General features: G+C 40.8%; 7 protein-coding genes across 12 annotated transcripts in view; 4 read left to right on the forward strand and 3 right to left on the reverse strand.

Annotated features, from left to right (window-relative positions):
• Positions 1 to 1,888: 1,888 nt before the first annotated feature.
• Positions 1,889 to 5,648, forward strand: LOC311273717 (b(0,+)-type amino acid transporter 1-like; the record flags this gene model as incomplete). Its single annotated transcript, XM_084380926.1, has 6 exons — positions 1,889 to 2,605; positions 3,760 to 3,893; positions 4,766 to 4,895; positions 4,989 to 5,113; positions 5,230 to 5,317; positions 5,418 to 5,648. 6 exons carry the CDS (start codon positions 1,889 to 1,891, stop codon positions 5,646 to 5,648), a joined length of 1,425 nt encoding a protein of 474 aa, XP_084237052.1.
• A 271-nt stretch (positions 5,649 to 5,919) lies between these two features.
• Positions 5,920 to 9,955, reverse strand: adprs (ADP-ribosylserine hydrolase). The gene is made up of 6 exons (XM_084380624.1): positions 9,593 to 9,955; positions 8,791 to 8,887; positions 8,471 to 8,678; positions 7,467 to 7,654; positions 7,186 to 7,286; positions 5,920 to 6,840 (listed from the first exon to the last, which is right to left on the reverse strand). The coding sequence occupies exons 1-6, from the start codon at positions 9,777 to 9,779 to the stop codon at positions 6,449 to 6,451; spliced, it is 1,173 nt and encodes a 390-aa protein (XP_084236750.1). The 5' UTR covers positions 9,780 to 9,955; the 3' UTR covers positions 5,920 to 6,448.
• Positions 9,956 to 11,802: 1,847 nt separating this feature from the next.
• On the forward strand, positions 11,803 to 36,227 carry LOC311273657 (zinc finger MYM-type protein 4). Of its 4 annotated transcripts, none has more exons than XM_084380804.1 (29): positions 11,803 to 11,959; positions 14,228 to 14,795; positions 16,204 to 16,256; positions 16,352 to 16,498; positions 16,657 to 16,720; positions 17,708 to 17,901; positions 18,038 to 18,162; positions 18,833 to 19,067; positions 19,238 to 19,453; positions 19,704 to 19,854; positions 20,112 to 20,227; positions 20,338 to 20,700; positions 21,315 to 21,465; positions 21,753 to 21,928; positions 22,098 to 22,275; positions 22,861 to 22,974; positions 23,248 to 23,291; positions 24,559 to 24,697; positions 30,498 to 30,643; positions 30,753 to 30,870; positions 31,026 to 31,283; positions 31,481 to 31,557; positions 31,839 to 31,971; positions 32,090 to 32,232; positions 32,380 to 32,494; positions 32,644 to 32,901; positions 33,106 to 33,217; positions 33,320 to 33,388; positions 33,566 to 36,227. In XM_084380804.1, the coding sequence occupies exons 2-29, from the start codon at positions 14,264 to 14,266 to the stop codon at positions 33,708 to 33,710; spliced, it is 4,572 nt and encodes a 1,523-aa protein (XP_084236930.1). In that variant the 5' UTR covers positions 11,803 to 11,959; positions 14,228 to 14,263; the 3' UTR covers positions 33,711 to 36,227. The 4 variants fall into 4 exon arrangements, with proteins under 4 accessions (XP_084236930.1, XP_084236929.1, XP_084236932.1 ...); XM_084380803.1 differs by lacking the exon at positions 11,803 to 11,959 and adding an exon at positions 12,017 to 12,285; XM_084380806.1 differs by lacking the exon at positions 11,803 to 11,959 and adding an exon at positions 12,331 to 12,676.
• Positions 36,228 to 37,801: 1,574 nt separating this feature from the next.
• LOC311273659 (tubulin beta-4B chain) lies at positions 37,802 to 41,367 on the reverse strand. Its single transcript, XM_084380808.1, has 7 exons — positions 41,200 to 41,367; positions 40,892 to 41,000; positions 40,106 to 40,216; positions 39,717 to 39,961; positions 39,275 to 39,597; positions 38,836 to 39,180; positions 37,802 to 38,698 (listed from the first exon to the last, which is right to left on the reverse strand). Exons 1-7 carry the CDS (start codon positions 41,254 to 41,256, stop codon positions 38,551 to 38,553), a joined length of 1,338 nt encoding a protein of 445 aa, XP_084236934.1. The 5' UTR covers positions 41,257 to 41,367; the 3' UTR covers positions 37,802 to 38,550.
• Positions 41,368 to 43,416: 2,049 nt separating this feature from the next.
• On the forward strand, positions 43,417 to 54,055 carry nrde2 (NRDE-2, necessary for RNA interference, domain containing). Of its 2 annotated transcripts, XR_014624693.1 has the most exons (20): positions 43,417 to 43,497; positions 43,816 to 43,921; positions 44,617 to 44,811; positions 44,920 to 45,060; positions 45,245 to 45,510; positions 45,901 to 46,127; positions 46,908 to 47,132; positions 47,442 to 47,631; positions 47,856 to 47,989; positions 48,376 to 48,496; positions 48,602 to 48,774; positions 48,904 to 49,075; positions 49,190 to 49,410; positions 49,521 to 50,016; positions 51,247 to 51,662; positions 51,824 to 51,963; positions 52,494 to 52,635; positions 52,722 to 52,817; positions 53,298 to 53,369; positions 53,630 to 53,645. XR_014624693.1 is itself a non-coding variant. In XM_084380807.1 (19 exons), the coding sequence occupies exons 1-19, from the start codon at positions 43,422 to 43,424 to the stop codon at positions 53,753 to 53,755; spliced, it is 3,639 nt and encodes a 1,212-aa protein (XP_084236933.1). In that variant the 5' UTR covers positions 43,417 to 43,421; the 3' UTR covers positions 53,756 to 54,055. The 2 variants fall into 2 exon arrangements, 1 of the variants encoding a protein (XP_084236933.1); XM_084380807.1 differs by lacking the exon at positions 52,722 to 52,817 and having other exon boundaries at positions 53,630 to 54,055.
• Positions 54,056 to 56,786: 2,731 nt separating this feature from the next.
• On the forward strand, positions 56,787 to 64,109 carry calm1a (calmodulin 1a). Its single transcript, XM_084381572.1, has 6 exons — positions 56,787 to 56,930; positions 61,808 to 61,838; positions 61,972 to 62,115; positions 62,211 to 62,317; positions 62,570 to 62,705; positions 62,974 to 64,109. Exons 1-6 carry the CDS (start codon positions 56,928 to 56,930, stop codon positions 63,000 to 63,002), a joined length of 450 nt encoding a protein of 149 aa, XP_084237698.1. The 5' UTR covers positions 56,787 to 56,927; the 3' UTR covers positions 63,003 to 64,109.
• A 3,642-nt stretch (positions 64,110 to 67,751) lies between these two features.
• The window catches only part of ttc7b (tetratricopeptide repeat domain 7B), a 25,019-nt gene continuing 22,993 nt past the window's right edge, over positions 67,752 to 69,777 (reverse strand). For both annotated transcript variants that reach the window (XM_084381079.1, XM_084381080.1), the window contains one exon: positions 67,752 to 69,738. In XM_084381079.1, the coding sequence (XP_084237205.1) occupies positions 69,591 to 69,738 (148 nt within the window). In that variant the 3' untranslated portion in view covers positions 67,752 to 69,590. The remainder of the gene's footprint in view (positions 69,739 to 69,777) is intronic.

A 69,777-nucleotide genomic window follows, 5' to 3' on the forward strand; every position in this document is an offset into this window, starting at 1 on the left:
ACTGAATCTGCCCTTTTACGAGTGTTTAATGATCTTATTGTAACTGTTGATTCTGGGTGTGCTGCTATCATGGTGACATTAGATTTCCTGACAGGACTTTCTCAGTTAATTTGGGATTTTTTTCTTCTAGTGTGACCCCTCTTACTTGTGGGGTGCCTCAAGGGTCTGTTTTAGGTCCTTTATTGTTTTTTCACTGTACATGTTGCCCCTTGGATCCGTTCTCCGCAAACATAATGTGTCTTTTCATTGCTATGCTGATGATGTTCAGATTTATCTCCCTTTACAAATGAACTGTAAAGACTCTGTACAAACTCTACTTGCTTGTATAGCTGAAATCAAGACTTGGATGAGTCTCAGTTTCCTAAATCTAAATGACAGTAAGACAGAAGTTACAGTGTTTGGGCGTCATGAACGTTATACTGATTATGTTGATGCTCTGCGCCCGTCCCTGGGTTTAAAAAACTGCTCTGTCATTAAGAGACTTGGTCTCATGTTTGACAGTGAGTTTAAATTTGACAAGCAAATTGGTTCTGTAGTCAAAGGCACCTTTTTCCAGCTGCGACTTCTGGCATGACTTCTTAAAAGTAAAACCTTACCTCTCTCCTAGTGACCTGGAGAAGGTTATTCATGCCTTTATTTCTTTGAGGCTGGATTATTGTAATTCATTGTATGTAGGTTTAGACCAGCGCTCGTTGTGACGCCTGCAGCTTGTGCAGAGCGTTGCTGCTCGTCTTTTGGCAGGCACAAAGAAGCGGGAGCACATAACCCCTGTTCTGGCCTCTCTGCACTGGCTTCCCATCCGGTTCAGAATTGATTTTTAGATCCTGATGTTTGCTTTTAAAATTTTGAACGGTATGGCATCTGTGTACTTAGCGGAACTCATACATGTTCACAGACCAATCAGAGCTCTGAGGTCTGCAAATGAAATAAATTTGGATGTGCCTAAAAGAAGGCTAAAAACTAGAGGCGATCGTGCGTTCACAGTGGTTGCCCCTAAGCTGTGGAACAGTTTACCACAGCATATCCGGTCGTCAGAGACTTTGGAGATTTTTAAGTCCTCTCTCATAACCCATTTTTTCTCCCAGGCTTTTGGACCTGTGTGAGACGAAGTGTTTGGTTGCTGAATGCATGTGTCATTGCCGAAATTGTCTTTTGAAATGTACTATTGTATTTTATTGCTATCTATTTTATGTAAAGCACCTTGGTCAACCTAGGTTGTTATAAGGTGCTCTATAAAAAAACGTGACCTTGACCTTGACCTTGCAAAGAAGTCAAAATAACAAGAGGCAGCACTACTGCAAAACTGATTCATGATGTAGTCTATGTATTTCTGCCTTTAGAGAAGTAGAATATTCCTTCTACAGTTTAAGCATGTTTTTTTAAATGGCTAGGTTAAGTAAAGTGCTTCCATACACATGTATTATCTAAAACGTTGTTGTTTAAGAGAGGGGGAATGCTGTATCGGATTAATATCGGTATTGGCAGATACTCAATGTTGTCTTATCGGCATCGGTATCAGACATAAAAAAGTGGTATCGAGCCATCCCTAGTTTTATCTAGTCCCATGATATATAAATAGTTGCGAGTTAACATGTCTCTTAAGAGGAAACATTCAAGGCCATGAAATATTTTTTTTAAGACTACAGTTAATCAGTGTAGGTTACGAAGCAATCATTTGTAGGTGTGTGTTTCTTAGAGACTCCCACAGAGGGATGGGATCAGTGTATACTTGACTGTGTATGTTTTACAGCCTCTTGTCCAATTACTGTGTTGCAGGTTTAATGATTTGTACAGTCATCAAGTGTATGCCCACTTCTTCAGTATCTCTTCTGTGAGGGTGAATAACAACTTCAGTACCTTCGTCTTATGACTTTGGATCTATTTAGTTATGGCGGACAAAGAACCACAGTCCCTGAAAATGAAGCAGGAAATTGGGTTGATTGGCGGTGTAGCATTTGTTTCAGGAACCATGATCGGCTCTGGTATATTCATGTCACCACAGTTAATACTGGCCTTCGTTGGAAGCCCAGGAGCAAGTCTGGTGATCTGGGCTCTCTCAGGAGTTGTAACTATGTTTGCAGCACTGTCCTATACCGAGCTTGGGACAGTCATTCCTGAATCTGGTGGGGAGTTCATCTACCTACTGAGGATCTATGGTTCATGTCCTGCTTTCTTTGCAGCATACACTACTACCATAGTTTTGAAGCCGTTTGGGTCTACTGCAGCGGCATTGAGCATTGCAGAGTATGTGATAGCACCCTTTTACCCTGACTGCCATCCTCCTCAGCTGGTAGTAAAGTGTGCCGCAGCTGTGACTATACTGGTTGTTACCATAGTCAATGTCATGAATGTCCGGGTTGCCATCAGAATCCAAGTGGTCTTTTTGGTGGCCAAAGTGCTGACGCTGACATTCATCGTAATTGGAGGGATAGTGGAGCTTGTACAGAGCAGCAGTGTAATTGTGGAGAATTTGAAAGTTGAGAATGCGTTTAAAGGCACTCAGTACTCTTTGAACACTTTAGGAATGGCTTTTTATCAAGGACTGTGGTCTTACGCAGGATGGTACAACTTGAATTATGTCTACGAGGAGCTGAAAAGACCTGAGGTGAAAATGTATATCTGTATTATATTATGTGTTATGTATTTTATTCAACAGTACAACAGTTACTCTAGTCAGCAGATGCCTTGTCTCAAAGTGTGTTTTTATTGCTGCAATTGTGCTCTTATCTAACTTAGACAAATGTGAGTGCCTGCCAGCGTTGTTATCATGTGCATGTGTGCAGTAATGACAGTGATGTGAAAACACAACATCAAGCTGCAAATCAAAGAATGTTTTTTGGCAGAAAAAGCAGCTCACATTGGCAATTTTCAATCAAGGCTGGCTTTAAGTAGTTAGGTAGTTATGGATTTTTTAACTCCCTAAATTCTTGACCATTTCTTGTTGGAAATTGATTTTTGTGAAATAATGTAATGTAATTTAAACTGGCAATAGACAAGTTTTCTGCTTCAGCATGTCATTATAAAGTTAAATAACCCTAACCCTTACCCTTACAATTGGTTACAAATTTTTCTGCCATGAGGCACGCGGTCACCGGGAAAAGGAAGGTTAACTGGTGATCTTTGCAACAGCTGTGCCAACAATAACATCATGGAAACACTAAAGGGGAAAAGTTGTCTGTTGCCACTAAATGATGTCATTAAAAATGGACCATGTAAGACATGCAGTGACTATATAGAATCACAGGTCAACAAATGTGATCAACAAAAACCTTTTACAAGATAACACTTGCTGTTCAAACAGCTCAAACAGACTCACATATTCCTTTAAAACACTTTTGATGTTGCTTTACAAAATTAATCTCTTACTCTCTAAAATAAAAACAAAGAAAGAAAGTGAATAAAACATTCACTTCATAGCTGACAGATCCTGAATATTTTATTTAGAACTTGGAAGATGTTTTATTCCTTAAATGAATCATTGTCATACTCAGTCATTGTGTTAGCTAGTCCAACAACTTACCTTGAACATCCACATGTAACCTATGCTCATTTTTCTCAGTGTGAATATTGTGTGAAGGGTGCATAGGTGGTGCATTGTCATTTTTTCTGCTTTCCAGCTTCATTGGAAGTTTTTGTACAGTTTTGTAAATTGGGGCCAACAATTTCTCAGATTTGGTTGGTCGAAGCCTAGATCATGTCAGCTGTTCATGTTTATATGTTTACCACAACATCAAAATGGTGTCGCCTTCTTTCTTTCAGGTGAATCTTCCTAGGGCAGTTATCATAGCCGTTTCTCTGGTGACTGGCTTGTATCTGCTGGTGAATGTGAGCTATCTGACAGTGATGACACCAGATGAGCTCATGTCCTCGAGCGCAGTAGTAGTAACCTGGGGGTAAGACAACGCTTCATGTTGTTCACTTTTTTTTTAAAAGAGTAGATCTACCCACCCCGATGACACTGTGGAAAAAGTATCAAAACTGATGCAGCAGTACCTGAGATATTGTCTTTTCTATTCTACACCTGAACTTGAAAACATGGCACCCACATTACCCACATTGTTACTCAGTCATCTACAGTTTAGTCTGAGTTTCAGGTGTGTTGTGTTGTGCTAGTAGCAGCTAATGTAGCCTCAAGCCACTAGCCTTAAAGGGACAGTTCATGCCAAAATCAAAAACACATATTTTTGCTCTTTCTTGTTGTGTTAATCATCCATCTAGATTGTTTTGGTGTACGTTGTTTTGGAGAGATTGACTGTAAATATATCTGCCTTCTCTCAATGTAATAGAACTAGACAGAACTTGCTCAAAGCCCCAAAAATACATTTGAATAACTTAACAGCAGTGTCTCTTTCCAGAAATCTTGACCCAGTTACTCAAGATAATCCACAGACCTTGTTGTTAACAGTTTGAACATTTAGGAACCATTTTCTGTAGTAGTGTTCAGACCCAACCAGTGTTGACTTCTGAAGCCACAAAAAGGTTAATGCAACCTCTTTCACATGTGCAGCAGTACACTACACGACCTGTAAACAGACTTTTATCAGTTAAATCAGTGAAGTTTATTAACCTTTAATCCGATGAGACGTTTTCATTACCGCTGTCATCAAACTGGAGGAAAAATCAGATCAATTGATCTTACAATGCAATTAAGAGAAGATTGAATGGTATATTTGGCATGAACACAATTGAAAGTCAGATAAAGAAGTTAGAAAAATTGAGAGAATTTAGAGATCATTTTTTAATAAACTTCAGCCTTTTCCCACAGGAATAAGGTGTTAGGGAGCTGGGGCTGGATCATGTCTGTGGCTGCAGCATTATCTGCTTTTGGTTCACTGAACGGGACGTACTTCAGCGGCGGTCGTGTGTGCTTTGTTGCTGCCAGGGAAGGACACATGGTGAGAATCTCTCCTTCTCATGGACATGTGTTATATTATTCAGTATAAGATGGTTGTCACGTAGTTTCACCCAAACTTGTGTTTGTTTTGTAGCCAGATATTCTGGCAATGGCTCATGTCCACAGACTGACTCCATCTCCAGCCCTTATCTTCTCCACCATTATCTCTCTGCTGGTGCTTATCCCCGGAGACTTCCAGAGTATTGTCAACTACTTCAGGTGAAAGCCCAATCTCCTTGTCATATATTTAGCATGACACTTCTTCTTTATTACTTGTATTAAGAATAAATAACTTGTTTGCATTTGTCTGACACTCCTCTTCATCACTGTTGCAGTTTCACTGCCTGGTTTTTCTATGCCATCACCCTGTCTGGACTTATCTACCTCAAGATAAAGAAGCCAGAGCTTCCCAGACCATACAGGGTCAGTGTCACACACATTCATCATCATTATAAAAACATATTTGTCACTTTTTTAGGTTAGACTGGAATCAGATGTCCCCTGTCTCTTCCTCTCTCCACAGGTCCCCATTATACTCCCCATACTGGTCGTCCTTGCAGCAATATTCCTGGTGCTGGCACCCATCATAGACGATCCTCAGATTGAATACCTCTATGTGACTTTATTTATCGTCAGTGGAGCTATAATATACATACCCTTCATCCATTACAAGCTCTGCCCAGAACTGTTGACCAAGTTAACAGTGTTCCTGCAGCTGTTCCTAGAGGTTGCCCCAGCAGAGAAAAACCTCTGATTTAGTAGGTTTGCCGTTTGTGCTTTTTTTCAAACATTGCAGCTTCAAGATGTGTGAAACAAAAAGAACCAAAGAATCAAACTGCAGCATCCTTTGTCAATAACCTCTTTACTGTTTTAAATACTATGTGTTATAATTTTAAAAGAACTGTATATGACTTATGACTTCAATAAAATGATGCAGAAACAATTTTTTTCTGAACTGTACAGTATGAAAGGAGAAAATCTGCTTGTTGAGCCTTAAGTTAAAAATAACACTCACACAGATTATGTGAATTTAAAAAAAGTTTATTAAATAATTGTTATCTGCCAAAAGGATAAAAGGAGACATGGCCAAATCATAGTGCAACTTTCACATGACAAAAGATTGTTCAACACAAAAAGGGAAAGAGCAGGGAAGGGAGAGAGGTGTTTATGTGTGTAAATGTACTGGGTAAGCACACAGAATGAATATTTGTATGACAGTTATCATACATTCAATCTCATCTCTCTGGTGACAGACTGTTTTGGTTTGTTCAGCTTCCTTTACAAGCTTGGGGTTCTGAACACCTGCTGATCCATTTAGGAAGAAGGGAAAATGAGTTGTCTTTAAATAAAAAAAAATAATGCTGGGATAGTGATAACATTGAAACAGCTCACCCTTGACCACAGGTTACAACACAGTCCAAAACTAAAAAGGTATTTCTTAAGTTTACGTGTGTAATTTGCAATTTGTGTGTGTGTGTGTGTGTGTGTGTGTGTGTCTCTGTGTGTGTGTGTGTGCATATACAAGAGTCCTTTTGTCAAACTCCAGTTGAAGAATCACTCAGCTCCAGTTTTCTTCTCTGTGCCGTTAGAAGCATTTGACTGGCTTTCAGATGCGTCTGCACTGCTCTGCTCCTCTGTCCCACTCCCGCCTCCCTGTGATGACTGGTGGTACAGCATGTGAAGTCGCCCTGCGTTTATGTCTGCATCCTCCGCCCCCTCACAGCACCTTATCCACGACTGAGGAACTGCCTCGATGCCATAGTGGGCCCCAGCGATGGCCCCTGCCATGCAGGCTATGGTGTCAGTGTCCCCTCCCAGGGCCAGGCTGTAGGCTATTGTCCTCTCCAGGCCGCCGTAGTTCTCTGGAAGGTATTCCCAGGGTTGCAGGCAGTGGAGGACGCAGAAGATGGCAGTGGGGACTGAATGGAGCGCTGCAATGCCGTTACCTGGAAGGAAAGACAGGAAATGTTGAGTGATGAGAAAGATCAGAAAAGCAAAGTAGAGTGGAGGGGTTAAGGGTTTTTTAAGACCCTTAAGGAGAAAATGGACTTGGGTTTTTGGAAACTGTGATGGGCATTTTTCATTATTTTCAGATATTACAATTATATAGACCAAATGATTAATTGAGAAAATAAATGTCAGATCAATGATGAAAAATGTCATAGGTTGCGGTCTAGATAGTACGACAAACAGGCAATGAAGTGACAGAAAAAGGATGGATGGGTAAGAAAATCTCCTGTAAAATCTGAGAAGAAAAGTCAAGATAAAGTCAAAGATGAACAGATACTGACCCAGTTCAGAAATGACCTCCTCTATGCTGACCTTGCTCCTGTCCATCAGGTCTCTAACTCTGTGGAGGCGTTCACAGAATGGCTTCTCTGCTTCTTTTAGGCTGGACAGAGACACCGTGTTAAAGGAAGATTGACAATAAAAATAACACTCCCAACACTGCCTGAATTGGACATTTCACCAAATCTTTCTTTGTTTCCTGACAATGACCCCCACACATCAGATCACAAGGCAGATCAGTTCAGATCTGTGCTACAGCCACCTTTATTCATGTGGTACTCACATTCTGGCATCATTGAGTGCCGCCTCGTTGCCCTCCACTTCCTCCATCTCTGTGATTAGCCTGCTTATGAACTGCTGAGGCAGGTCTAGTGCCCCCTGCAGGGAGAGGTGTACGGCTAACGCCTGCAGCACAGCTCCGTTATAGCCCAGAGAGCAGGAGTGGGTCAACATGGCACCCAGACGGGCAAACTGGAGAGAATAAAAGGAAAGAAATCAAACCAGCTCTACACCAATAAGTTTGGCAAAGCAACCCAGTTGGACATAATAACATTAACCTTACTTTGTGATAATCTATGCAGAAGTGATTACTATTTACAAGCAGGTCATATCAACTTTGTCTGAAGACACTTTTCAAGTTGTTAGCTGATCACAGATGAACTACAATAAAACCTGAACAACAGTTAGCAAACCATGGTGTTGTACAGCTTATTAACACCGCTTTTTACACAAGACTACTGGTTGTATACATTTGTTTGAATTCACTGAGCTGGTGCTTCTTAAGCTACATCTCATGTACATGTTTTCTAGCAGAGATAACAATCAAGGACAGGACTTTAACTCAAATCGGACTTCCATCATTTAATTTATTTCAGTTTCTGATTATGAAAAGAATTGCTTGATTTGGGTTTTCTTGATCACTGGACTTGACTTGGCATAAAAGTTAGAATCAACTTCAATTTGACTCAAGTTGATATCAGATACACACTAGTTTACTTGGTTGCACAACAAAGGAAACTTTTAGCCATGGAATTAAGTTCTGTCCAACTCCTGTATTTAAAACTGTTAAAGCTTTTTATTATTCAGGGTGAAAAATAGAAAATTAGCTCAACTACTTAAATCATATTAATTCATGATAGTTACAAATAGTAAAGTTCAGCTCTTTACTAACGCGCTACAGAATTACTCACGTTTTATACATGGCATTTCAATTTCAAAATGTGCACAGCTTCAACAGGCATGACACCAAGGGTATGGTTTATTGCGCAAAAGATGTCTACTGCTCACCCTTTTAACATCAGCCTTATCAGGAAAAGCCAGTGCAAAGGGGGCCGCCCTCATGGCCCCCCCATTCCCAAAGGAGCCTCGACCATTAAACTGGTCCCTGGCCGGCTGGTACACATCACTGAGCTGAGGGGAGGACAGCTTCTTCAACACCTGGATCACTCCAGAACCATAACCACGACCTGGGGATGCACTGTACTCCTTTGCAAACCTAGAGGGGTGAGACACCAGGGCTTCAGTTTGTGTGTGTGTGTGTGTGTGTGTGTGTGTGTGTGTGTGTGTGTGTGAGAAGCTATTAATGTAAGCAGCGTTCATTCGTGTACCTGCGAGCCATGTCCCGCTCATCAAAGCCGGCACGAGTGAGAAGGGACTGGACCACACAACGTGCCATCGCTGTGTCGTCACTGTACTCAAGGATACCTAATACACACACACACACACACAGAAATATAGGCAGTGCACAATGCACAAACACACCTTGCATGACATATGACATTAACCTGGGCACAAGCAAGACTGTCAGAAGTCCTGGTACTGTCTGTAAAGGAGCTATACAGTGTAATATACCAGTAAATGCAGCTACTGTCCTGAAGAAATCAATCAGTCCTAATTTTAGTGTTAATTTTCTAGTTAAATGTGTGCAGCTTGGTTTTCTCACTTTTTAATTGAAAAATGTGGATTTGTGGACATCGCTTATACCATGATCTATCAATTAGTTGTCAACTATATTATTATTTGCCTACTATTTCGACAATCGATAAATTGGTCCTTGTACATTTTTAAGAAAAGGAAAAAGCTCCAGCTTCTTCAATATGCTCTGATTAGTTTACCCCTCTGTGACAGTAAACTGAATATATTTGGGTTGTGAACTAAACATGGCACCTGAGGATATCATCTTGAGCTTTGGGAAACGCTGTTGGACATTTTTCACCATTTTAAATGCCAAACAACAAATTAATCTGGGAAAACTTTGGACGCCTGGTATAGCATCCAGTCCTCCTTACGGACTGATTTTAGACTTTCAAGATGATCTGCAGCACAGCTCGGTATGAGTGAAGGGTTGTCCACTGCAAGTTGAGGACCATCAATACAGGTCTGGTATTGAAATGTCGCCCTTTCACTAACCATTTCCTTTGGTCTCGTCGTCCAGGCTGTTGAGGTGCTGCAGCACACTCTCCATTGGAACCTCCTCCGCGCCTTCAAACTCTCCGCCGACACAGTCTCCCAGCACAGCCGCGACCAGCGCTCCCCTAAACCGGGACAAAGACGCCGGGCCCCCCGTAGCCACTGCTCTCACTGCCGTCGTTGCCATTCATCCGCCGGTGAATAAACGTGAACGTACACCGAGAAAGCCCTCAGCTGGTCCGTTGACCAGACAGTCAGACAATGTGAGGATACAGTGCGAGTGACAACAACAACAAACGTCGACCCCACTCCTCCTCTCTACTGCTTCCTGAAAACGTCTTGATGCCTGTTTGACCCCAGTAAAAGGGTCGGGTCAGCGCGCACAGAAATACATGTACATAGACTGGGTTTTTAATCAGATACACGCCGCAGTCCGCTCTGATTATCACGTTTCTATACAAGGAAGTGCGTTAGATACCTAAGTGGACATAATAAACGCGACACACTTTTATTAAAAAAGGTCACTTTAGATACCTAGTTGTTAAAAGATTAAATTGGGGCTCAGTAAGTGTCTTGTGTGTCCACTTTCTTTTGCAGTTTTTACCACATTCGTCTCATGTATGCTGTACGATTGTAGTTTACACATATACCCTCAGTTATACGGTACAGCCATACATTTATTAAGATCGCCCTCTGCTGGACCGGAGCCGATTTTGACAGGAGCGCAGACCCTATACATTTCTCACCACTGATTTTGAGTTATTTAAATAGATAAAGGAGTAGAATAGTGCAGTGGGGTCAATATAGTACAGGTACGATACTGGACTAATTTTACATTGTAACTAATGGGTAGAAAAACTCCAGATAGAAGGGTCGTTTTGGTCCAGTAACCCAAGTCTAATTTTAAATTAACACCAACAATGGATAAAAAACAAAACAAAAACCCATTGGTAGTGGGTCAAGTTAACCGAGCAATGCGTCACTGGGCCAAATTTTTAGCCCAGTGTTAAATGTCAATGTGTGTGCTTTAACTTTTTGTTTGTCATAAGGGTAGTATCTATGTAAACTGAATCTGGAAAATATTGAGGCTTGTCAAGGACTTTGAGAATCTTGGCTTATATACAGTGTGTTAAATCTACCAATTACAAGTGTAAGACTTGTAACATAACTCAAAGTTTATATTACATTTGAATTGAGTAATAATGTCTTTGGCCATAATTGTTATGGAAAGTCCAGTCTTGTCACACACAGATGGGAGGATCAGTGACACAACAAATGCATAACTGTTTCTGACTCAGCAACGCAAAAGGTAGCATCTACGTAAAAACATTTGGAAATTTCTGCTTATGTTATGCAAGAATTTAAGAGGATTTTAACTCATCTTATGGAAACACAAAATTGGAAAGAGCATTTGTGCTAGTTTAGTTTATATATATTTAACTGGAAAACCTTTGGCTGTCAGTAAGTTTTAATATCTATAGACATTACCTTAAAAATCCACGAAACTGTGACAAAGACTACACCCCTTTCAACTCTGTTCTCTTTCTATACTTTTATAGCCAACAGTAATTTTACTATTGTTCCAAATTCATTGAAAAGTTGTGAACACATTACAGTTTTTTGAGACAGCATCAGCCTGCTGATAGAGCTTTGATGGTTTTAACGGCAATTTAAAAACAGTGTAGTAACATCCCATTGGAAACTTGAAGCAACATACATTTTAAATACTGCATATTGTGTGATATATAAAATCCTATAAAGGTCCTGGGTGGTCCAAACATTTTAAGCCATTTGAGTACAATTTAAATGTGCAAAATCTAATATTTCTAATCTTCTCTCTTAATGTTTTCTTATTAAAGGTGATGGCAACTATTAATAAGTTGTGAATTCCCCTAAGGAACATATCACTAACAACAAGTGACACTAGGAGAAGCAAATCTAACCACTTGAGCCCTTTTCAGTAATGCCACTATTAAAAAATGAATAAGTCTCTTGAAGCCGCATGTTAAGAACTGACTTGGTGTCCTAAATCAAGGAAGACAATTGAGCTTCTGTCTTTATCTCCTTTGAAACATGGGTCTGACTGTCATTCACTGCATCTTTGAACCATCAATATATTTCATGGGCACCCCGAGCTGGAATTACCGTATTGACCAGAATATAGCACCATATATTTTTCAGGAACTAACATTTTAAAAGGAAGGGAACGTGCCATTTCAGGAAGGGAGAAGTCCATGTTGTCACTCCTCTACAACACCAAACTACTTTAGTGTAATACAATTATCATTTTAGCTGTGGCAAACCAGTTTCAAGGACAACTAAACACTACACGGCTAGTGTCAGGAGTGAAAGTCATCCAAAAATACGGTAATACTAGATCTAGCCCACCGAAGTGTTTCTTCTTCGTCATTGTTGTCGTTATGGCCGGTTTATATTTAACAATGTTTCTTATGTCCAAAAAGTATATCCGGACATATTCGGGGGGCGTCTCATGCATACAGTTGTTACATTCTAACTTGCTGGTGTTAGCCTGCTACTTTGTTTTTTCTTTACAGCAGAAGCTTTTTGTTGGTAGCGGCTTGCATTCATAACCTATAACCCTCAGAAGTGGGTGGGTGTTTGGAAGCGCGCGGCGTCTGCAGCATAATTAAAACATGGCGGATTCGGAGGAATTTAGACTTAAACGATTAAAGGTAAAGAACACAACCCTAGAATGAAATTACAGCAACCGTTAGACCGCAAGCTAAATCGACAAGTTGATCCAGCCACATAATAAGACGTTTAGTTATTGTGTGATAGCTTCCGGTCGAGATGTGCATATTGATGCTAATGTTAGCTAGCTAGTTAGCTTACAACCCTGTAGCTTGCTGCTATCCAGCACTGATGCATGCCGCTACGCCAGGCTCCATTTAACAGCCTGACAAATTGATAATCAGCAAACGAATACATTCAGCACAATATTAAGTTGGACTTCTAGTGAACCCCAGAATCCTTCATTAATCCAACACTGCACAATTGTGTTGCAGTTGGTTGCTGGCTCCACAAAGCCCTTGCATGGCTGAGGGCTGCAGCGAACAATAAAAAGTGGGTACTTAATTGCTATCATGCGAGTCACTTACTTAAATGCTCTTTTTATCATCAGACTCCAGCAACAACTACATTGTCTTAATTGACTGGTTGATGTTTGTGTCTGTAAGTTTACGAATATGCTAGAATACTGCCGAATTTAAATGGAGTGTGGTGGGGCGCCCCTCCATGAAACAGATCAGACAATATGAGGCCTATAGCAATTAGGATCAATAGACAGACACTAATAACATCAGGTCTGTAATTGCTAGTTTTCTTAAACGTTGACATGATGAAGTTATGATGGGACGTTATTTGCTGTAATTGTGAGGGGTGTTGTTCCATTTTAACCCAACAGTAATGAGCCTATTATGACAGTGTGTAAAAACACAACGAGACAAACAATATACCTTCCTTTTTCCACCAAATTCAAATACGCTGCCTACTGACATTAGACTGTGGTGAGTATTATGCTTGGTACTGTCACTGTTGTGTTATTATTAATACTTGTGTTACTATGTAAAGGTGGTGAGTACTGTCAGCTTTCCAGCCAGTTGCATTTGAAATGGGTTAGTTCTGGAGACAGACTGTGTAAAGTAGGAACACCTGTATGCCAGATCAAGTCTAAAGTTGACAAAGATAGAGCTGTGATGTGTGCAGATAATATTAGGGGGAGATCTGTGCAGCAGTTCAAAACCTGATGGATCATTAAAGAGTAACTAAACCCCCAAGCCACTTTTTTTCATCTGAAAACCGATGTATATGGATGTTAATGGTGTTGTTGATAGATTCACCTCCAAATCTTGACATATATATAAATATATTTATTTATATATAAATATGCATAGCAGCTGCCCTCTTCTGGTTTAAAGCTGGCTCTTGCAATTTAATTTTGCTATTAGCTTATCGAGAGACAGTTGACATATATGGGAGCAGCTTTCAACAACAACAACCAACCCTCCCTCCCTGCCGCTTCCCATAAAACCAACGTCTCTAGACTTTGCAGACTGGGGAGAGGAGTGTCAGCGATGAGTGGATAGAGAAATTCTGTAGATTGAGTGTAGTATTGGTACTGAGACAGCTCACCTGGAACAGCTCAGCTTCAGAGATGCAATAGGCAGTTTATTGTCACATAACATTACCTTAGACATCACATTTATTTTTCCCTTGCCCCATTGGACAACGGCATGAGGCATTCAACTTGCCCAAACACAGAGTTAACCTGCCCTGGGCAAGCCTGCAAGTGTTATGTTGAGCCCGGCATAGTGTTAGCATCCTCAGCTACCAGCTCCACTGTTGTTAGCGCCAGGGGGATATAAAAACATCAGACTATGGAATCTGGACAGGTACATGGATCTGTGACATCAGTCCCATATCCAATAAGTGAATTATGTCATAATTGGATCCTCATACTCTACTCATACTCATCCTCTGCATCGAATCAGTCCCAACTCTATTAATAAGTTTGAAGGTCATTAATACAGGATTAGAGAACATAATTCCGTGTGTGCTAAACATACATTTGCCCATTGAATTCCCTTTTGAACTGACCTTTTTTTCTCCCTACAGCATGAGGAGCGCCTGTCCAGAGTGTTTGACGAAGTAATGGGGCTTGGAGACTTTGCTGACTCCTCCAGGGGCTCTGCCACCTCTTCTAAGAGTGGAGGTCAGGACGAGACAAAAGGAGCTGACAAAACTTCAGGACAAGAGGAACGCCAACCAGTAGAAGAAGAAGATAGCAATAGCAGCAGACAAGAAGAAAAGATGGATGAGGGAATGGGAGACCCATCCTTTCCTCGCATTTCCTCCACTTCCTCTGACCGACACCCCTTGTTTACTATGGGAACCAGTGAAGGAGGAAGAGGAGCGGGACGAAGTGGAGGGGCAGCATTTGATGACGCGCTGGATGGCCTGGAAGATGATGAAGACTGGCACTTTGCCTTGCCAATGGGCAGCATGGAGGATGGTAATATAGGTGACGCAAACCGTAAAAGAAGCCAACCAGGAGCGGGGAACAACTTAACTCGAGGCGGTCCCTTTGCTCATCAGCCCAGAGGGGACGAGGAGGAGCAAGACAGGGAGGGGAGTAGTGGGTCTGCTAACACCTCCCACTCCTCGCAGACTGACAACAGCCAAGGTAAGGCTTTGTACATGTCAGAATTTAGACAATATTCAAGGACGAGATTGATCACCAAGGCCACATTGCAAGTGTCTATCTGCTGTATTCTATCACAGCATCCTCACAGGGGCCTGACACATCAGGACAATTGGCTTTTGCCATTAAAGGGAAACTCAAGTTCAGTTAATTGGTGTGGAAACAATTTTATAAAGTCCTCTGTGGCTCTGGAGTGAGCTCCCTGAAGTCTTGGACAATAACCCTGACAATGTCATAGTGATGTCTTCAGGGTTATTTGGGCAATACAGTTTGGACTTGTCAAAGCAGGAAAAGCACTTGTGGAATTTATAACATTATTACTGACTGTGTTTTATTTAGACTGCCAGCCCAAATCCATTTTTTGGCATATCCAGATTGATTTTGGAAAGTCTAGATACCAAAAAAATCACATGAAATGCAATTTTTTGCAAATCAGATTCAAACCACATTTGGAGGTGGTTTGAAATGCGACTTAAGTGGGATTTCCACAGATGTGTCTCAGTCTGGACGCTTTGGCAGCCTACTGTTATCCCAGGCCTCTTTCGCAAGGAAATGATCACTGGCTGAAAACTACAGTGCAGAGCAAAACTAAACAATGCCAGTTGGAACTTTTATTAGAGAAATTTTGAATTAGTGGCCTAGGATGCCTTGTTTGTTTAGTTTGTCTCTATTTTATTATATTTTGTCTTTATTTAACTGGTGTCATGGTTTCTGTTATCCTGTAATGATCATCTTTTCAATGGAAAAATATTGAACTCGGACATTAAATCACTTCGTTCATAATTTTTTGGTGAAATAATTCCCTCTAGGCACAATTTGAATTGTATTAAACATGGAGTAAGTGATGCTGGAGAAAGATAGCCGATTGTTAATTTCCATCACAGATTGACAGATATTGATACTTTGGGGTTGTTGATGCATGGAATCAGTGGTCTCTGTGAGTTGTTTTATAAGCTCAAAAACACAGAAATATTTAACTGGAATTTATGACATTTGTGCGGGTCATTGAAATCTTTCAGGACATGTGGACCCGCAGCAGAAACCCTGACTTGTAATTTTTGGAGCTTGTTCAAGGATCTGAGCTGCCACAATTTCAGTGTGCCTCCTCGGACTGGATGGGTACATATGCATAAAAATCTGACAGTTTTCATTTGTCAACAAACAAAACAACAAAACGTGAGCTGCCAGGACTGTTCCACAGAAATAATCCAAAAGCAGTGTAAAATGAAGTGAAAAGTTTCAAAGTGCCCTGGAATTGTTTACAGCATGCATATTGTCCATTCTTTCCTGGCATTTATGGTGGGCTGGGCAAGAGCATATGTAGTTGTAAACTCTTGGGTGAGGTGTGTAATGTTTTGATTGAACTTTTTTTTTTCTACCTTTCGATCAGATGGAGGCGTCCTAAACCAGACAGAGGACACAGAGGATAGCCAGCAGGGCGAGGTACAGTAGGAATCTGGAAAAACTGTTATGTAACTGCATCTGAAATAATTTTTCAACCACCGGTGGGTAATTATGGATGTTCTTTGTTATTTCAGACGTCAGAGGCAGCTCCAATGGAGGACAGTAATCCCCGTATTTCTCCTCCTATCAATATTAAAGATGAGCCCATTGATGAGGGCTACGATGCTGCTTTACTGCCTCAGAGCTCAATCAGACAGATCAAAGAGGAGCTGGAGCAGGAGGTGGGTGTAGAGCGACAAAGTTATCAGTATCATTTTCTCTTCATGTTTATGTTCAGTACTAGGTGTAGATTTGTAATTTTCATGTTGAATAAAAGGAGAGGAAAACGATATTAACCCTGTGAACAACATCTAATGTCTTTAATGCATTCACATTTCAGGAAGAGCTGCGGATCAGTTCTGTCTACTCTGTAGGTGGAGGGAACACCTTCGCACCCCCTTCCAGTGAGTTTATGTGTTTGCTCATTATGATGTGTTTTTCTCTGATTTTAACATCATAGCTGACATTTTGTTGTGTTCATATTTTGTTCCAGGGACAACATATACGTGTTAGTTTGACATGCAAGCATTCACCAGTCCATAACTTTACCAAGATATGTTATTAAATATCTATTTCCAGTCCAACTGAAATTACATTTAGTCATCCCTCATCCCAAGTGTTTTTAAAAAAGTGATATTTGCAGGTATGTTTACATGCCATTTAATGGAAAACAGATCAAGTGATTTACAGTGCTGATATGTATGATGCAGCAGACCAAAATATGCAGTTGATTTTAAGCTGGACTTTGAGTTGAAAAGTAATACAATACAAAGTTATATTTTAACGTTAGATAGACAGGTGTTCTAAGTTATCTAGTTGCTAGACCTCCTCAGAACTGTGTGGGTTTGTATAGAAAATGTTTCACACATTGCAGCCAGAAGCAGAGGAAATGCTGTGGGCAGTCTGGTTACTGCCTGCAAGAGCTATTGGATTAGTTTGGCCATGCTTAAAGGACCATAGCAGTGGTTTTGCATGTTTGAGCCAAAAACTATTATCTACCTACCTACCTTAGTGTTAGTGTTAGTCATTTCCCAAAGCATGTCTGACCAAAATAATTGTAATGAGGAGGGATGAACAACTTTTTCTAACCAAACACATTGCACCTGCAATCCGGATGTGGGCACACATATAGGTTCATCCACTGCATCCATGCCTCACTGTAAGTCCTTCAACAGGGCTTCCAAAATGTCCCGAAAATGAGTTTTTTTAGTTGGAAATTTCCCCTAGAGGGAATGATCGAGTATGCCTCATCTTCTTCGTCTTCTACCTTATATTTACTAACTAGGTCATAAATCTCAGAAGCATCAGCAGCCAGAGGTTTAAAACTACACATTTTCCATGTGTAATTGATCAAAAATAAAATCAAACCTTTCTTTTCTTATCCAATCAAGTGCCAGCAGCAATCCAAGCCCCCACTCCGGCAGCCATTTTCATCCCAGGCAGAGGTGTCCTACAAGCCATGGCTCCCCTTCCTATCAGACCACCAGTTCCAATCCCCACTTCACTGCCAGCTCTGATACCGGTACCCCCACGGCCACCTCAGCCCCCTGTTCCTGGTAGTGTTCGCTGCAGTGGCTGCTCTAAGGTAATGCTGTAACTTTGTGCTGCTTACATTTGAAAAAAGGAAAAATGTTACAAGACCTTCCTACATAGACGTACACATTAAGATAAAAACGTCATGATTAATGTCAAAAGTTAAAATGAACTGTAAATGCTTTTAGGTTCTGCTGAAAGGCCAAACAGCGTTCCAAAGAAAAGGTTCGACACAGCTCTTCTGCTCCACTGTCTGTCTGACTGGACATCTGCCTCCAGCCACCAAGGGTCGATCCTGTTTTCAGTGTAACAGGTACTGTCACTTAACAGACAGATAGCTCCTAGTTTAAAGTCTGTGAAGCTCAGTTTGTTTTTTGGCTGTTTGGTAGATGAATACATGAAGAGCTGGTTTTCCAACTGTAAATATGGGATTATAAAGGGTGCCTGAAGGGAGCAAGACATTTCCACCAGATTGCTGACAACAAAAGACTTTGATTTAGTGTTTAATAAAATGCTTTTGTAGATCACTACATTTGGTTTGTATAATTTATGGCCCTTCTATTGTGGCCAAATTGAAAAATTGCATATTCAGTGGCCGACATGTTAGAGTCTTGAATCCTATACATACACATATACACAGTCAAACACTATTTCTTCACCAAAACATGTATGTGTGTATGTGTCACGCTAACTCTTGAAACTTTTAAATAATGTGAAACTTAATTAAGATTAATAATACAACGCCTGACAATAATGATTATCTTATTAATAATATAATAAGAGTCATCGACATGACTCAAAAATAGTTTCACACTGACTTTTGCCACTTTGTCTTGGTAATCAACTTGGTGGAATTGTTCCCTAAAACATATAAGCTTGAATCCATGATGAAACTAATGTCTATCAATTTGAATCAGATATTTAATTATTAATCATCATCCTGTATCTTTCCACAATCAGTCCTTGTGTGTTTGTCTTTGCAGGGAGATTCTGCAGCCCAGAGACATGATCACGATTCCAACAGAAGACGCCACCTACATGCACTTCTGCGGCCAGTTCTGTCTGTCTGTCTTTAGACACAAGAGGAAACAAGTTGAGAAGATTCCTGATAAATGGGCTGATAAACGATTGGAGAAGAAGCCTGAGAAGCCACCTGAAAAAGCTGCAGAGCGACTGCCTGACAAACCCTTTTGCAGTGTCTGCAAAGTCTCTAATAGGGTAAGAGGCATAAAAGGCTGGTTCTTAGAGTAAAGAAGAATTTTGATCAATAAGCCTGAATAGCCAAGTTAATAGTATTGTGTCAAAATCAAAGACGGTTCTGCCTCGTCACTGTTGGGTCTAATTCTGTTGTCCTCATGTTTGTCGTTTGTCTTTGATCATCTCTACAGCTGATTGAGCATGAGGTCACCCATCAAGGTCGCCTGCACAGACTATGTAGTAATGCTTGTTTTGTAACGTGGCGCAAGATGCGACAGTTAGCCATGAACTGCTGTGAAGGCTGCGGACTTTATTGTAATAGCAGCTCTGGCTCCTGTCACACACTCACAATAGAAAGAGCTCAGCTCAACTTCTGTGGTCCTACCTGTATTGGCACCTACAAACAGGTATGTTTGGTTATAAAATCTTTTTTGGTTTCTTTTGAGAAAAGGATGATTCAGTATTTATGACAGGAACATGACGGATAACCTCTTCTGCTATACTAGCCATTTTTGAATATTAGCGGCTCCAAATGGTAACAAGATCCGACTTTAAATTGTAGATTGAGTATCAAAATCACACACAGCACTCTGTCAAGCAAATGTATCCGATGCAGCAAAGGTAAACCTCTACAATACTGATTGTGTTTTTGTACAGACTTGCAGAAAGATGGTAGAGTGTGCCTACTGTCACAAGATGGCGATAGTGTCCACCACCATCATGGAACGAGACCAGAAGGGCAAAGTTCAGCTTTACTGCTCATCAGTTTGTGTGGAACAGAGTCGACCACCCCAACACATTCTCAGTGGTAGGACACATGACAGGGACACACACTCGCACACCAGGGTTAGCTGGTATATGCATTCTATAATGCAGAACTTGACATCTAAGTGACTATGATAATCTATTTCTTACTTAGATTATTGAACTTACAACAGGTAGCATTGATTTATATCACTGTGGCCTATGTCTCACCTAAAGTCGGGGAAAGTGTGTTTCATTATTGACAAATACAAATGAACGCATGCTCACATGGTAGCATATTTGTTTTATATTTTTCCTTAGGTACTGCATTCCCCTGCTGCCAGTGCCGGGTGTCAGCAGTTCCTCAGTATCATCTGGCCATGGTGGACGGCACCATTCGTAACTTCTGCTCCTATGACTGTGTTTCTATATACAGGGTACAGCTTTTTTGTATCAGCAGGAGTTGTTGATGGAGATCTGTTGGTCTTAATGTTGCCTTTTTATAGATCTGACATTGCTGTTATTTTCTCTATCCATATTTTTACAGAAGTCTGGGAACACATCTCAGCCAGACTTGACCAATGGAACCTCGACTCTCAGGGAATCCTCCCCCAGAGATGCTCCCAAACCAGGTCCCTCTTCTGGAGCCAGCTCAGTCCCTCCCGTCCCTCAGGACTACTCGTCGTCAGTCCCCTACCAGGGTCACCACCCCAGTCATACCTCAGTGCCCCCATTGGTGTCTCCCTACCCAGCCATGTCCTCCCCCTCTGTCCCAGGGCAAACCCAAGCCAGATCACCTGCTGGTCAGCCTCTGAAACCAGCAGAGGGTGGGCCGAGTGACACCTCCAAGCTAACCTGCCACCAGTGCAGCAAACTGTTCGACATCAAGCCGCTGCTATTAAGTCACCAAGTAAGGAGCTCACCTCACGTGTACACACAGACACTCAACCCTAAATTTCTTATAGCTACCTGTACAGATGGGCAGTATATCAACTTTTTAAGATTTACTGACATATTTTCAAAGGAGATATAGGTTGAGACAATACTGTTTATATGGATGCAGGAGGAAGTTGCACTACATAAACCCTTCTTCACTAAAGCCATGCCAGTCTGCATCTCTCCTCTCTCACAGTCCATGCAGCTCCCACAACTCACTCACAAGTTCTCTGGCAACACTGAGGGAGACACAGCGCCGCTACTCTATTTTACTAAGTCTGATAATTACTCTACAGTGAGACATAGGCCTATATGTGACACGTGCTATGCAAAAATCTGTCTGTGCCATGAATTAAATTACTGCAGTAACACATTTGAAATAAAACACTACGTTGCATGTGTCTGGGACAGAGCTCCTTGTTTATGTGAGGTGAGGGTTTGTGTGTGAGGTAATCATAGCGTATTGCTATTGTACTTTGGTTCATTTCCTTCATCCCTTAGTTACCTGCATGATGAGTGTAACACTCACCATGATGGTGAAAACATGGATGATATTATATATATTAATGATGATATTTTTGCCCACAGGGTCGTATTTCTATGTTCTGCAGTAGGACGTGCTGCGAGCAGTTTAAAATCCAGAAGAATATCCTGATGATGTGTGAGTGCTGTAAACAGGAGAAAGTGCTCTTTGACACCATCAGCTACAACCAGCAGGACCTGATCTTCTGCAGTGAAAGTGAGTTTCCCCTTTATACTCTTCTCTACATTTTTTGTAGTTTATTGCACTGGTGTTTCTTGTGGCTAAATGGACAAGAATTGTAGCCTTAAAGTTTATTAATAAAGTATAAAACTGCAAATGCAGAATGAGTTTTGCTTGTAGACTCTGTCGGCCTAAAAATATGACAAACGGCAAATAGGGTAGGTCTGAATGCCAAATTGAATCCATGTCATTGGTCTTGTGGGCTTAAATGTACTTACTTACTTCTCTAATTTATATAATATCCCACCCTTCCTGTGTTCCAGATTGTAAGCTACTCTTCAAACATGACATGACATCCCGTAACAAGGACCAGTCCTGGCGTCCCTGCACCTACTGCACTGGCATTAGCCAGAAGATGCTGCACAGCCACTATGGAGGCAGGATGGAGGAGTTCTGTAGACCCCACTGCATGTCCCAGTACACTGTACTCTACTATGGGGTAAGGAGATAAATGTCCACCTACACTGTACAGCTTATGCCATTGAACCAAGTGGCGTGCCTTTCTGTATATTCAATGTGTTTTGTGTTTATTTTTTGTTAATACCTCTGTCTCCATCTTCCCTCTCCTTCTGTCTTTTCCCCCCTGCTCCTCCTCCTCTCCTGTCCAGATGGGGAGATGTGACAGTTGTAGGAAACAGGGCTACATGAATGAGAAGCTTCAGTGTTTGGGTTCAGTACGTAATTTCTGCAACCTGCCCTGCCTCCTGCAATACTGCTACCTGCATTTTGAGACGAGTCAACTCACCAGCAGTAACGGCACTGGACCCGCCCCGCAAACACCATATGGTAAATCACATCACTCTTACATAGTATGATGTCGAGTACTTAGGCTGTCTCCTGCTAGTTAAACTAAAAAGGTCAAGCTAATAGCAAAGAAGATGTGTCTAGGTTATGTGTATAGAAATTTAAAAGCCTCTGAAAACTGAAGGCTTCAAAGTCCCCCCCAGTCAAAAAATGAGTTTTTTGTTCATGTTCCTATCGCTGAATATTGAGCCTCGCTGTGTAGAATGATGAATGTGCACAGTTTGACACTAAAAGGCAGTTTTCACATTCATTGCTCAAAGTGTAAATTGTCTCTGTGTTAATTGAAAATCTGATTTTAAGAGGCGAGCCCATAACTTTGTTTTGTGACATCACAAATAGCTAGGAATATTCCTCATATACAAGTGTGATGTGAAGTAGGAGACATCTTGTGTCCAGCATAACAAATGTTGACATATTTATATATTCTAGAATTTTTAATAAGGGAGAAGGAGTGAGTGCCACTTTAAGGATTTTAATGTGTTTACTTTGTTCAACTGGAGTGAAAACCAAACGTTAAAATGCCAACACTGTTCTAACTTTGTTTTTGTTTTTTCTGTCTTCCTCCAGCTCCAACCCAGCCCCACCACTCCTCAAAGATGAATCCTGTCATAGCTGATGTGGTGTCACTGGCTAATGGCTCAGCCACTCAGCCCAGTGTGTCAGCAGATACTACGCTGACTGGTAAGTAACTTACATAGGTCTGGGTGAGTGTTCCCACTCACCACTTGTCTTGGTCAAAGTAAACAGAGCAGTCTGAATGCTTCTTTCAGTTCCTGACAAATTTTTAAGTGCTCAACTTTTTCTTGTAGGTGGCCTCTTCCTAATTTTTGTATGTTGAATGAACTTATACAGGTTATATATTTATTTTAATTTATTGTTTATATATACTGTATTTATGGTATGAATTTCTTGCAGTTGGGTTTAAAGCACTGCTGTGTTGTTGTTTTTTTGTAGGAGCACTTCCGACCTCCAGCGTTGATGGCAAGAACCTTGATCATGTATGTACTGTGTGTGTGTTTGTGTGTGTGTGTGTGTGTGTGTGTGTGTGTGTGTGTGCATGTGTCTGTTTAAAAAGGAATAGTAAAAAATAGGGCCGGGACACGATTAAAAAAATTAATCTAATTAATTAGAGGCTTTGTAATTAATTAATCGAAATTAATCGCATTTTTAATCGCATATAAATATTTGACCTGAGAACAGTGAGAAGCACTTTTTTTCATATGGGTTTTAGTATACCATTGAATAATGACTGAATACATAAGCTTAAGCAACAAAACATTGTTTTGTTTTTTTTTTCAAGGTGGTACTTAACCAAGACCATCAGACTAGGGATGCAAATTATCGATTAATTCATTAATCGTTAGTTGATGGACCTTATCGATCGATTAACGATTTCCTGATAAGATGCGATTTTCCTGAGAACCTAAATGATAGGGGAAAATTTAAGCTGAACATTCCTTATACAGGACTCTACACTAGTTTGTTAGTTTATTTTTAGAGCCCAGCACAATGAAAAATGTTTAAGTAACACGTTATTTGGTAAATGGTCTTTCCTGCCACTACACTATGATGATTACTGTATTTAACTACTTAAATCACAGTAGCATAAACTGATTTGTTGGACTCAGCCTGATGTAAACATTAATAAAACACAGGCAGCGCTATGTTTTCCCTGTGTGATGTGCACCGTGAGACAGTGACAGGTCTGTAGGCTACCTACGTCTTGATCACATGTCAGCTGTCCAGCTGCAGCAGAGGAAACTCCGCTGTTCTCAGCTCCACTGCGACGAGCGCTTTTTAAACAGTAGCGACCGGCTAAACTACGGGAGGATACTGTAAACCGGCGCGGATCCGGTGTGTTTATCAAAGCTTGGTCGCAGTGCTGAGGCACCGGGTCGGTTTGAGCTGCGTTCAGGCTACATTAAAACTTTATAGATCCATGGGCAGTGATCAGTGTCGGCGGCTTTTTAACTCGTTAAATAATTGTGCTCCAGTATAATCGGTACGCCTGAAACTCATCCAGTGAGAAACGTTCCGCGGTGCAAAAATAAGTGCGATTAAAATGCGTTAATTTTTTTAACGCGTTCATTTTTGTGTAATTAATTAATCTTAATTAACGCGTTAAAGTCCCAGCCCTAGTAAAAAAGTAAAGTATCTGATTTGAGATCTGGTTAGAAATAAGACCACGTCATATTTTTAATGATGAACTAGATCAGATCTTCTTCTGTTTATTTTTGCTGTTTTATTGTTAATGTCTGTGTCCAGGCCAGTACTCAGACTGACGCCATGCGAGTGCCTGTATCCCGTCGACGTCAGATGAAGAACAAGTCAGTTCTGTGCCGACCCTTCACTATGGACCAAGAGAGCTATTGTCAACTGCCAGGACCTTCCACTGGATCAGAAGGTAACTACAAAAAACACTTAAAGTGTGTTTAGTTTCATTACACCTCATTACACAGGGCACAGAGCAGCTGCACAGCAGGATTTAGGTGCACAAGTTTAAGCTGGACTTCCTGATGCTATGATGCGCTATAGAGTGTCCAAATACCAGGTGATATTAAGTGCACATTGTTTATACAGATAAACAAAACATCAAGTGACTGTTCTAACAGCAATCTGTGCAAACAATCTGATGCTGCAGCATCTTAAGTCCTGCATGGTTTATAGAAAAATCTCTCCACAACATTTGCTGGTTTTTAATGACCAGCTCTTGGTAGTGGTGCGTTTGGTTTCACGACAAGGCACTTGCAATGATTTAATCTTTTGCTGTGACACAAATCAGTTGAATTTGAATTAAAAATGTTTCACCAAAGCAAAACAACGTTTAACTTAGTGCTTTGTGGAATATGATATTGAGCTCTCTTGACACAAGGTGGACAGTGATATACTATACTTATATTGCTAATACTGATCTTCTATTATTGATCTTATGTTAAATATAAAATGTCCGGCTATTCTGCCAAGATCAAGGTTGTCAACACTTATGGCACTTAATTTTGCAAGCATTACCAATAATAATTTAATACTTTTAGTAGCAATAATATAAGTAGCCATTCTCCTTCAGGCCATGGCCGGTGTGTCCTTTTCTACACACCATCTAATTCATTCATCCATTTTCTTTTTTTTTTTTGGTTTATTCAATTGTTCGTTGTTCACAACCAGCTGTTTCAATAAGTGAACCAGCTCTGCTAGATATCTCCTCTCAACCTGACCAGCCATCTGTTGATGCATCCACATCTCCAGCACCATCGCCAAATACTCAGGGAGAAATACAGCCATGCAACGGTGTGCCAGCACGCCTAACTGGACGCCATTTCTTGGGCAAGAGGGAGACTGACTCTGACTGCAAAGTCTGCTCACATAATAAGAGGAAGAAGGTGAAGGAAGAAGAGCATGAGGAGGAGAAGAAGAAGAAGAAGCAGAAGATGGAGAAGGATGAGGGAAGGGAAACAGAAGAAAAGGCAATGGGAGTTAAGTCACATGATGAGAATGACGGTGAGAGAAAAGAGGATGAGCACTGTGAAATGAAGGACTGTGAGCAGAAGAGCGGGACACAGAGGACACAGACATCATATTACTGTAAAACATGTTCAGGAGAGCCCAGCCTCTGTCCTGTGCCCTGTTTTGAACTCTACCACACACGACTGATCTACAAAACAACTCCTGAACTGGAAATACAAGGTGAGCATTCAGATTAACACAAAAAATAACTCATTACTCTAAATATACAATAGCACCATCAAATGGTAAAAAACAATGTTTGTACCATAGCTATATCCACTACCCAAGGATTCCTATTTCGTTGGTGTGTAGCGTGTGTAAATTCTGTTGGCTGCAACTATGTTAATGCTGCTTCTGAGTAAATTCAACTGACTTCTTACGAGGGTCGAGTGTGTCACCCAAGTTTTTCTCTCCACAGCCTCCTGATCTGCTGACATGAGAAGCTGTCTTCTGCCGTGAACCTGGACAAAGATAAAACAACTGCAGGGTTAACTGCTGGTGCTCACACCAACACTACTTTAGTGACCTTAAAGGATAACTACCGTTTTTTACAACCTGGACCTTATTTCTAGCAAAATATATGATCATTTACTCACCCAGATAACTTTGGTGTCATTTGAAGTCGTTCGGACAAAATTAGATCCAGCGTAGCGCCGATATATCCATATAATGCGAGTAACGGGGCAGCGAAGCGCAGCCTTTATGAGCATTATCTGCCACGAAACTAGTTCATTTCACTAATATTTTGTTACGATACGCTAGTGCTATTCCCCTCTGAGTCCAGGCTCATCCGTTATCAACATCCGGGGTCAAACTAGCAGTAGCAGCTACAGGTAAACAAGCCGGGCTGTCGCAGGTGCGCGCACAGCTCAGAGACGACATCCTCCAGGTCAGAGGTAGATCAACCTACAGACCCCGGATGTTGACAATAGACAAGCCCGGACTCAGAGGGGAATAGCGCTAGCATATCGTAACAAAATATTGGTGAAATGAACTAATTTCGTGGCAGATAATGCTCATAGAGGCTGCGCTTCGATGCCCCGTTACTCGCATTATATGGATATATCGTCGCTACACTGGATCTAATTTCGTCCGAACGACTCCAAATGACACCGAAGTTATCTGGGTGAGTAAATGATCATATATTTTGCTAGAAATAAGGTCCAGGTTGTAAAAAACGGTAGTTATCCTTTAACTCTTGTTTTTGTGGTTGTCTGTTGAAATTAACCTCAAACCTGTTTTGAAAGCAAAGGCAGAATAACCATTAGTTTACAGTAGATACATGGAAGTGTGTTTGCAAACAGGCAGTGCAGTGAAATGATGTACTTAAAGGGGGTGTTTTGTTATTTTTATAACAAGCTAAAGATAGCAGTATTTATTCTGCAGAACAGACTCTCACAGCTGTCTGTATCATCTTCCCATAAACGGTATTTATTTCATCTGGGGTATTGTAAAAGCTCTGTAACTAATAGTTACAACAAGTTTGGGATACTTCCTTAAGTGCTTCACTGACCTACAGACGGTACTGTAACATGTTAGTAAAAATAAGTTTTACCTCATTGATGAATTTGTGTCACAATACATAAACATGTCATTAAAACTCATCCCAATAATGGTAAATTTGTCAAGTGTCTAACATGGATCTGATGTGTCATGTGTAAATAGACTGTGTTACTACATTATTTCTGATTGATTCTTATAATTAAAAAGGTACACACAAGTGTGTTTTTACAACCCCGACATCCCACAGTAGACATAATTTATGTTACAGGCTGCGAAGTCTTCCACTAGCAGTAACACTCACACGTACAGTTGTAACCTGATCCTTACATTTTATTAAAGTCACTCGTGCCTACCTGCTTACCCAGATGAAGCTTGTGAAAAACGTCTGTCATGGTTCAGGTTTCTTATCAATGGGATATCACAGTGTTAAAGTGTACACCCAACCAAAATTCAGATTATTATGTCATATACAACAGGGCAGACCCATTTATGCCAAAATCCCCCATGGAAATGTTCTTCACCAGGAAGTGCAGGTTCATGGAGCTGGTCTCATGCAATCATGCTGCTAAATGTGCTTCTACTTTGACTGAAATACTTGAGTACTGAATTAGTATTATATAATTCTTTGTTTTATCATTATTACTTGTAGTGGGTCGTTTCAACAGGATTTTCACTCCATTGTAGATAAAACTAACTTCTGTCTAGATGAAGCACCATACTAGATGTTTTCTTTTAGACGGGCTGTCAAACCCAGTGGATGATGTTAAGTGGAGGTCATTTGGTACGGGATGACACTGTCATATGGATGAATCGACCAAACTAGAAGATCTAGCATTGTCAATAAACTTTGTTAAAAAAGAAATTGCCAGTGAGTCGCTCTTATCCTGGAGCCCTACCTGTAACTGCAGTTGAACATACAGAGTTTACATTAGGCTAAAAGTCTGCAATCACTTGAAATTTGTTGAAAGTGTCTGAGTGAGAAAACCACTTCTATTTGGATGTTCAGTTAACTTATTTCTACTGTTACACTACATTTTGATTTTTATTATGAATGTGTGATGTATAAACGTTGAAAATGGGATCCCTGGCTGTACCTCCCTACCGATGCAGTCATGTGAACCAAGGTTTACTTCAGTGGCTGCCAGAGCGAGTCTGCACTCTCTCAGTTGATGTTTAAGTTGAACATGAGTGTGATTCCAACCCTGTATTACATTAGTGATTACTTTTTTTTAACTTCTCTTACAACCTACTGTGTGTTGTAAGTTTATGTGAACCTTGCATGTTTTAGTTTTGTCCTTATCTTTATGATGACACGGATCACATTGTGAAATTATGTTGAAACACTGCTTTTTGTTTGGTTTTAAAGAGTAATGTCAACACCTGAACATGATGGTTTATGTTTTGGTACCTGAAAGAAATATGTCAATAAATTTAATTTGAGAGTAAAATTTTGCCCATGTGTGTTTTTTTTCTCAGATTTTCTCAGATCATAGAAAGGTAACGCACATTAAGGGCTTTAATGAAGTGCCGATCACCGACCGTGTAGAAAGTGTAAAAAGTGTTGCACGCTCTGGCTCTAGTTCTCCAATTTTACCTGCTGTATCCCACACACAAATGGTTTCCCTCAGTCTAGTGATAATTGAGAATAGACATAAAATGTGATTTAAGAGGAGCAGAGAATCTCAGAACCATTTGAATGTAAAAAACAAAACAAGTTCATAATAACTGAATGTAAACCAAGCTATCAACTATAATTAAGTAACGTATTATACCTTTAAAAAAAAAAAGTTGTCTGTGTTACAAAAGATTACAGTCAATTTAAAATATTTAATGTTAATAAGCTACAGAACCTGGATCCAAAACACAAACTCTACAAGATCAAATGAAAGTCTAAACAAACGGGATGGAGGAGGCAGAAATGTAGGATGGCTGTGTCACAGTCAGAGGAAGGACACAGTCAAGCTAACCACAAGCCTCATTTTAACAGATATGTAACTGATCAAATTAAAATAAAAGTACAAGCAAGGATTTATTCATGAGGGGAATTTTTTTCTGCAGTTGTCACTGTGTTAAGGGTAATGACTTTGAAAATAGGTTTCCACAGACTGAGGTGTTTTACTCACAAATAAAGGTGTTTCCAGAGACAAAGCTCTGCAATCTGAGGATATGAGGGGTCTCTGAGGGCAGAGAATTCTGATGGCAGGAGCCCTTATAACAATTTCCAGTTAAGCACAATATCAGTATAAACTTTAAACATGGATAATGATCAGCCATGTGACAAATGCTATAGCACGTTAATGAAATCAAGCTTTTTTGTATCAATCTGTGTTGTTAACCCATTGAGACATTTAAAAGGAGGCTTTATTCAATGAGCATTGATCTAATGTCTGATAAGTTAAGTCATAGATATTGTATGTTTGCTAAATGTTGAAAATCAGAAGCAACAGATGATGAAAGTACCCAAAATGAGTTTACCAAAATCACAAGAAAACTCCAAGACTCTTTTATTAACTATTAAAATGCCTTTATTTTTACGGCATGGTCATGTAAGACCTTAAAACAAAATATTCTAGATCTGTCAAGAGATTGCTGAGGGGTCAACATTACCTAACCTAACATTACATATGAGATATAAATTAGCAGTATTCTCTGCCATGGTCATTTTTGATGTGTGTCAAACTAACTTAATACAGCATTGCGATGGATGATGATAAACATAATGTAGAGATCTTTTTTCAAAAAATAAATTTTAGAAGATTTTAGTTGCAAGAAATGAGAGGGACAAAAATATTTCATTAACTGGAATGTGTTGATGAATCATTTTATGAAGAGGAACAATTGTTTTTATGTTCTCAAAAGTTTCTTTTAAGTGTGACCCAGAGACTGCATGTTCATTCTGGTTACTCGTGTTGTTTTTGTGTGGGCAGCTGTGACTGTACATATGCAGTAATATGTATTATTGTGCTGAGTTGTCATTAACTCATTTTACTCTTTCACCATTTGCTTAGTTTGTTTCTTTTAGAAAGGTTATGTATTCAATTTTCTGATATCAGTTGCAAATAGAAATTTTCAATTTAAAACATAAAAGGGAAACTTCTTGATTATCTCCTGTCTTACTGTATCTATTTCCTGTTCATCTTTTTCCCATCTCTCTTCATCTCATCTTCATGATCTCTCCCCCTCCCTCCTCCCTCCTCCAGCTCTGCCTCTGCCCTCAGTCAGCTCCTCAGCAGGAGAGGAGAAAGTGAAGGTGGTAATGGTTCCAGTCCCAATACCGGTCTTCATTCCAGTGCCTATGAACATGTACACCCAGCACACACCTGTTCCAATGACAGTTCCCTTGCCTGTAAGTTATTATATTTGAAATTCTATGAATTCAGAATGATTAATGTACTTTATATTGAACATTGGCTGCAGCAAATGAAATGTTCTTCTCCCTCTCCTGTTTTGTACAGGTTCCAGTACCCATGGTGGTACCACCACAGAAAAAGGACATGAAAGATGCAGCAGTCCAATCAGAGCCTTTTGCTTTGCAGGACAAAAAACAGAAAGTTGAGTCTGTTTCCAGTGCAGGTGAGCGCTTTGAAAAAGTATTTATCTTTTTGGCATTACTTTTGTTTTTGATTTTTATATAATTTAGTCGTTTAAAACTTTAGATATTTTTACTATATTAATGAATTCAAGTACCCACAGTTTTCAACACATGTTTATCTTTATACCTTCTACAGCCCAGAGCAGTTCTTACAGTGGAGACATGAAGTCAGATGTGATCACGCCCGTAATCTGTGAAGACGGAGGGACTCAAACAGCAGTACAAGTTGACCTGCCACTTCATGTGAGTTCAGAGAGGAGCACAGAGTCAACTGATCCCCCACTTGATACCCAGCCAGAGGAGAGCATGATGACAAGCGACCCGCCTACCACCAGCACCGAGCATCAGCCTCCCTCCTCACCTCTGATGGACTTGGAGAGTGACTTCCCGTCTGGTGAGACATTTAACCTTAGTAAAAAAATAAAAGCTGGATGATTGTTGCCACAACTTGCACCATGTGTGTTTTTGGAATGGTAGCACCCAAAAAATATAACTTGTGCCCTAAGGATAAACACCATGAGGAAACATACCCAACAGCAAACACACACATGCTGACTCTTACTCACAGATCTTTTGTGTGTGTTTTTGCAGAACCGTTGAATCAGAAGCCACCTGCTCCACAGCGAGGAGTGAAGAGACCCAGAGACAGTTCCTATAGCCGGAAACGGGTATGAGTCCCCTGATAGATCAGCAGTCTTTGGATGAACTTGGATTAATTTCATCAGCATCTGATTCAAAACCCTTAATTCCACTGACTTTAGTTTGTGGGAAGAAAAATGTTCTTGCTCTGTGATTCTCTAGCCAGCAGTTTCTGAACCTTTTAAACAAAGAGTACCTCCCTCTCCAAAGTAAATTTTAGCCATTTAAGTGCTAAAATGCTCACTGTCAACCTTTCAGCCATGTAAACCATTTTCTCCAACTAGCCAGTATTGCATTTTTGTCCATCCAGAGTCGAAGGCGAACTGCCCCTCCGTCAGACCGGAATGCAGTGGTGCCCCCGGCTGCTACCAAAGTGAATCACCTGTATGGAGTTAAAGCCTGGAAGAGCTGGGTCCAACAACGAAACAAACAAAAGAGAGAAGGTGAGCCTCAGTTCCCTTTACTATTCCTGTTTTATTTTAGGATATCTGCCTATTTCCCAATGACTGGTTCCATTATTTTAGTCAACACTAATCGTATTTTATGGTCTCTTCCATCCAGTGGATATTAAGGAAGACGTCATTGAGTGTGACTCCACTGAGCTGAGCTTTGCTCTGTCTCACTTCATCAAAGAAGTGAGACGGCCCAATGGAGAGACCTACAGCCCGGACAGCATCTTCTACCTCTGTCTGGGGATACAGCAGGTACACACACACACACACACACACACACACACACACACACACACACACACACACACACACACACACAATGTATCACTGGTTTCCACTGTGATTCTTTAGTGCATTTCTCATTGACTCTTTCATTTCTGTCTCACTCTCTTTGGACAGTACCTTTTCATGAAGGGCCGCATAGAGAACATCTTTACTGATGAGCTGTACAGTCAGTTTGCCACGGAGATATCTGGAATGCTGCAACTCTGGAAACCTAAACTACTCCCCAGTGGTATGATCACTGACATATTACAGCCAGGTTAAAATCTATCACAGCATGCAGTGAGGCAAAAGGCTTGGAAGCATGAACAGGTTGCCCGTCAACACCTACGGGTACTTAGGGTCTCTGATTCACTCAGCTGCTTCCTCTTTTTCCCCAAGGTGGTGTTGCTTCATCTCGTGTTATTGAGTCCTACCTGTGGGAGTGTAAGCAGTTGGGTGCCTACTCCCCCATAGTGTTGCTAAACACGCTGCTCTTCTTCTGCACCAAGAACTTCCGCTTTACCACGCTCGCACAGCACCAAAGCCTCTCCTTCACCAACTTCACTCGATGTTCCAAACCCTGCAGCCGAGCCGGCAAAGTCCACTACCTCCGATACCAGAGAAGCAGGACAGCTACGTCCCGCCGAGAGGAGACAGGTGGGTGTTGTTTTCAAACTGATCCTATTAGTACAGTGTATCTGTCCATAGCTATTAGCATCAGCCTTTAAGGAGTTTTATATTTCAGCTTCATCCTTTTCCTAAACATTAAAACCAGATTTATAAATAGACTCTCTGTCACAAAAAGCAAGGTGTGTTCGGAAATATTTATTAAAAAGTGTTGGTAATTATTTTGTTTTTTAGAGCGATTGAGAAAAAGGCAGGCAGAGGAAGAGGGAGACCTGGAGATGCTTGAAAATGTCACCAACCCTCTGCAATGTCCTGTCAGACTCTACGAGTTCTACCTCTCTAGATGGTGAGACACAAACACACATAGACAAACTAGGAAATGAAGAAAGCAGCATTTATTAAAAACGCCCAGTACAGCTAACGAAACTGTCCTGTTGCTCCCTCACAGCCAAGAGTCGGTGAAGAAGAGAACTGACGTGTTTTACCTCCAGCCTGAACAGATTGTGCACACACACAGGTCAGAGTCAGTCCTCCAACATTAAAGTAACCAATGATTGTGACTGATGATGTGTCAACTGTTACCAGGGCATCAGTGCTATTTGTGGACACAACATGCAACAGTGTCTCTTAGTGTTAATACTGTAAGAAGCATTTTTTTCCTAAATGTTTAAATTTCCCTTTCTGACCTCAACAGTTCCCACTGGTACACTTCTCAACCACTAGAGGCCACCACTCTACAGAGCATGCTCACACGTATCTTGGCCGTCAAAGAGTGCCACCAGGAACAGAAAGCAGCCCGGCATCAGTCCTCAGCCACCGCTGAAGACAGTTTACAGTGATATGGAGCTCTGCGTATTCACATCCTGCTTATGATCTTCTCTGCAACAGAAACCTTTTCTGACACCAGACGCTTCACAGTGACATTAAAACTATACGTTCAGCCATCAGTCATTCAGACTGAAGTTGGGATGGGGAGACAGAACAAAGAGACAAAATGAAAGGACACTTTGTCACAAAGTGAGACAAGTTTAAGGAAGTGTGTGATAATTGTATTTAGTTACCTCAGTGGCCATCCCCTCCCCACATTGATGCATAAGGAGTTTACAAACATCTGATACTCTGAAATATGTGTTTAAGGGTACATTGTTAACACAGACTTCTTTTTTCATCAATGTCACACCAGAGTGATACTTATTCCTATCATTCATCACATGTGGCAGGTCTAATAATAGTCCATACCAAGCCTGTCAGATGTACTTTCATTTCAGACACAGACCTCTTGCAATATTAGACTGGTGTGAGCAGCTTATTGCATTTCAGAACAGTTAGTGCTGATGTAGATGACGAGAGTTTACATCCATGAGGCACTGTCAGGTCTGTTCAAGGGGTTTTAATGTGCTGTTTTATTGTTATTGTCCATCTTTGCATCAGCACGTTTTAAAATGGAGAGTATTTACTGGTACTTCTTGTGCTTTTAAATTTCACCAAAAAGTCAAACAATGACATTTAAGCAGGTTTGGTAATTCATAGGTGTGGCGTATTCATGCATAGCCGCACAAAACTTTGTTGCAATGCCACTCAGTTCAAGTGAAGCACTTCCCACAGAAACATTAAATATATAGTTTAACAAACTGAATCATTGTCATCACATTGGAGGTGTATGACATTGACTGGTTGACATTGAGCATTTAATTAAAAGTAAATATCTGATTTAATAAGTTGTTAAACCAGTATATCGTATATCAGTAACCCTTCTTCTAAATATTGGAGCACTCTCATCTTTTGTTGTTTTGTTATTACCTAGTTATCTGATATTTTGTTCCCCTTTTATATTCTTCATCCTTTGTGGCCTTATTTCCTTCTCAACAACTTTCCCGTCTCCCTCCCTCTTTAACGTTGTGAATATGTGAGGATTCCCCTATTTTCCTTCATATATCTTCACTAAAGTGTAAGATTGGCTCATGACCCACAACCAGTTTAAGCTCGAAGTCATTTACAGACTACTTTGAATGATTTATGAGAATATTTAGAAATACATTCTAACCATTATTATCAATGGAGGTGTTAGAATTGTTTTTATCATGATTACAGTGGGACCTCTGCTCTTCAGTTGTATGCATTCCTCTATCTTTGCCATCTTTCTTCTATCTAACAGTGTCATTATCTCCTCCTTTGTTACATTGTTTTTATTTTTCTCTTCCACTCGTCTTTGTTCCCTAATTCGAGGGGAAAGTGGAATTGGGGGACTTTGGATGAGCAGCAGACAACTCCAAGTACTAGCACAATACTTGCTAATACCCTGAGGTTTCGTGTATTATAACTAATGGTGTGTATGGTTTTTGGTATAGTATGAATCTTGTTGGCCTACATACAATCAAAAATAAGTACTATAACTGTGTGCCTAAGATATTTACCACTGTGCACACAGCAGTGGTAATCAATTGTATTTCTATTCATTCCCGTTATCTGTAATAGACATTTGATGAAAAATGAATCCTGATCTTTTTAAAGTGGCATATAGAAAGTTGTGCTGATGGAAAACAGACAAAATATGGAAAATGTTTTTGGTCTATAGGGTTGCTGTGATGAAGCTGTGATGAATCCAAAGCTCATGTGTGGACACACTGAACATTAATCTTATAATGTCCATGTTACATTAATGCCATTTCATAGAATGTTGGATGGTAATTTGGAAAGAAAAATCTAAAAACTCTTTTCATTTGATTTTCAAAAAGTGAAATATATGACACACGTTGCTAAGTTGAGATTTAATGAAAATATTACCATTTGTTCTTTTATTTTGTGGTAATAATGACTCCACTACCCACAATACCATGTGGGCCTGTCAGGGAGCTGTTGCATTTTTGTCACTCTGTTGTAATGTGTTCTTTGCTACTTGCATCTCTTTCATTGTTTTAGCTGTTGTTATATTTTCTCATGAGGCCAGCGTGCCTTTACTTTCGCCTCATGTTCACGCTTTATATAAAATCTATGTTACAGTGTCAATGAGTTAGATTCACTACATATCAGACAAGCCCAAACCTGAAGTTTGTAGATCTCTCCACTGCCCCATGTTAACATTAAGCATTCACAGTGTGGACCGATGGTAATCCATCAGCATCATCCAAACAAAGAGTAAATGTTTGAATGTTGAATTTCTTTAAACAACATACTGTAACACAGTGTCACAGCTGCTGGTGCAAATGAAATATTTCTTTGTGAATATTGTCACTGCTGTTTTCAATATTATCACACTCATTTGACGATTGTTAAGAAAGAAGAGGCCAAAAGACAGATGTTTTATTGTCATGCACAAGATGCTGTATTGCCATTAAGTATTAAAAAGTCATCTTATACATTTGTTTCTATGATTGCAAGGCAAAGCACTGATAATGAAAGCATGACCAAAATGAAATGTTGGGTGTATAACTGAAGTCTGTGCTGTTTGAAAGATTCATAAAAAGTTATTTTTGTGTGTGTGACCATGTGCAAAACACACCAGAGCGTGTTGGCAAAGAGAATTTAATGCCAAATCCTTAATTGATGTCTTTATAATTGCATGCAAATTCCCTGTCGAACCCATACAGTGTGAAGAGGTTTTTAGCTAGATTCAGGTGATTCTCTTATTTCCTGTCACAATGTGATTACATGTTTATGGAGGTGATGGCTGATATTTAAACTTTAAACTTAAAAAATGTTCTGAGAACACACTTTAGAGACTAGGTTAATGACTTTTTGACCCCAAATGATTGACAGGGGTAATAATGCCATGACCAAACATGGCAGGTCCAACCAAATATTGCTGATGAGACTATGATTACACTGCCAACAGGAGCCTTTACCAAACAAAGTTTGAATCTGTTCCTCATGGCTAAGGGCAAATGTTGATATAACAGTGATTTTTATGGCTCAATTCTTTCAACTTTATGTTGTGTTATCCACAAGTCATTCAATATCCATATTAATGTGGTCAGATGATCTTCTCTCCATTCAGTGTCTTGAATAGACAATAGAATGAAGCAGAAAACAAATTTAAGCCTCCCAGGTAACCACGATCAAGCGATATGATAACAAAAAATCCCCCCAATCAACGAACTCGATCAGTTCTGCCCGCATGTGAACAAAGGAAACAGGAACAGGAAGTTTTCTATCACAATGAGGTCTACTTATCTGTCATTCAAATATTCAAGATCCTTTTCCTTTTACCAGACTCTCATGAACGCATCACAAGGCCATAAACACAAATATTTCAATACGGTGCAATTTCAGTACGAGCAATCAAGTATAACTTTTTGGTATCATCACTTTAAAAGGCCTTACTACAATCAAACAATGTGTGACTGTGTTGTTTGATGGGAGTAAAGGGAAGTTCAGCCAACTGTGACCCGTCCTGCCAGATAACTTCCTTTTGATCTGATGGACAGTAACTTTACATAAGATTCCCATTGCTCATTTTGCATACATAAGAATATGATCACCGAATGCTTATCTTCCACAGATGTAAAGGACCGGGTAGATAAGAATATGGGCTACACATTGGTAACACAACTCAAATGACCTGTTGCTCAGTCTTACAGCAGCCTGCCACTTGAAATGTTCACTCATACACTGAACCATTTCTCATTTTATGTCACTACATGAGTCATTGATGGACAGGGATGTCTGATGGACTTTGTATCTTGCATCAGGAACAAATTTGGAGGAATAAAATGAAATGTATAATGATGGAGGGAAAAAAATAATGTGATTTAGGCTTGATTTTAGTTCCCTGGTAGGCAGCTAGGTTGAAGCTCCATACACTTGGGCAGTTTTAATCAAGCTAATACATGACAACATGTCTAGACGCTTTATAATTTTAGTGACGAACTTGCAGATCTCATTATATTAGGCTCCTGTAGACAAAAGTAATAAGACATCCTCACAGTGTAGCACCAATTCAAAACATTTTTATTAAAACTCATCTACACTTTTGATGTGAAGAACATCAGAGAACAAGCAATTCAAATAATGATATAGCAGTGACCAGTTCCTGACACTACGTATAGTGTTCAGTGCATTTTTGATAAATAAAATGTTGTCATTCAGCTCAAGATTTACATTCTATATCAAACAGTGTCTAATTCAGAGAGTGCCCTGAACTGGTCAGTGTTACATTCTCTTTCACAAATATATATTTTGAACCTGCAGCATAAAAAAAGCCTTGACAAAGGACTGACAGAGTGTGATAACGTAAATGAGCTCACACCACCACTGAGTGGACAAAACAAGTTAACACAGGTGTCTGCTATGAATGGAGAGAGCTGAAACCTGACATATGTTCACAAGGAGGTGCAAATTGTAACAGCACATTTGCCACGTAGGGTAGTAATATATAGGCGATAGCTTCTAAACAGAGAGGAAAGAGGGAAGCTTACAAACATTAATATCCAGAATATCCATGGAGGAAGAAGAGAACTGCTGACAGCAAAAAAAAGAGTGAAAACAGAACAGACAACATTTGAAAACCAAAGCTAGAAAATTCTTTGTACTCCTGCTCAGGCTGGACGAGAATTCATTATTATCCTTTGTTAACTTTCTAATTGTTGATTTTAAGCCAATTATTAAAAAAGCAACAATGACTTAAAACCCTATGAACCAGCCCTAACTGTTGCATAGTAAGAAGGAGGTAATGGTTGGTGTTTAGGCCATGTCTTCTTCGCCCTCCTCCTCAAACTCGCCCTCTTCCTCAGCAGTGGCCTCCTGGTACTGTTGGTACTCGGACACCAGGTCATTCATGTTGCTTTCAGCCTCTGTGAACTCCATCTCATCCATGCCCTCGCCGGTGTACCTGAAACAAGTTCATAATTTGTTAATGAAATGACACTCTTGCAGGAAAATAGATGTTAGTGTATGAATTCTGGCTAAGAACAGACCAGCACAAGTACAGGACAGACTTCTTCTCTCCTGACATCGTCTTCTACTCACCAGTGGAGGAAGGCCTTGCGGCGAAACATGGCTGTGAACTGCTCTGAGATGCGCTTGAACAGCTCCTGAATGGCTGTGCTGTTGCCAATAAAGGTGGCGGCCATCTTGAGACCACGGGGAGGGATATCGCAGACAGCGGTCTTGACATTGTTGGGGATCCACTCCACGAAATAGCTGCTGTTTTTGTTCTGCACGTTCAGCATCTGCTCGTCCACCTCCTTCATGGACATGCGCCCTCTGAAGATGGCGGCGACTGTGAGATAGCGTCCGTGGCGTGGGTCACAAGCAGCCATCATGTTCTTGGCATCGAACATCTGCTGGGTGAGTTCAGGAACTGTCAATGCCCTAGAAAGACAGACAATTCAATTTCAATTTATTTCAAATCCAATAAAAAACGTATTATATAGGGTCTAGTATTGTCTCTAAGAAGCCTCTCTACCTGTACTGCTGGCTGCCGCGACTGGTCAGGGGGGCAAAGCCTGGCATGAAGAAGTGCAGCCTGGGGAAGGGCACCATGTTGACAGCCAGTTTCCTCAAATCAGCATTAAGCTGGCCAGGGAAGCGCAGACAGGTGGTCACCCCACTCATGGTGGCTGAGACAAGGTGGTTGAGGTCGCCGTAGGTGGGCGTGGTAAGCTTCAGCGTGCGGAAGCAGATGTCATACAGGGCCTCATTATCAATGCAGTAGGTCTCATCTGTGTTCTCAACCAGCTGGTGGACGGAGAGGGTAGCATTGTACGGCTCCACCACTGTGTCCGACACCTGGAGTAGGAGAGTGTGGAGAAGACAGAGAGGAGGAGGGGACAGCAATTAAGCACACAGAAACATGTGGAGGAACAAATATTTTATCTTAAATATTCTTGTGTACAGTATATATAAACCTTGGGTGAAGGCACCACGCTGAAAGTGTTCATGATCCGGTCAGGGTACTCCTCTCGGATTTTGCTGATGAGCAGCGTGCCCATGCCAGAGCCGGTGCCTCCTCCCAGGGAGTGCGTGAGTTGGAAGCCCTGCAGGCAGTCACAGCTCTCCGCCTCTTTCCTCACCACATCTAGGACCGAATCCACCAGCTCGGCTCCCTCAGTGTAGTGGCCTTTGGCCCAGTTATTACCTGCCCCGCTCTGGCCTGTGTTAGAGAATAAGTCAGTTACAGAATTACAGAAATCAAAACTTCCTTGATCTAATTCTGCTTAAAATATGACTTCATCATTCATGCAAAGTTTTATCAACCCAAATTAAAAACACACAATGTTCAGATTTGAATTCTCACCAAAGACAAAGTTGTCTGGTCTAAACACTTGTCCAAAGGGACCAGACCTCACAGAGTCCATTGTGCCTGGCTCCAAGTCCACCAGCACTGCACGAGGGACATACTTTCCACCTGTGGAAACACAAGTGTTGAGCAACAGAAGAGAAGAGAACACTAAGCTGTGGTGACTATTTCTCATTTTACTGGTGTGAAAAGCAGAGTGGAATGACAAGAAAATCCTGAGCTTAAGAGGCTAAAGCAGCTGCGGCACTGTGCAACCTTTTTGACATTTACTACACAAGACTATTATCATTACAGCTGGTTGGCATGTCAGTACAACCTAGTGCGCTTTCAGCTGACAGTTACAGTAAAGAGACAGAAAAGATGGCACGAAACCTGCATGCAAAAGCGATTTATGAACTGTTCCCCATGTGATCTTGGGACAGAAAGAAGTTCACTACAATCTACTACTATAAAGTCTGTCAGTTATTAATAATATGTTTCGTTTTTTGTTTTTTTTTAAACTTAATTCAAAAGCCAAAAAAGGTTAGTCGCTTATAAGTTCTTTGAAAACATCACAGTATATAATATATTTTCTTCGGAGGGAGGTTTGTTGACTTGTAGTATCTTGGAAACGGGTTTCCAAGATACTACAAGACTGATTTCTAGTGGTTTCCAGTGGGACAAAGACCCCCTGCTGGATGGCTACGGTACCTACAAGCCTTCCGGCTGGTATTAAATTACCTTGGCTCCCTTTGAAACTAGCAAGATTATCTGACTCTGTAGCTCTTAGCAAGTGAAATTAACCTGTTGCCTCGTTGTAGTACACGTTGATTCGTTCCAGCTGCAGGTCGCTGTCCCCGTGGTATGTCCCGGACGGGTCGATGCCATGTTCGTCACTTATCACCTCCCAGAACTACAATCAGAAAATGAGAAGAACGGTCAAATCAGGTGGCCTTGTGGCTCAAAACCATCGGTGGCATGGACACCGAGCGAGGCTATGATTAGCTTTGTTGCTAAGTAAGCTAATTTATCTTCCCGCTCAAGACAAAATTAACATTCACGCTCTTTTTCAGTGAGTTGGGACTTCACTTTGAAACCGCAACCATTCTCACCTTTGCACCAATTTGGTTGCCGCACTGGCCTGCCTGAAGGTGAACGATTTCCCTCATTTTGGTCGAAATGTAAAAGTTCTTAACGACGTCTGACAAAACTTGTTACCGCTTTAGCGCTTCAGCAACTGACGGACTAACCTGTCTGAGACGGTAGGAGCAATGCCAACGGCAGTCGGCAGATAAACGCAATTGGACGAGCTAAATGTCAGTCAAAGCACAACCGCCATCTCATTGGTCGAGAAAAGTTGGTTTCGAGTTTTGATTGGTTAGTTCTGAGGTGGCTCCGTTGCCTTGGTAACACAAAATAGAACTTGATACACAACAGTGTTTCTGCAGAGACACGCCTTATAGACCTCCAGAGGGGTATATAAGACGTGTCTCTGCAGCAACGTGCCAACAACACGAACCAACAAATCGATAATAATAAGTACTATATTGTATGCAACTGCACTTGTTTCAGTTACATGAAGACGTTTCACCTCTTCAGTAGAAAACTGAGAACCTTCATCAACATGTAAGAACAATATATATCCGATGATTTTCATATCAGCCTCAAAAAAAGAAAGGTAATGATATATAGGATTACAATTAAGGGGATTGATATATCAACAACAATATAATTTTTTACATTTCTATGACGAATCTCTGATAGTAGTGTGACTTCGTTTTTATGAAACCACAAGTAGGCCATCTAACTAATCAAGTCAACATGGAAGAGGAATGAATTATTGTTACAACATGTTCAACTCACCTGGTGCACCAGGGCGTTTCCTCTAGGGATTGTGCTGGTGGTTTTCAGTTCATTGTGGGTGGGGCCTGACTAGACATTTGACCTACATCTATGAATGAAATGTTTACCAAATTATTGAACAGAAAACCCCAAGTTTTTCATAAATACTTCACAATACTTTGTTCATAAAAACTCCAGCTTTGACACACAATACATTCAGTGTAGTACCTTAAAATCGCAGCCAGCTCTGAAGAAATAGCCAGTGATGCTTCTCTAATAGGGCTACATACTTTCTACAGTCTCAGTATCTTTCTCACAAAACCCATAGGTAGGCTATCACCATCCATTCCATCTCACTATCCTCTACCTGTTGTTCCATATTTGCTTTTCATAATGAAACCATTTCTTCCATCTTCTCTCATGTAATTCTAAATTCCCTCTCAATTTAAATTTAATCTGGTTCACATTTTCCCTCTTATTCTTGGTAGAACAAGAATGCAAATTTTGTCTAAGAATTATATATATTTACTTTTTAAGGATTTCTTATTTGAAATGTATAACTTAATTCTCATAGCTTAATTTGGTAGTTATCGTACAAACAACATACAGAGCCATAGGTACGTACATATAGCTACAAAGAGAATTAGGAGTGTCGGTAAATAAAAATAAATAAATACTTAATACTTAAAGCTCTTTTAAGATTAAAAATCATAATAAAATATAGGTATAGCATTATTTCTAAAGACAATATAAAATGTGCCTTTATGACTGTGTTATTTAAAAAGAATAAAAATAAGATTTATGATAAAGGATCAGAAGCTCATTCTGAAAATGATGAAAACCAGACCATTTTAGTTTCTGTGTTTACATGCTGTGGCAATAAAACCCAACATTCATCAAGGAATGAACAATTTGTCATTTTTTAGTCTTTGGAGGGAGCATTTCGCTGGGTAGACCCTGTGGGCATTGTTGAAAGAAAGTTCTCTCATTTTTTGTTAACACTGGAAACTTAAAAGGTAAACTCTTTATTCCAGGATATTATCTAGCTTTATTACAATTACACATTTAGCGCAGAGCAGTTGTTTTTATACACAGGTCTGTCTATTTTATTTGTATATTTCTGTTATTAATTCTTTGACTATAAATAAATCACACTTGACCAACAAATATATTGATCCTTGTTTTTCTTGTTGATGAGTGAATTTTTTTTTTTATTTACTTTTTTACAATGAAAGTGTTAAACATTGCAAAAGGAAAGTACAACCGATCTTTAAGAAAAGAAACATAAAATAGAAAGGACAAGGACTGCAATGAAGAAAAACAATGAAAAAATACCATAAATCAGGAAATTCAGTTTCAACCAGGAAAAAAGGGCCAATTGAATTCGAGTAGTATGAGAAATGTAGCTATGATATTGTGTGCGCCCTTTGATTGGTCATTTTATTTTGGTAAGCCGGCAGTCACTTGACGTCATAATCCTGCGACTGTTTATATGCGACATACCATCATGGCTCTATTTCCAGCTTTCGCAGAAGTAGAAAGTGGCAAAGTTGATGATTCGTCGAAAGGTGATCGCTTATTCGTGTTTCACATACTTTAATATGGATTGTTTTTCGCCTCAATACTTTGTTGTTGTTGTGTTGACACGATAAACCTGCTAAACCACGACCTAGCTGTTATTTACCGTCCATAGTCTGCCTGTCGTTCATGCTAAATGATAAACATCATCGTTTACGTTAGATTCATTTCTTATCGATACGTTTACATTCCAACACGCGGATCTACAGCATATGAACATACCCTGCGAAGGATTAATAACCATCATGATCTCTCGATTCCCCTGATTACTGACTAAAACTCTTTGTATGGCCACTCTCTCCCTTTAGAATTAGACTGGCTGAACAATAAGAGTTTTCAGACTGGAGATGCCCTCTCTCTTCACAGTCGGTATTTGGAGAAGAACAATGAGAGGCTGAGCAAGAAGGAATCAAGGTACATGTTAAAAATAAATATTGTTTGATGGGGCTGTACGATATGGAGAAAAAAAAATCATGAGTTTGAGTTATATTAGTTATATTAACATATATATATATATTTTTTTTATCACAATTACATTTATTTAATGATTAATATGATTTTATTAAAATCATGATGATGGGACATTTGTTGTGGTCTGTTCCTAACATGTCATGTTTTGTACATCTGGAGAACTTTCTGTAGCTTTGTACAGTAGGCCTGAGCATCTCTGCAGCACTACAGTACTTCATTATAATGTCGTTTTGTCACACATTTTACCTTTATCAAAAAACTGCAGCTTCTGTTTGACCATATAGAGATTTTGATTGTAGTTTGATTAATTGTACAGCCCTATTTGCAGACACAAAACTTTGTAGTTTTCAACATCATTTAAATTTCCTCCTATAATATTACATAATGCATCTCTCCTTTTGTTTTTCTTGTGTCTGTCTTCTTATTCTTCTTGCTTGCGTCAATATTTCTTCACGTGAAACACTCTGATCCTCTGTTTAGAAATCTGCTAAATAAATTGTTTTTCTATATATGTAGATTATTCTAGAGTACTAGAAACATAGTCGAATAAGTCTTTTGATTTATTTGAGGAAGGAGTTTAGTTTGAATATGTTCTCTTGCTACTCTCACTGATGTTGAGTCCACCTTATAATCCTCAGTGTAGGCAGAGAGGTGAGCTCTGAAGAGGAGGAAGAGGGTAAAGTTCCATCCAAGAGGAAGAAAAAGAAGAGTGAGAAGAAGAAGAAGAAAAAGAAAAAACACAAAAAGAAGAGTGGAAGGTATTCCAGCAGCGGTGGGTCTGACTCTGAAACCATTTACCCCAGTGACCTTAAAAGGGGAGAAGAGGCAGACAGGTACAGACACACACTTTTACATCACATTTGCTTACACTCCTATTTAATGCACAGATGCACTGGTTTACTGCTGCTCTGTACTTATGGTTGGTGTGTGCATCCATGCAGGCCCCAGGCTGCTCCGTTAGCAAGTCGTTTCTCCTGGTTGGATGACCTCCAGTCGCCCACAGAGCAGCCGTTCTGTGTGGACCGTAAAGCGGACGCAGCCAACTGGACGTACAAGTCCCTGTACAGAGGGGATGTAGCCAGGTAACACACACACATACACATGCACATACACACATGCACTCTCCACCATGCTCCATTTTTTTCATTCGATGTAGATCAGTGTCTGCCTTTGTGACTATTCCTGCTAATGCTCAAAACCTACGTTTTATTACAAACCAAGAACATTCATTTTAAAGGTAATTTTGAAACATTGTGTGTGTTCCAGGTATAAGAGGAAAGGCACCTCGTCCTTGGGTCTGGACCCTCACAAGCAGGGAGTCAGCTGGGATGAGTCGGAGTCAAATAAGAAACACAAAGGCGGGGACAAGAAGAAGGCAGCAGACAGATACTTCTCTACAGCTAGTCGCCAGCTGTTGAGGTCTGAGCCCCCTGTTCCTACATTACCTACGATTCCTGACTGCAGTGATGCCATCAGCCCCACCTCCTTTCTCCCCCTGGGTTACAATGAGGACAACAAAGGAGGAGAGACAGGTAAGAGACAGGCTGTGAAGAGGCAAACTTCACGGGCTAAAAAGTCTTGCAAAAAACCTCAGCAGGTGTCATTTCAATATAAATTCAATTGCCACACAACCAGTCTCACTCAAACAAAATTGAATCAAAAATACAAACAGTGCAAGGTCAAAATGTCTCAATTGTAGCAGGAAGAAAGGAAATAAAGTTTAAAACTCTCCCATTCTTAACAGGTAATCAGTAAAAATTCCCAAAGTAAGGCTGCCCTGATTTTTGGGATTAGAATAAGGGGTTTAGCTGCCCTATAAAGTGTGGAATGTGTCCTCAAAATCTCAGGTTTTGTGCCAGATATCTGTGGTACATACCTTTTATCTTTTCAATTTAATCCCAATCCTTAATGTGTCAATCCAGGCAACAGAGTGCAGACATCATCAGTAAACCCCCTGGGTGTGTATGACGCCTCCACGGCCCTCTGGCTGCAGGGGAAGGGACAGCAGGAGCAGACAGAGCAGCAGAAGCAGGACACACAGACGGAGAAGAGTGCTGCGCTCTTGGCTGGGAGGACTGAAGAGTTTAACAGGCGGCTCAGAGAGCAGCCGGCAGACACACAGCTATGGATAAAATTCCTAAGATACCAGGTATGAAGATTCTGCTTTTGTTACTATATTTACTTTCCTTACAATCAGCTTTGAACTGAGTATGTTTATGTTCTTATCAATATCTATGTGTCAGTGTTTGGGTTTGGGGTTTGCACAACTGTGCATAGGATAAAGGAGGCCTTATTCTCGAGTCTTCTAATCATCAACAAACCCCAGATGATGACCAAAACAAAGTGTTTGGTCCATTCCTTCTACAGAAGATGTAAATATTAGAGTACATCAGGAATATATGTTTTTTCTTCTCTTGAAAAAGGCGGAGTAATTTCCCGAAATGCTGGTCACTGTAATTATCATCAAATGTTACTTTAACAAACCCCAGCACTAATAAATATCACATTATATATATATATATGCATATCTCAAAAATGGTGGCTGCTCTGCAACAGTTGACCAAACTTAGAAGCAGCTGACTACAGCCCAAGGCTGCAAGACAAAGTTTCCCTTGAGGACAATAAAGTTAAAGTTTAAATTTGCAATCCAAGCCATATTTGTACTCACTGTAAAACTGTAAACTGTCGCACATAAAAAGCTTTAAATCAGGATGTTTTGAGGTCCTCTGTATTGGATCTTGCAAACACTTCATTCTTCTGGACAATCTATGTAAAGTAAAACTAAGAAATGCCCTTTCGAGGTTGCTGTCATTGTCGTTTTAGCTATAAGAGACATATACGTTCACTTGTAAACACACTTTAATGTGTAAAATTGGTGGAGTTACCCTTTAAGTTCCTATGCAGCTTTACTTCTCCTCCTCCTTTCTAGGATGAGCTGACTGCAACAGCGTTTGGAGGCGAGGAGGAGCAACAGGGCGACAATTCGTCTGAGCGTCGTAAGTCCTCCCACCGTGCAGTCCTGGAGAAAAAGCTGAGCATCGCAGAGCGCGCTGTGGCCACCAACCCGAGCTGCGTAGCTCTGCAGCTGGAGAGGCTGAGGATCTGCCAAGAGCTCTGGGAGCCCTCACTTCTGACTAAAGAGTGGAAGAAACTGGTCAGTCTACAGTATTTTGTTTTTATGCAACTCACTCAATGTTTCTGTATTTGTACTACCTGCAGAGCTGAACATTTAAGGTGCTATTACAGCTGTGGTTTATTTTATTTGCCCTTAAAAGAGTGGAATGGTTTGTTCATTTACCTTCACACTGTTTTATTACAAAGGTTCCTCTAAATGTTCTTCAGTTTCCTCCTCTGTATAGCCATGAACTGAATGCTTCAAATAATTCAGATTCCTGCTTTTATGTCACCGATAAAAACTCATAGACATTCAAACAGAGATTGTGTTTTATCTATTGCATTTCAGGTGTTTCTCCACCCAAACAGTGCCCCCTTGTGGAGAGAGTATCTATCGTTCACACAGAGCTACTTCAGCAACTTCACTGTGTCGAAGGTCAACTCTGCCTATGGGAAGTGTCTCAGCACGCTCAGTGCTGTGCGGGATGGCAGCATGGTCTCTCACCCAGCCCTGCCAGGGATTGAAGAGGATATGTTGGGTAACAGAGATTTTGTTTAATCATCCGACTTTTATAGTTTGAGTGGACCGATTAGTAGATAATAGTTAAATATTCAGATACCCTGCTCAGTTACTCCGTCAGCCCAGTTTTATGTCCACATACACAAATACACACATAGGTACATCATACTCTCATTTGTTTCAATGCAAAATGTTTTTGTTTGTATGCTCAGAGTTGGTGAAAATTGTTTTCTGTCTGTCCAGATATCTTCACTCAACAGTGTCATTTCCTGCGACAGTCTGGTCACTCAGAGAAGGCAATTTCCCTGTTTCAGGCTATGATCGATTTTACTTTCTACAAACCTGACAGTGTACGAGAACTGTCCACCAAACAGCAGGTAAACACATATGCATACAATAAAACACTACATAGGCACTAATCATAATTTTAAAATTATTTTAAATCTAACTATAATGCATTCAAATAATCTTGACCAGAAGACAAAATTGTAATATATTGTATAATGACAACTGAAAGGAATAGTTCAGCATTTTGTGAAATACACTTGGCTTGGTGTAGTGACTTCCTGGAGTGTTGTGATCAATGTGCGGGTGCCAAAAAAACCAAATATGCCTATTTCATTTTTGCCTCTTAACACCTGTAAGGATTACTTTATTTCTACCAGTTTGAAGAGATTTGTTGTTGTTTTTTACAAGGATTGAATATTTTTGTGTTAACGATGAGTAAATCATGTCTTCCCATTAATTTATGTTGTGTGTTCAGGTTGAGTTCTTTGAGCCATTCTGGGACAGTGGGGAGGCCAGGGTTGGAGAGCTGGGGGCCAGAGGTTGGAAAGCCTGGATGCTCCAACAAGAGCGAGGGGGGTGGCTACAGCCCAATGCAGGTACAGAAAACACACCCAGACATTGTTACAGCAAAGTGTGCCATGCTTCACTTTTAGTGTTGATGTGAATTCTGGAATTGCGTGTGCGTGTGTGTGTCTTCATAGAGGAAGAAGAGGACGAGGAAGAGGACGAGGAGGAGGTTAAGGATCGGAGCCAGCCCAGACACACAATCTGGTTGGATGTGGAGTCGTCTCGGGAAGCAGCTCAGTGGCTGCCCTGGAGGCCTGACAAAGCTAAGGGCCAATCAGAAGAGGACTGTGAGGACCCGGACAGACAGGTACAGGTTTAAAGTGACTCTGCTCATGTGTGATATGTTTGGAAGTCATCTACACTATGTTTAAATTCAGACACAAAATAGATGTGACCACTTTGTTTGACTTCTTCATCTCTGTCTCTCCCGCTGTAGGTGTTGTTTGATGACATCGGTCCCTCCCTCATTTGTCTGTCTTCACCAGAGCTCCAGCTCTGTCTTCTTCTCCGTTTCTTGTCATTCCTGGGGCTGCCCATTGACTGTGTGCTCTCTGCTGCCCCCTGTCAGCCTGGTCTGCTGCTCGAGAACCTTTCTCTCCTCACTCAGGGTAAAAATGACACCATTAGTGAGCATAACACAAGCAGGCTATTTGTTTTACTTAACTTAAAGCTTATAATTTAGAGGAACACAGTAACAAATCTGACTCAATGTCACATTCTAGGTAATGACCTCCGGCGTCCTCTGACCTCCCATGACCTACCTGAGCTTGGGGTCAACTCTGTAGGTCATATGACCACTCTCCAGGGAACAAGGAAGTTTGCGGGGCTCGGGAAGCAGGGCGAGACATTTGTCACCAATGTGTTAAATATGCTCCAACCTGTCCTTCCTGCCCCCCACCGAGCCACTCTGTCACTCAGCTGGATACAGTACGAAAAATTCAAGGTAGGAGTCAGTTTATCTGACTTTTGGACGAGGTCAAGGTCAACTTGGTCAAAAGAGTGTCTGACCTTTTCACTTATTTACTTGTCTGTATTTGTTTCGGTGTATATCAGGTCTTGCGCTGCCTATGTGGTGGCAACAAAAAGCGTCTCCGCTCTCAGGGCAAAAGAAGCAAGCGGGTTGCAAAGCAGCTGCTAAAAGAATCCGACAACCGCTCGTCGTTGGTGCTGTGGCGGGAGTACGCCCACCTGGAGTGGTTACTGGGTAACCTCGACGAGGCCCGCAAAGTCTTCTACACGGCCACAGCGATGGGGGGAACCAAAAGCCTTAAGAGCCCCACCCTCTGCGAGCTGTGTCTGCTGTGGGCTCAGCTGGAGGTGGAGGATGGGGAAGGTGTGCAAGGAGGAGGAATAACAGATGTCACCGTGACCCCAGCTGTATGTGTGCTAACCCGGCTAGCAGAAGGAACTTCCTCTTCCTCCTCTTCATCCTCCAAGTCCCTGTCTCCGGTTTCCATCCTGAAAGCCAGGAAGTCGTATGAGCAGGCTCTAACAGCGGGCTTGTCAGCCCTAGACCCAAACCTCCACAACCCTCAGGCCAGCAGAAAAGGTTCACTTTGTCAACAACTGTCTGTCATCTGTCAAAGAGGTTTTTTATGATTGAACCCATTCACTGCAAATCCAGTGCACTCAATGTTACTGCTGCAGTGTTTTCTCATCATTTTAGTACAGCATGCAAACTAACTTGCAGAGTTGAAACTTCTGCAAAACATGTAATTCATCACATTAAGTAATGTATTTAGTTGCCTTATACATCAATCATTCCAACTTTTAAGAGACAGTTTTGGACATGGGTGGTCAATAATGTGAGGTATGCAGATTATGATTAGAATTTATTGGTTTGAAACAACCTTCAACAATAAGTCACGATAACCAGTTATGCACCAGTCCAACATTTTCTCTCCATATACTAATTTCAATACCTCAGCTACCAAGTACTGATCCAATACTGGTGCTCCCTTTTTACTAAATTTAAAACTACTCACTGTCTGAAACTAGTTTGAGTCATTTTTGTGTTAGGTAATATGTGGCCAGGGATTGTTGTGGTGCTAAAACTGAGGTATATGCTTGCTGTGACTGAATACATGTAATCAGAAGGTTATCACTGACTTTATAATGATGCTGATAAATAAGCTGTATTTACTGTGGATTTGTCACATCTTGTCACCCAAGCCAATTAATCGGGTGTCTGTGCTGATTCTGGTCCAGCAGATCAGATTGGTGTATACCTTTTTAAAATACACAAATGCATTGTCAAATTAATGATAGCTACTGGCTACTAGATTGCATTTTATCTTGCGTACCACTGGGTCTGATACAGCAATGGTTACAACAGCAGAACTGTTTCTCTGAGTCAACCTTAAGCATTTTATTTCGTTTTGGCAGGACCAAAGGCCAATGAAACAACTTGGAACAAGTTATTGTCATACATGAAACATAAAGACACTGCAAACTAAAGGGGAAAAAAATTTTGGGATGTGTCTGGGGATGGAAGGTTCGGAAGTCTCGTGAACTGGTTCACCTAAATGGAATGCAGCCGTCATTAATGTTATTAGTTTCACCTGTGCTGCTCTGACAAGTCAAAATGTCTCCTGTGAAAAAGGTCTATTGTGCAGGCTGGGTCATTCTCACACTCACATGTCTTAGAGGCACACTCAGAGTTATTGTTGGTGTTACTACTAACACCTGTGCTTTTCCTAATGTGATAGGTCTGATTGTCTCCTGTGAAAATGCAGACTTTCATTAATTTGATCCTCTCATCTCTTTATTCCACCACCAGATCAAGAGGACCTGCTGGGAGAGAAGCTGAGGCTGAGGGGACTGGTAGGCTGCTACGCTTTGTTCCAGTACCTCACGATGGGCATCCAAGCAGCTAACGCCATCTACAACCAGGCTAGAGAGAGGATGGAGGTGCTGCACCAAACACTAATACTTGATAAGCAGCTCAACAGTAATGAGGAAGCCAACCTTGCTAGCACCGGTGCTAACCAGGTGGCAGCTGCTTCCAGCCATACCAGCAGGCTCCATGTTAACAGGCTAGCTTCTGAGTGTGAGGCATTAGCAGTGCAGCAGGCAGTGTTGCTAAGGTACCACAATAGCATCAGTGTGTTTCCACTGGCAACGCTGAGACAGACGTTGACCTCTTCCCTCTCCACCTGGCCCAGCAGCGCCCCTCTCTGGAGCATATATGTACAGGTAAGCCAGGGCCTCCTCACAAGATACCAGAAGTAATTTATGGGTTAAAATCAAAACAATCAGTCTTTGTAGATGTGTTTTTTTCCAGCTCTTTGCAATCATTCTGTACTGATTCAGCACATGATTTTTTTTGCATGACTTTCATGCCACCTGTGTTTCAGGTAGAGAACCGTTACCATAGTGCTGGCCGGGCACGACGCTTTTTTCACTCTGTAACCAGGAACAACAGCAGTGTGGTACCACGCCTCTTTGCCATTTTTGCTGAACAACAAAGGAAGCAGCTGGTGGACGCTGCTCTGAGGTAAGGGCAGACAGGATGATGGGCAGGTGCAAGGGTTATCCTGCACGCTTGGAATAAGCATTATCACAGAGATGCAATTCAGCTGCCACAGGGCTGAGAGGAAAAAAAGCACAATTACAAATCTGTCTGCTCATTGAGCTCCATGGAAAGCACCATGGATTTATCAATACATACTGTACTGTAGCACACTTAGGCTACTGATATATTTCAGAGCCATGGACGGGCCAAAGATGGATTCAAACTTGCATATAAAGGGAGATTAAACAACCCCTGCACTCTGCATTTTGGTCATTTTGCCAACAAGGGCGTTGGCACCCTCCCCACCCCCCATCACTTTACCTATTTCTAATTATAAAAACACTGCATTTAAAAACAAAATATTATATATACATATATGTGTGTGTGTGTGTGTGTGTGTGTGTGTGTGTGTGTGTGTGTGTGTGAGTGTGTGTGTGTGTGTGTGTGTGTGTGTGTGTGTGTGTGTGTGTGTGTGTGTGTGTGTGTGTGTGTGTGTGTGATGTTCATTATAGGTCTGGTTTCCATGATGCTGCCTTGCCGATCCTGCCTGAGAATGGCCTCAGCAACCGTGTCCGTGGACTGTTTGAAAGAACCATATCAACAGAGATGTGTTCTCACTGTCCTTTACTTTGGAGGATGTACATGCACTTCCTGGTGAGACAGCAAATAACACCCACAAACTCACACAATTACAGCCCTCTCTGTTGACTTGAACTAATTTCCTATCATTAACCATTCAGCTGAAAGATGGACACAAATTTGAGGAAATTGATAATCGTCTTCAACATTAGTCATCATACTCATTACAGCAGTTGCAGACTTTACAGAATCAACTTGTCAGTAAGCTGATGGATGCATACACGATGGCAAAAAAGCAAAGAAATGTGTAGGATGGTTGCAAAAGTTATGTGTGTTGAGGATCTGTGAAACTAAGATATCAGTGAGGTGGTAATGCACTAATACAGCACCTGTCCAGAGATACCTAAAAGGCAAGTACAGGACTCAAATCCAAACATAAATATACGTTATAGTAATGATGGGCAAAGCCTGCTGTTCCTTTTAAGAGCCCATTTTGTTCTGTATGTCATTCTGCTCGTTAATCTCTGACCTTAAAGCGCTGCCTTTTTCCCCCTCATTTTCCAAATATTGACTTAGAGATACAAGTATAAGAACTAACACATACAGTAAGACCAGCCGGCACAGACTTACTTTGTTTAATTTGCACATTTGGATACACAAATATTGACCGTCAGTCAGTATAAAGTCTTGTGTCTGTGCTGTGTATATAATGTGTTTGTATGTATGTGTATTGGTAGTTGTCTGACGGGCAGGTGGATAAAGCCAAAGGGATCTTCTACAAGGCCTTACAGAATATTCCCTGGGCCAAGGTGAGTTTGAATCTTAACAACAGTTGGTGTCTATCTACTTCATTTTTAAATAATAGAAATTAATTCTTGCCTTCCCTCTTTGTGTGTGTGTGTGTGTGTGTGTGTGTGTGTGTGTGTGTGTGTGTGTGTGTGTGTGTGTGTGTGTGTGTGTGCGTGTGTGCGTGTGTGCGCGTGTGTGTGTGTGTGCATGCGCGGGTGTTCAAATGAATGTAAATTTGCATTTTTGCAAATATGTGTATATGGCATGTGTGTCACATCAGGGTTTGTACATGGACGGAGTGCAGCTGTTCCCTGAGCATCTGCAGGAGTTTGTAGATCTTATGACAGAGAAGGAACTCCGACTCAGACTGCCTTTAGAAGAACTGGATATACTACTGGAGGACTGAACACACGCATGCATACACACACACACACACACACACCTCATTCAAGAACTTCAATTTGCTTCACTGGCAACATGCCAACCCACATATTGGCATGTTTGATGTCAAGAAGAGGAGACACATGCGGAAACTCAGATGCGTACACACATAGCTGCAGTGCTAAACAGTAAAGTTTCAGTGATGTTATTAAAGATGGGCATGGAGCTATCCTTTGGACTTTATGTATATTACTTTATTTTCACAGAAAACCACCAGCTCCGTGTTTTTAGTACCAGATACAGTCAATAAATATGATTCTCAGTTGTCCTGTGTGCTGTATGTTTGTTTATGCATAAAAGCTTACATTGCATGCATGCATACTGAGGTTGAAGGCCTGTGTTTCAAATGAAAGATAAATATCAAACTTGATGACACGTTTGCAACCCCACCTTAGAGTCTAATGTATGAAACTCTAAACAAATACCGAGGTAAATGAGAAAATTAAGAAAATGTAGACTAAACTGCCTCAGGATTTAATAGTCATGATGATTGTCAGGTTTTAAATGATCACATGCAAATGCCTGAACTTGTTAATACTGTTAATGACACCCCTGATAATGAGGTTTAATGATATTGTATCCTGCAGCTTGGTCAAAGACAACCACCAAGAGTATAAAAAGATCAGATCAGTGTCAAGTTTAGAAAGTTGTCATGTTCCCATGTGGTGCTATTTTTTAAGTGGTTCTGGCTTTGAGATAGATTTAAATTTAATTTATTTTCAAGTTTCAAGTGAACAGTGCTACTGTATAACAAGTCACAGAGCTGAACTCTGCAGTGGCTGTGTGCTTTTTTTAAAGGGGTTTAAAATTCTCATCTCATATTAAAATGACATTTTAATGATAGTATTTAATCATTTCATTTTTTATATAACTTTTTCATTTATTCATGTATTCCCTCTGTGCGACTCTGTTTGGCATCTCACCTGTGAGTTACCTGAAACTTTTCACCAACTCTATTCATACACTCTCTATATATAATAACACAGGATGCTCTGTGCGCAGCAGCGGTGGAGTCGCTCCCTCCTTCCATCGCTGCCGCGCCGTGGTCTGACGCATTGCAGATCCGCCCTGGCCTATCAGCAGCTTCTGTACAGTGTGCAGAACATTGCGGCTCTGCTCTGTCCAATCAGAATCCGCCTCTCATAAACAAACCCGCAACTTCCCCAGTGCCGTCAGCCGCGATGTTTAAAACGTATCCTTCCGCCTGCATAAAACTCCGTGTAACATAAAATAGTTCCTCACTTTGTGTCACTTTCAACAGATTGAAAAAGTTGCTTAATTAGACACGAGGAACCCCGTTTGAAGTCAACTTTCACACATTTTTCTGTTCAAGGCAAACGACCACTATTATGAACAACTCCATTACTTTAATACAAGTTATGATTAAATTTCCTCTGGTACAATTGTCCTCTCAATAAACCTCCACTAAATTTCAGTTTAGTTTAGGTTTTATTTTATGCCAATAAAAACACAATGCATTGGTTAAGGAAAAGTATTTTCTGCCTGATAATACAATTATTCTTTAGGTTGATGGATTTGTAATGATGATAGTGGCATTGCATACAGATAAATTTAGATTCCTGTTGCAGTTGAACAGCTCCAAATTATGAAAATATGTCTCTTTGATTTTGATGCAGGATGTAATGGAAGCCAATTTGCCAAGAGGCATCACCATGATTGGTGCCAGGTGGGTGGAGCAAGTTGCCACATTAAAGATAATGTAATAATACATGAGACAGTCTCCCAAAGCCAAAATCTGACTAATGACTCATCATAAATCAGTGGTTTCTGACTCTAAGACAGAAAGGCTCATGATCACATAGCCTAACACTATTCTGACTGCCCTAGACCATAACAACAGAAATTAATTAATTCATTAATAAAATGTGATGGTGTGAAACTGTATTTTAGCAAAACTTTGAATACATTTAGAATTGCAGAATCCCATATTTGTGTGAGTTGTGATGCAGCAAAAACACGTTATCTTTCTGTTCCCCTTGTTGACAGATTTTGAGACAAAATTATTGACGTGTCCTATGACACATACAGTAAATCCCACGACTGTGGGGGTGAAAAGTGACACACTGAATGTGACTGATGAGAAATCAGACGTGTTTCCCTCTGATAAATATAAAACCAACTGAAGTCTTTCCACCGTTGTGTCTTCACTCTTCAGCCCTCATTACAGCTAAATGAGCTTTTTTATTCCCTGTATACTTATCTAAGTATTCAATTATAACTTCAGTTCTATTTGTATTCAACTGACTGCAGTTTAGTTCCTGTGTATCTGATTTATGTTTGTGTATGTTCAGCAACAGAAAAACAGACTTCATTTCATTTTGTAAAGGCTAGTGATACTAATGTTACACACCAACTGACGTCCCTAGGTCTCTAATTACACAGCATCAAGACTGGATTACCAACAGGCAAAGTGGGCCCTGCTGTTGGGCTTGTCATGCATGTAAATTTAAAACAGGGAAAGTGCAGTATCAACTTGGCCAAATCCTGTAGAGGGACTGTCAAAATCTTTTTTTTTCTTTTTTTTTGATTATGTCATATATGTTCCTAATAACATGATATTTAATCAAATAGCTACAAACTAACACTAATTAAGCATTACTGCAGCATAGGCTGGTTGCTCTGAACTTGATGAGAACATGAAGGCAACAGAGCACACATTGGACAGAGGCTGTTAAATGGGCTGTCAGTAGCTGTTAGTGCCTGACAACACATTCTCCCCCACGGCCCCATGACAGCCTAACCAGGCCTGCACAGTATGCAGACCATCTCACATCAAACAGCTTGTTGAACCTTTACCTCACTCCTCCTGTCTGACAGGAGGATACTTTTGACAACTTAGAAAACCAGATAGGTTAAGAGTAACTTTCCTGTGTGAAACATGACAAGCCCAAAGACAAGTACGCGCACAGCAGCAGGCTCGTATGCACGTGTGTATGTGCGCGCACTCAGGTTGGAATTGACGGAGCGCATATCCCCACACTGCGGAGGAATACAGTGAGCCATACAGCAGTGGTTCGTCTTGCCTGCCCGCCTCCAGCAAGCCTTGTTCAGCGGCATCCGTCCATTTCCTCTCTCTCTGTAGCGTTAGCAGACCAACGTTTCCATCTCAAACAGACATGGTGAGTATTTAATTTAAACCGTGGTTTGTGATATGTTCGACTTAAAATTGTTACGAATTGACTGAATGTCTGCTAGCGGTTCTTACGTTTCATACAGGGAGTCTATATGTTAAAATATCCTGAAGTAGCCTTCATTGCAGAGAGCGCGAATAGAGTGGGATTGGGTGTAACGTTACTGTTGAGTTAGCTAGCTAACTAGCTGTTAACGCTGGCGGCTAGTTAGACATAGTGGCTCGTTGCTGCAAGCGAGAAGCTTCTCACGTCTCCTTTACTTAAGCTAATACTCGCCAATGAACTTAGTAGTTTTAATGGTTGATATGACACGTCAGTGTGCTGCCTGTCACAGGTGCCCACAGTAGGCAGTAGTTGTGGCGGCTGTGTTGGCTGCCGATGTTAGCATCACAGCTACTGTTGCATCCACAATGACTGATATTCCGTTATCTGACAGCTTTAACATCAGTCAACCATGCACTTTGGCTTCAAAAGTCGTACAATATATACATAGTTTATTTCTTGAGTGAATCTAGAAACGCAGTTGTTGCACAGAATGTTTGATGCCGGTTTTGCACCGAAGTCCTGCTACCAATCAAATGTCTGATTTACAGTCATTAGACATTCAGCTTGGAAAAAGGCTGATGGCTGAGGTGTTGGTGGTGTTCATAGTTTCTGCTACTGTAATATCAAATATTGTCAACATTCCAGTTGTATTTTTACTGAGTCTCACATTTTCATAGCCATTGCCATAAAATGTGATAACATCAAAGTACAACATGTAACCGTTGTAAAAACTGCAGTAGTCACAGCTGGCAGTCCTAATTAGGTCATTATGGTGTAACACCTGTACATGGTCACTTTACGACAGGATAAACCAGACATATTTGAGCTACTTATAAACCTAACATTTGATGATATTGATGACATTTGGCTTGCTTCATTCTATTTGGGTACTAACTGATGTTAGAATGAATGTTTTCAATAAAGTTTGGTCGGTCTTATTTATCTGAAAATTCCCAGCAAAATGAATGCTGTTTTGTCATTCCTAAAATCTGAAACATTTTAACAGCATACATTTTTATAGAGCTTTACCTCCAGTTCTGGTACATACTCTCCCCAGTCCCCAGGGAGTGGTAGCATTATTCATCAGTTATGGTCAGTAGTGTATAGCTCATGGAGGGAGTTCCTTACATTCACACAAATACTGTGCTCTGTCGTGTGGTAAAATGTGATTATATGGTGTCGTGGACCTTTTCTTCGAGATATTGAGGCAAATCTGAAATGGACACAAAACTCGTTTGACAGATGCAATCTGCTGAACACATCATAGGCTCCTGTCTCCAGATTACACAGGGAAAGCCCTCTATCAGCAAACTCCTTTACTTAAGTAAATACCTTTTCAACAAAGCCCTGCAGCAAAATGTCACTGAAATTTCACTTTGTAGTTGATTATTTCTGGGTCATTTCTTAAGTGAATTTTCATTATTTTTAGTATTTCTTGAGTCATCCTCCTCACATGCATTCCTTTGACTTAAACAGCGGTTTCTTTCCTAAAGTGCAGCTGGTTTTCTGTCTTAGCAGCTCATTAACTTCAGTAAAGTGTTATTTACGTGTGTCCTAGTCATTGTTGTTCCTTTTTACACTGAAGAATGGCTGGAGTTACAATCGGTTGTTGGTCATTGGTCTCAGCAGTGTGCAAATCCAGCTTTTCATTCGTGGCATTTGTAACATGACAGACATTACTTCTCCAAGATTATATTATTCTTTGTAGTTTATAACTTTTGGTTACCTCAACCAAAGTCAGATACATTAGCTTTCAGCTGTTTTATAGTCTAGTGGTTATCAAGCTATAGAATTAGGTCATAGCCATAAAATGACTACATTTAGAAATATTTGTGGTAATCACTGATTATTCTTTATTTTTTGTAGCAGTGATTGAATCAGTAAATATAACTATAACTCTGTTCCATTTTTCCCTTAAATGTCTTAATACTGTGCATGGGTGCTGTCAGAGTATATCATTGGGCTTCCATGCTACATCCGCACTATCCAACAGGAATGTGGTCTGTATTGCCAGGCATTGCAGCGCCTTGAGAGGAATTTGGCCTGGGTATTAGAAGGGTTAGCAGCTTGTTAACCATCGCTAGAGCACACACACACATCATCGCTGTCATTATCATCAGCTAAATTCTGAAAGCCTCATTATTATTGCTTGACAGTGCTAATACCTTTGTGGACGAAACACGTTTTGACTGCTATTGTCACCTCTTGCTATTGCTTCCTCTTACTCTCTCTGTCCTCAAGGTCAGACAAACACAAATTGTAGTTGACATCAGACATCAATATTTGGAGTATTACTTACCATGATTACCATTGTGCTTTCATTTCTTAAGAAAGCTTAGTTTCTACATTTTATTTAATGTGATAACATTCTGGAAAAGATTCAAGACATCACAACATGGGTCCTTCTGTCTTATTTGAAACAAAAATACTATTACTAATGCTCAAAACCTACCTATGATTGTAGACATGTGATGGGCAGTGGGAGGGGAATATGTTAAATATTTCTGGCAGCAGTATCTTGCAGAGGACACATGATCTACTTTATCCTTTGAACATCTGGTTAGTCCATTCTTGCACAAACTCATAATTGTGACAGTATGGATTGAGTTTTGTAAAAAACAAAAAACAAAACGTCCATTTCTTTGCCATTCTACAACACAGGGTTTGCAGAACGAAATGCAAGTTGTAGGCCCTTTATGCTGCGCATTTAGGCTCATTTACTTAAGACAAATCTTAACTGACTCATGATGGCCTCCCAGGGAAAATAGTATGTTGCTCACAGACACTGTCGTAACTGTGTGGATTAGGGGCCCCTGTCAGAGGGGGCCATTTGGTGTGACCCATGATGCTGTCTAGGAGGTCTGATGACCAGCCAACTGATCCTCCCTAGGAGATGCAACTGTAGCAATGAGATGACAGGCCACAGATTACCACATGCACACACACGCACACACATAAAACCCCTGTGACCTCCCCCAGTCTGGACACTGTTACTGCTGCACACCTTAAATCAATTTTCCTGACACATTTAAGTGACCTCCTCTAGCCTGGCCTCCTGGCCTGTTCACACGCACACACACATTCTCTTTCTCTGTCAAAGTGTTGAAGGCTCGTCATCTATTGAACTACTGCAGGAGGTGGACACTTCATCTGTGCATCCACCTTTACCGTACATCTGCTGGGGAGATGGACAGGCTTACACAAACACACTGACATGTAGGCACAGGGAGTGTGGTTCTCCAGTCTCACCCAGTTGGAGTCAGAGGCAGCCAGGGAAGGACAGCGTCTGGTCACGTACACTCAGCGTTGCAAGACACAAGGACAGAAAGAAAGATCAACAGTTAAGCAGACAGATTTATTGAGAGACAGACAGATGGACAAGTAACGAGGAGAACATCAACAGAAGGACCAGCGTTTCCATCAGCTCTTCCTCGAGCTCATGGAAGACGGAGACATCGCCTGTCAGGTCAGTGCCAATCCACTGACCGATGCCACTCCAGAGGGATTGTGAAATCTTCTGTCATCTATCCAGCCATCCACGCACTCTGGACCGATTGAAAGACAAGTCCTGCAATTATCCTGTCAGCCGATCGCAGTTCATGTGTCCATCCAACCATCTAACTATCCAAGAGGACTTAAAAACATATTCTCTTCTGTCATTGACTTAAATCAAGTGTCAAACTCAAGTTTTTTTTCTCACCAATACAGTTATGTAACTATTCAAAGAGATGGCAAAATCTGCTGTCCATCATTCCATTTGTCCACCCATTTTACAAACCAGAAACGACTGATAGATGTCTGGTGATCATTTTTTTCATCCACCTGTTCCTCCTGACTTAAGACATCATTGCTGCCCTTCTTGCTATCATTCCCTCGTCATGCTGCCTAAGAAAGTCCCTCTGTACCCAGCAGAGGATGAGCTGGTGAGCCTCTCCACTGTCTATGACCTCTTGGATGAACAACAGCACTACTACAAGGAGCTCATACAGCAGCAGGAGAGGAACTACCGAGCCTTCCTCCAGATGCTGATGGACACATCGTCCAGCCGCATGGACGGCCTGGTCAGGGAGATGCAGGACCTGAGGAACTGTCTGCAAAGAGCCAAGGCTGAGCTGGCTGAAGTTAAAAAACAGGGCGTCCAGAACAACAAGCGGGCCGAGTGCCTGGCTGAAGGCTTGGTGATGGTGCGGGGGGCATTGGATGGCCTCAGTATTAAATCAGGAATAATTGGAAGAGGTGCAGGAGGAAAAGGCATGGACCTGAAACAGCGCAGAGGAGGTGGTGGGTTAAGGTTGGATGGAGGAGGAAGAGGAGGTGGAGAAGCAAAAAAAACAGCACCGAAAGCAGTAAAGCTGGTGGCAGACCTCACAGATATCCACTTTGATGACATAAAGGTTGTACACAGATGCACACACAGTGAAATGAAGGGGTTAGCTAGAGCTTTGAGCATTACTAGGTGTTGACTACAACTGGCAATGTACACTGTGATGAGATGGTCGCATCACTTTACCTGTGACACCTGCTACTTTTAATGGTGTGTCCTCGTTGCCTGCAGCTTGCAGTCCATCTTCCCTCTGACTTTTGATTGTTGTGTGATGGACGGTGCTGATTAGTTGTTGGCAAAGTTTGGTTTTTCTATTTTTTGGAGTGAAATGATTGTCTCAGACGTGGACATTATGGACATTACGTGGAGTTTATTAAAATATGTCACTATTTGAGTCCCAACCTTTACCTTAAGGACAAAGCTAATTTGGTATACAAGAGTGTATTTATTTTTCTCTTCTCATTTCCTTCTCTCTCCTTCTGTTTTTGTTTTGTAGGCTGATCAACTAACAGAGGAGCAGATTGCGGGTGAGGCTACAATATAACAACACTACTTTACCATCTTTAGCAATTAATACACATTTCCTGCATAGTTTGACTTGCAATATCAGTGGTGTTGCATCTGCTGTTGCTAATATTTTTTCTTCTTGTGCCTGTACAGAGTTCAAGGAGGCCTTCTCCCTGTTCGATAAGGACGGAGATGGGACCATCACCACTAAGGAGCTGGGCACTGTCATGAGGTCACTTGGTCAAAACCCAACTGAGGCTGAACTTCAGGACATGATCAATGAGGTGGATGCAGATGGTATGCTGATTTTTGTTAAAACTGTCTTTGTAAACCCCCTTTAACAATTCAGACAAGTTGTGTCATTAACGAACATCTGTCCCTCTCTCTGCCAGGCAATGGGACCATTGACTTTCCTGAGTTCCTTACAATGATGGCGAGGAAGATGAAGGACACTGACAGTGAGGAGGAGATCAGGGAGGCCTTCAGGGTTTTTGATAAGGTAAGTGTGTATGTTTGTTTTATGTTGTAAAGTTAAAGAGAAAAAAAATATTGACTCTTTAATGTAAATTTTGTTTTAATCAGTAATTTAGCAATATTACACAAACCTTGGTCTAAAATCACAGTGATTTTTTTTTTTAGCTAAAGTGGACAACTAAGGAGAGGACTGCTTGCCTCTGTTTGGCATGACAATGATATTTGACCAACACCGTGTGTGACTAATTATAATGCTGTATGCGTGTGTGTTGGCCAGGATGGCAATGGTTACATTAGCGCAGCAGAACTGCGTCATGTGATGACTAACCTGGGGGAGAAGCTGACAGATGAGGAAGTAGACGAGATGATCAGAGAAGCAGACATCGACGGAGACGGACAGGTCAACTATGAAGGTACAGAATTGCAAAGTCTCCCTGGATACTTGAGACTAAACACTGCCTCCCTTCATCCATCATTAGTATTATGATTAATAATAAAAAATTTAGCAGTGCTAAATTATGTAAGCTGAAACACTGTTGATAGACGAGCTCTGTGTCAATCTGTGTGTTTGATGGAGTGTCTAATCCTGCTTTCTATTAGTCTGATTGTGATTTTTTAACTGTTATAGTATACAAGTTAAACAGTGTTCCTGATGGGTTTTTGTTTTTCTTTTCCCAACAGAATTTGTTCAGATGATGACCGCCAAATGAACTGGGCTCACATTAAGACAAAGAATCAGTCAAATGTTTCACTTACCTCTTATTGCAAAAATCTACATTTATTCATACTGTTCTGTATAGACAACTTAACTGAATGTTGGAAAAACTAAAAATCTGTCCATATAAACAAGCTCAAAAAAAGGTAAAAGACAAAAAGAAAAACCTAAATGAATCTGCATGTACTGGCTTGTATTCCCCGCCCCCCAGCGCTAAGCTGCCCAATCAGATCTCAACTCGTTAGCCAAGCAGCCTCTCTGCAGCTGGCTGGTTTGGCCGCTGCTCCTCTGCTTCCTGGTTCCATCTGCCTGATGTCATGATGATTATATGGGCTGGCCAATCGCCTTTCTTCTATGACTTCCTGTTTCTTTTTTTCTGTTCTTCATGCATGCAGCTTTAGATGGGTTACTGTTGAGAGCCCAATGGCAGAAGGCTGTTGTTGGGCCTCAGGTTGGCCTGGGACCCACAGAGGAGGGGAGGGGGTTAGTTGACAGATGGATGGGAGTGAGTGAACCAGTGAAACCTTTGCAGTTTGCTTACCTAAATGAAGTCAGTAACGACAGAGATATTTTTAAGAAAAATATTAAAATGGAATAAATAAGAACTCATTTTAGATTCTGTGTTTCTGGCATGTCAGGATACTCGCTTTATCCTTTGTGTGTTTACCTTTTTGAGGTCTGGGCGGGGCATAGGTTTGACCCCCTTGGCATTGGGTGCATACTAGACTATTTGGAGGGCTGGGGTGGGCTTTAAAGGTGATGATATACTAGAGCAACCTTTGGGGTAATAACATCAAACAATGAATCTGTAGTTATTCCTCACTGAAGCATACTTCAGTTAAGCATATTGCCTCACAGGTTGCATGTGTATCATGATTCTAAGCGGGTGTTAATTTCAGTTTAGTGGGGACGGGGTCGGTGCTTTGCGGCATTTCTATCTTGTGTTTGTGTGTGAGTTTGCGTGTGTAAGTGTGTGTGTGTGGGTGCGGCGAGGCCCGGCCCGGCCCAGTCCAACTGTTCTGTTCAGTTCAGTTGATCTGCATTCCAAGTTGTACATGCTAGTCTTTACATTTTGTTTTTCCAATAAAATACCATGAACTAATGTCTTGTGTTGGGTCTTTTTGTGTTTGTGTCCTCAGAATGAGCCGACTTTGTGTTTTCTCAGTGAAGGCTGATTCTGTGGGGGGAGTGCTGCTTAAAATGACTCATCTGTGCTACTTATTGCATGTGATGTCTTTCTCTGTGCATAAGAGTAAGCACAGACACTGAAGCCCACTAAAAAACGTTTTGTGAGGGTAACTGGTCAGCTCCTACATAATTAGATCTCATAAATGAGCAGTTATCAGAGGATCAGACAGTTGGTCTGGTTTCAACAAACACTAGACACAAACAGAAATGCTACAAAAAGTTAATGCTCGTCAGGTTTTCACACAAGTATTTGTATAGCGGCTAATTATTAACACAGTATGGGAAATGGGATAAGAAAATCAAAGGTCAAGAAGAAAGTAATGGTGAATAAACTCTCCATCTACATAACAGTCACCATGGTTACTGGAATTATCTTTGTACAGCTGTTAACAAAAATCACAATGTCCTGTCAATATCCTTGGTTTCTTATGAGGGAAAGTTGGGTTAAATGCGGATTTTCAAAACATGGGTCCATTCAAAAGTCTGTTCTCAAGTTGACCAACAAGTCAGTGTCCCCAACACTAATGACCGTTATGGAGACCAACATGCCGCCACTTTTCTAATGGTACAATTAGTGTCTATGTAGGGGTGCCACAAGGACTTCTCCAGATCATCTGTCTGCGGATGAGGAGGTGTTGCTAGGCAACAGAGCCAGGCATGGGGTGGGTGGAAGTGAAAGAGAGGGAGCAGAAAACCGTGGGAGTTTGAGGAGAGAGCAAGAGAGGAGACAAGTGGAGGGGGGGATGAAGAGGTTGAAAGACAATAATAGAAACCCAGGACTTGAGGGAGAGGAAGCGAGCGAGGGATGAAAAGAGAAAATGAAAACAGATTCACAGTTCATCTTAAAACCCATAAAATCTCCTAAAATACCTCCCTCTACCTCTGATTCAGAAGCTGATATTCTGGCTTTTTTAACAGCTGAAGCTAGTGGAAGTTTTAAACCCAACAAAGGCACCACAGGCTTCACTCTTTAAATACTGGATATGTACGTCGATATGCAGTATTACTTCATGTCTGTCATACTGGGACTGATGCTACTTCCAAGTATACATAAAATGTAGCTGATGATATTGATTGTGGAGCAATGAGAAGCAGATGTAGAGAGAAGGGAAGGTATTAGATGTATCCATGTATCTCACAGACAAACGCAGTTAGAAGCTCTGGTTATGTCACCGTCTGAAGAGTATTAATACATCTTGCTGCTCACTGCTTGCTATTAGTGTCGGCAAAGTTTCCAATCCAGAAAGTTCTCTTAGATTCGCTTTAAATTCATCTCACACACATTTACACACAGTGTATCCCTCACACACACATGCAGACACACAATCCCCCACTCCTGGCTCCAACGTTCACCCACATAAATATTTCAGTTTTTCACCTGACAGCCTGAAGGATGGAGTGGTGTGTTAGGCTTGGACGTCCCATGCTACTGTGTGGGGCATACATTATATTAGAGGTCATTATATTTCTCTTTTTCATTCTAAATGTGTTTTCCCATTCATTAAAGTCACAAAACTTCATAGTAAATTTGCCATTGCAGATGTCAGATTTTAATATTTTTGTCAATGTTGCACATGCACCCCCAGTTATGACTTTATTTTAACAAAACATCAGCCCTGATAATCACCTTTTAAAAACACTGATGTGACTTCCCATGTTTTGCAAAATAAATACGTACACTCTTAATGAAACATTTTAATCACTTTCAAAACAGTAGTCATCAGGGGCCTTAAGTCTCAGGAGAGACAAGCCAATTTGGATTCAGTGCCAGCAATCTTTGTGAATATTGCTCAGTCATTAGTTACCATTAAGTAGTGCAGTGTTTTTCAGTTCCTGGGCCCCCTGTCCTGCATGTTTCCCTGTCCCAACAGACATGATTCAAATGAATGGATTGTTATCAGGCTTCAGCAGAGCTTGATGAGGAGCTGATTGTTTGAATCAGGTGTTGGAGTAGGGAAAACAGAAAAAGTATGTAGGGCAGGGGCCCCCCCAAGAAAAGGATTGAAAATTACGTTGCGTGTCAATGATTTGTATATGTAAAAATCCTCAAGTACCTTTAGTTGAGGTAAAAGTATCTTATCATATTAGAAGATTACGCTTTTACAAATCTAAGAGCATTTTACTGAAGTAACCAACTTGTAGTTGTAAATGTAATGAAATATACAAAGTACCTACTCACCTGTAAACCACCTGTCTCTGTAATTTGGACCTTGATTTGTTTCCCCCCACAGAACCGAAGGATTTAAGTATAAATTCACCCAAAAATGGAAAGTCAGTCATTATCTACTCAACCTCATGCCGATTAAAAGTTGGGTGAAGTTTCGTAGCCCACAGAACATTTTTGGAGCTTCACAGCAAAACAGTGTTGCAGCATTCTCTTAACAACCTAAGTAGTGGGAGACTTGTTTTAAAGATTAAAAAAAACAAACAGCAGATTTGATTTGATTTGAAAATAAGTTATTTACATTGTGCTTCCACTCCAGACAGGGTGCGTGCTAACGTTTTTATCTTAGCAGCTACAGATTTCAGCTTAAAAAGTAAGTAAGTAAGTAAGTAAATAACGTCTTTTTAAATAAATTTCGGTTCTCGAGGGCCTCACACAAACTTGGATTACACCGGACATGCTGTATGTAGCCATATTATGTTTTTATTCCATTGTTTTTTTTTACGTTTAAAGCAAGTCCCCATCTACATCAGTTGTGAAGGAGAATGCTGCAACGCTGTTTTGCTGTGAAGCTCCAGAAATGTCTTTCCATCAGCATGGAGGGAGTAGATAATGCATGATTATTCATTTTTGAGTGAACTTGTCTTTTAATGAATGTTATTTAAAGGCCATTGGATTATCTGAAATGGCATTGTCAGGTTGAAAATAAAAATCTATAGATATACAAAGTCAAAATGCTTTATTACCTAGCTGAGATAAAATATTTACACGATAGATATAATTAATTGAGCTTATTTTACATTCAAATGTCAGATAAAATGTAATGGAATAAAAATTCCAATATTTCCTCTGAAATGTAAATACAAAAGTAATGAGAGGAAGGTAAAAATTTGAGCAAAGCTTCCTCCTACATGCATACAGGTAGAAAACCAGTTGTCAACCTGTCTTGGATTAGCATTTTAAAATGGGTGTTAAAGTCCAATCAATATGCAATCACAAGAACAAGCATCAGCTCTATCTACAGTACATCTCTCGGCTGAGGCCATGACCTCTAAAGGGGCCTAACTGTTACCTGAGAATCCACCAGGGAACTCGGGGGGGCTGTAGTGTGTGTCAGACTGAACTGCGGCTTCCTGACACTCTAGGACAAAGCCTGTCAGCGCTGTACTCCTCTAATAAAATACACACAAAAGAGGCACACCTATCCACTGACAGACACACACCTGAGAAAGTAACACACACTGCTGGCCCCGAGGTCACAGCTATAGGGAATACCACACACAGACACGTTTGTACGGACCAAAATATTATTTTTGTCTCATTTTTAACCATCAGCATAAATATTTTCAGTATTCAGCATTTCAAATGTGACAAACAGACCAGAAGTCCTGCTTGTTTTTAATCACTTTTATTATCGTTCATCATTATATCATCCTAATTTCAGTCATTCATTTACAGCACAAAGGACTCACTGACTGACTGCAAATCAACAAACTGAATCAGTACATCCTTTAATTCCTCCAACAGCCTCTCAGTAACGTCACTCTCCAGAAAATAGAATTATAATTTACTTTCTAAAATAATAACATCAGAATACACTTAGAACAATCAAATATACAACAATAATTCTTTGTATTTATAATCAAAAATATGGAAAAAAAAAACTATATTCATCTAGTTGTATGTAACATGACTAACAGGACACAAAGACAACACGATCACTGGTTGCATTTACACATGACAGAAAATCAGATTGTTTGTGACAATGTGTGTAACAGAGACATCCTATTACATTGAATTTGATCAAATCTAAATGTAACACAGGACCTCCAGTTTACCACCAGTCTAAATTAACTTCACTGGTTATCTGCAACATTGTCAGGTTTGTGTTGGTGACACTTTTATGTATTCAGAGATTGTGACTACGGCTTCTCATGCTAAAAAAAATTATTAGCTTTTCCAAATAGTCAAGGATTTAAAAATGTACAATTATGAATATGGAAATGGGATTTCGGGATAGTTTGACATCTTGCTGATTTGCTTTCTTACTGAGAATTAGATGAGATGATTGATACCCCACCTGCATCTGTATGGCAACTATAAAGCTAGAACTAACATCTGGTTAGCTTAGCATAAGGACTGGAAACAGGAGGAAATGGCTATTGTTGGGAACAAAATTGGCCTAAAAGCACCTCTAAAGCTCACTTATTAGCAAATGTTCTCTTTTTTTTCTCTTCATATAGTGTTATCATGGTTATTTTTCCACTTGTATGACATTTGTTTTATCCGTACAGAAACTCAACTTGTTAATTAACAAGCTAACCGCTGATATGCTGATTTTGTCATCTTCAGACAGGCTAGTTCTGTTGTGTTCTTCTGTTCTCCTGTGTGTGTAAATGCAGCCTGTGTTTTGGCATTTAAACTTTACTGATCGATTGATTCCTCAGTAATCTGTTGAACATGTCTGTCAATGTGCAGTTGATTCCCAAAGATCTGGCTGTCCTGAGCCAGCCATACAGCAAGTGGAAGTATGTGTGTGTGTGTGTGTTTGAGATTATCAGTAATATTTGGCTTATGAAGGAAACAATAAAACAGCTTCCCTGCTAATTATCCATCTTTTGTCAAATTTGCTTGATTTATCGTCAGTGTGTGAACAGAAAATGAAACTGTGTGTGTGTGTGTGTGTGTGTGTGTGTGTGTGTGCGAGACTTTTTGGACTAAATAACATGTAAACAAAATGTAAACTCTTAGGCTTCTGAATGCTAGGAACTCAAACTGAATCTTATTTACATGTTTGAATGAGACATAACAAACACACACAGCATACTATAAATCACATACAACCGGACAAAAATGCACAGCCAGCATGTTGGCACACATACACAGACATGGGTGCACATGTACAGACAAAAACAGGCACACAAAAAGTGCAGATCGACACACACCCTCACACATGCATGCGCACGCACACACACACACGCAGTCAGGGGTCACAGACACAGCAAGGCATTGTGGGAAGGGCGGGTGGGCAGGGGGGCAAGCGTGGATGTATGTTCATGTGCACTATTTGCATTTGTATACAGTGTGAGTGTGTCTGAGGGCTCGGCAGTAAAACCTTGTGTAAGTGGCATGCAGGCATGCTGTGTGTGTATGGGGTGTGTGCAGCTTGCAGGTCCATCATTTGTGCCACTGTGCTACAGTACTGAGGCTTTCACTGTGAAGGTGTGTGTCTCATAGGGCTCTGGGTATGATGGTGAAGGGCAGGATGGGACTGCTGGCCTCCAGCTCCAAGGCGGTGAGGAAACACTCGGTGGCAGCGGCAGAGTTTCCCTGAGCCTGCAAGACCTCACCCAGGCTATTCCACACATCGTGAGCCGTACTGAGGAGACGAGACAAGGAAAAGATGAGATAGGAGAGA

This window comes from Pagrus pagrus (genome assembly GCF_965226575.1).
Source record: "Pagrus pagrus genome assembly, chromosome: 18".
NCBI classification, from domain to species: domain Eukaryota; kingdom Metazoa; phylum Chordata; class Actinopteri; order Spariformes; family Sparidae; genus Pagrus; species Pagrus pagrus.

Bases quoted from the DNA above. Each gene is read 5' to 3' on its own strand.
- adprs (XM_084380624.1), bottom strand. From the start codon at position 9,779: ATGGCAACGACGGCAGTGAGAGCAGTGGCTACGGGGGGCCCGGCGTCT. The intron at 7,655-8,470 runs GTGAGCAGTAGA...TATTCTCTCCAG, and splicing joins ATAAGGCTGATGTTAAAAGG to TTTGCCCGTCTGGGTGCCAT. The intron at 7,287-7,466 runs GTGAGTACCACA...GTCTCTGTCCAG, and splicing joins GCACTCAATGATGCCAGAAT to CCTAAAAGAAGCAGAGAAGC.
- LOC311273657 (XM_084380803.1), top strand. From the start codon at position 12,247: ATGGCGGATTCGGAGGAATTTAGACTTAAACGATTAAAG. The intron at 18,163-18,832 runs GTACTGTCACTT...TTGTCTTTGCAG, and splicing joins TCCTGTTTTCAGTGTAACAG to GGAGATTCTGCAGCCCAGAG. The intron at 21,929-22,097 runs GTAAGGAGATAA...TCTCCTGTCCAG, and splicing joins ACACTGTACTCTACTATGGG to ATGGGGAGATGTGACAGTTG.
- LOC311273659 (XM_084380808.1), bottom strand. From the start codon at position 41,256: ATGAGGGAAATCGTTCACCTTCAGGCAGGCCAGTGCGGCAACCAAATT. The intron at 40,217-40,891 runs GTTAATTTCACT...GTGTTTCCACAG, and splicing joins GTACTACAACGAGGCAACAG to GTGGAAAGTATGTCCCTCGT. The intron at 39,181-39,274 runs GTAGAGAGGCTT...CTGTCTTTCTAG, and splicing joins CGCGGCAGCCAGCAGTACAG to GGCATTGACAGTTCCTGAAC.
- nrde2 (XM_084380807.1), top strand. From the start codon at position 43,422: ATGCGACATACCATCATGGCTCTATTTCCAGCTTTCGCAGAAGTAGAA. The intron at 51,964-52,493 runs GTAAGGGCAGAC...TGTTCATTATAG, and splicing joins CTGGTGGACGCTGCTCTGAG to GTCTGGTTTCCATGATGCTG. The intron at 53,370-53,629 runs GTGAGTTTGAAT...GTGTCACATCAG, and splicing joins AGAATATTCCCTGGGCCAAG to GGTTTGTACATGGACGGAGT.
- calm1a (XM_084381572.1), top strand. The intron at 61,839-61,971 runs GTGAGGCTACAA...GTGCCTGTACAG, and splicing joins AACAGAGGAGCAGATTGCGG to AGTTCAAGGAGGCCTTCTCC. The intron at 62,706-62,973 runs GTACAGAATTGC...TTTTCCCAACAG, and splicing joins CGGACAGGTCAACTATGAAG to AATTTGTTCAGATGATGACC.